Here is a 70,979-nt window from a genome sequence, read left to right on the forward strand (position 1 = left end):
AAATTAAGACAACAATGAGATGTCTAATAGAAAAAAATATAAAAATATAACAATAACAAGTGTCATAAAAGTCATGAAACAAGAGAACCCTAATATGCTGTTGAGAGAATGAAACCAGATTTCAATGATTATAAAATGCCACTAATTTAAAATATTCCATTACTTTAAATAGAACTCCAAAAGAGAAAACAAAGCAAAACAAAGAAACAAAAAAAGGACCAAAAAACCTCACCAACTCAATACTTATCATTTGCAATTTTTATGTTATATATATTGAAAGATCTGTTTCACACTTACTAAAGGGTGTTTAATCAGAGGCCACTCTAGTACACACACACACACAAAAACAAAACAAAATGAAATTGATCAAGGTGTGTCTAAAAATCTTTTACAATTGTAACCAGCTCCATAAGCAAGAACATTTTTTCATAGTTGTGTTTCTTGTAGTTCTCTTATGTTTCAAGTTCCCAGGCCTGTAAGATTTGCTGAGCAGAACTTTGTAACCCTGTTGCACTGACACATTCCCTTTCGAGAGTTTCCTTCCCAGAATCGGTGGAGCCTCCCTGCAGACACGAGATCACTACCCAGCCTCACACTATCTGTGTGTCCAGAGAAGACCAGATAAACCACACCCCACCACAGACTGTGCCCAAGTACCCACTCAGCCTGCGCATAAGGCTGAAAGAATGACCAACGTTAACCTCTAGCTCATTATAATACTAAAGTCCCCACCCTGGGAAGAACTTGTCCCCCATTTTTGATCATGGATGTATGTACCAGCATGATTCCTCACTGTGCTTCCATGCCCTGCACTCTGCCCCAGACATGTAATGATGCTCACTCCCCTCGTGCATTGTTCATTTCGTCTCCGGAGACACCCCTGACCCTGTTGACTGGGGACGCAGATTTAAGACAGTTCATACCTCCCCCTCCCAGTAGACGCCTCCACTGTAGTAAATCCCATCTTCCTGGACAATCCTCCTTGTGTCAATGATTGGCTTTCTGTGCACCCAGCAACAGTGAACCCCTCTCATGGGTTCATTAACACAATCGATTTTCCGAATTCCTTTTGAATCACAGTTGCCTATGCCGGCAGTCCCCAACCTTTTCGGCACCAGGGACTGGTTTCATGGGAGACAGTTTTTCCACTGACGGTGGTGGGGGCTGGAGGCAGAGCTCAGGCGGTGATGCGATGGATAGGGAGCAGCTGCAAATCCAAACAAAACTTTGCTCACTCCCACACTGCTCACCTCCTGCTGCCTGGCCCTGTTACTAAGTTTCATGGAAAACAATCTTTCCACCCATGGCGGGGAGTTCCAGGAGAGCCTGTGTGGCCCCGTTACTAACAGGCTGCCGACCAGTAGGGTCTGAGGCCCGCGGTTGGGGCCCACAGGTCTATGCCCATGTTTCTCCACACAGTATAACTCTGCCATTGAAAGCATCGGTCAGGCAGCAGTTTCAAGCATGGGTGCCTGTAAACTCATCCGTATTCCTCCCGAGGAGAGGTTGGGTCTGTGTTCCCTCCCACTGAATATTGGCCAGCTTGTGACTGCTCTGACAAATAGAGTACAGTGGAAGTAACACTATGTGACTTCCAAGGTGATATCATAAAAGGCTCTACAACTTCTTCTTTGCCGACTAGAAATACTCACTCTTGGAACTCTGAGCCACCACGTAAAAAGTCTGAGCACCCTGAAGCCACCATGCCATGAAGTCCAAGTCACATGGAGAGGCTACATGCAGGGTCTCCATTAACAGTCCCCGCTGAGCCCAGCTTTTGTGTCCTCTTACCCAGGTGCGGCACTCCTGAGTAGAGAAGCCTCCAGATCATTGCAGTCTTCAATCGCGCAAGTCGTGTCGGCTGCTCAGGTCTGCTCATTGGAGGCCCTGACACGCGGAGCCCTCCCCACCCTGCCCTCTCCGAATGTCTGATCCTCAGAACCTGTGAGCACAATAAAATGGTTCTTGGGGTGGTTTGGTACACGGCGGTAGAGAACTGGTGCATCCCTTATTCACAAGGACGTTGACAACATCCCACAGTCTTCATCTCCTTCTAGATCCTGCCCTCCCCTGGGGGACGTCAGTGTCCACACAGATGCCCTCTCTGTTTCCAACCCTCCGGCCTCCCAGTTCCTTGACCCCCTCACTCACACTGACCTCCTTACCTAAGCCACCTCAGGCAGCTCTGTCTCTTAACAAAAAGGCAGGCTCTGTGGGCATCAAGGAACATGGAGGCTTCCTCTTACACCCCTCAAATGTCCTATGAGTCCCCCTTTGGATGGTCAGCACGCAGAACATTGGGCAGAGCTGCAGGTCACAAAGTCACCATGTCAACCTTCCTGTCAATCATAACAACAGGGAACTCTGACCGCAGGGTGGGGGAAGGGCAGGCAGGCAGCTGAGGCAGGTGTCCCGAGAGCCAGACGCTGACCCTGCTCCCTGCAGTCCGGGCAGGTACCTGGTGTTGGGCCGCAGTGTGCACTGGGGGTAGGGCAGGAGGGGTGTGGCCCCTGGGCACGGCAGAGGCGGCAGAGGGTGGCCAGAGGTGGCCGGCGCTCAGAGAACCTGGGCCCTGGCCCAAGAACCCAAGAGTGAGCTGAGGTCACAGGGACAGCCAGGAAAATGGGGAGCCGTGGTGTCCGGGGACCCTGCTCGGCGCTATTCCTGCTGCTGCTGCTGCTGCTGCTGCCTCCCCCGCTTTTCAGAGCAGGAAGTTTCCGGCACCCAAGACCTGACTGGAGGATGTTCCACCACCTGGGCCCGGGCTCCAGAAGGGCCCATCACCGCCACAGCCCAGGCACCAGGCATCACTGGCGCCAAGGGCAAGCACAGCCGTTTTGCAAGGCCAAATTTGACCTCTACTACGTCATAGACAAGTGAGTGTTCCTTCCAGGCCTGGCTCTGCCTGGCCACAGCGGCCGCCATCCCCTTTTCACTGGGGGCAGGACAGGGCCTGGAGCCCAGAGCTTCTGCCAGAGAGCAGGGCAATCTTTTGTCAGACGACCAGAGCGAGGCCACTTTCTTTCCTGAGGCAGAATGAAGGTCCCAGGTATTTGTTCTCTGGTTCGTTGTCTCTTGGATGGGGAAAATACACCTGTCATATGTCATCATGCCCCGATGTGCCAACAGAGAGCCATCCAGGCCCCTGTGGTGGCGCTCATGCCCCCTCGACAGCTGATTACCAGGGGCTGCCTTTCAGCAGTTGCCACAAGCTCACTGTGAATTTTTGTTTTTTGTGTTGTTTTGTTTGTTTCTTTTTTGTCCCAAATGATTTCTGTTTTACTAGGCCCAGAGAGATTGCTTTGTCTTCTCTGTTGGGCCTTCTAATAGTGTCACTCTTAGAAAGTCCTTTGCTGCGCTGCTTCTAGGAGTTTTGCTTCTTTCATCTACGCCCTGGAGAGCCCGTGACAGTTCCTGCACTTTCAGGAACAGCTTGGTCTGTCTCGGTGTGGCCCTGGGACAGCCGGGCTGTGCATTGGGTGCCTTCCAGCTCCCAAGGAAGGAAAGGGGGCGGGTCTTCAGTCCTGGCGACATTGTCTTGGTTGCATTTCAGCTGTGGGGCGGGACAGACTCTGTGGTTACTCTCCAGGAGCAGTGGAGCGGCTGTCAGTGGTGCTGAAGCGCTTCGCTGTACCCAGAGCCTGGCCCCTGCGCTCCTGCATCCTCAAATCCCCCTGGGGCTGTGGAGGAACGCAGGCATTTTTCTATCCTATTTCCAGGCCAAGGGGGGCTCCTGGAGGTTGGTGAAGCCCAGAGGCAAGTGTTGTGACAAGGCTTGGGCGTCCTGCTCTGCGCTCTTCCCGCCATCCCAGGTGGAGCTCCCTCTGACGTTCTCTTTCCCTTGGACGCTGATGCTTGGCCACCGCTCTGCTGCTCTCGGGGAAGGGGCAGCTTGGCGTCGGAGGCAGGCAGACCCCACTCACCAGCCCCGTGGCCTTGGGCAAGTTGCTTCAGGTCTCTGTGCCTCAGCGTCCCCATCTGTGAAAAGGGTGTCTTCATACCCACCTTGCCAGGTGCGATGAGGAAGAAGGGAGAGTTCCTAGGTCAGAGGCAGTAGCCGAGGGTGAGTGTGACGTGAACTGTCAGGCAAGGCAGAGTCACAGGCTGGGAACTCCGGGCACTGCAGGGGCCTGCCCCCGTCCTGGCTGCTGGGCTGCAGGGTTGCAGCTGTCTGTCTCCCTGAGCCCTCTGCCTCTGGCTGGCTGGGTCAGAGCTCCTCTGGGGGCCTTGCGGGGCAATTAGGCCTGGACTCGGGGCTGGCACTCCCGAGGTGCTCTGGGATCTTTCACCCGTGCGAAGAGCCCGTCTTGGCCATTTGCTCTTTCCTTGCTGATTCGTTCGCTCAGGAAGAATTTCTGGGCAGCTCTTAAGTGCTGGTCACTGTTTGGTACGGTGAGGATAAGGCAGCGAACAGAACTAGACCAAGGCCCTGCCCTGCTGGAGCTTGCACTTGAGTGGAGAGACAGGCAATAAACAAACCAAAGAGGAAAGTCATGTGTCACTTGGGGATAAAATCAGGGCAGGAGGGTGGGAAGAGCTGAGGGCGGGGCCTTCTAGAGAGGCAGTCAGAGGAGGGAGCTGCGCCCATGGGCAGTGTCTCCTGGCAGAGGAGGGGTGTGACTGGGCTCCTGTTCAGAAAGGGTGACAATTGAGGGGGCGCAGGCAGAGCCGGCAGGAGGCCGGTGCAGCATCCAGGGAGGGGACGCCGGTGGCCTGGGCCAGTGGGCAGGGCTGAGGTGACGAGTGGCCAGGGTCTGGATCTGTGGTGATGGCGGAGGCCACGGGATCCCAGACAGGTTGGATGGGGGATGCGGGGCGGGGGGGCCGGGACTGGGGGTACAGGGAGGAGAGGAAAGCACCTTACTCAGTGAGTGTCCCTAACAAGCTGGCTAGCTGTTGTTGCCTCCACTGCAGAGACGAGGAGATGAGGCAGCTCACGGCCAGGAATGACCCCCTGCAGCCCCGACAGGCAGCTGTGGAGCCGGGATTGGAACTCTGGACTGTCTGATTCCAGAGCCCACCCAAGACCCCGCAGCTGGGCGGGTCTCTGAGGATCCCTGCGGGGGTCGTCTGGGCAGAAACAAGCTGCTACCTGCAGGAAGGCTCTTTGGCCATTCGAGCCCATCTTATTCATGAGATTTCTTGAGTTGTTCATACATTGCACTGAACTGGAAGAAAATGAACTAGTCCATGCTATTTTTCTTTTAGTAATTTTAAAAATTATGGTAGAATATACGTAACAAAAATTTACCATTTTAACCACTTTTAAGTGTACAATTCAGTGGCATTAAGTACATTCACAGTGTAGTGTAACCACCGCCATCCATCTGTAGAACTTTCTCATCATTAAATACTGAAATTCTGTTCCCACTGAACAATAATTCACCATTCCTCTCTCTCCACCCCCTGGTAACCTCTATTCTGTTTTCTGTATCTATGAATTTGCCTAGTGTAAGTGTGTCTTATAATCAGAATTATATGATATTTGGCCTTTTGTGTCTGGCTGATTTCACTTAACATGATGTGTTCAAGATTCGTCTGTGTTGTAGCATCTATCACAATTTCATTCCTTTCATGGCTGAGTAATATTCCACTGTACGTAATATACCACATTTTTTAAATCCATTCATCTATTGATGGACACTCACCTGGGTTGTTTCTACCGTTTGGCTATTGTGAATAACGCTGCCGTGAACACTGACATACATCTATCTGTTTGAGTCCCTGCTGTCACTTCTTTTGGGAACATTTTAGGAGTGGAATTGATGATCATCTGGCTATGTTTAGCCTTCTGAGGAGCTTCTGAACTGTTTCCCACAGTGGATGCACCGCTTTATATTCCCAGCATCAAAGCACGATGGGTCCAGTTTCTTCACAGCCTCTCCAACACTTTTTATTTTCAGTTTTTTTGATAATAACCATCCCAATGGGTACAGAGTGCTATCGTAGGGTAACTTTGATTTGCACTTCATCAATGCATGTGATGTTGCATCTTTCCTTGTGAGCATATGTGCTTATTGGCCATTTGTATATCTTCTTTGGAGAAATGTCTTTTGCCCATTTTTTGTTCTACATTTTTGTTTGTTGTTTCTTTTTTGTTCTTGGTTGTAGGAGTTCTTTTCTGGATATTAATTCCCTGGCAGATGCATGATTTGCAAATGCTGTCTCCCATTCTGGAGGTGTGTCTCACCCTCTCTATAGTGTCTGCTGACGCACAAAAGTTTTTAATTTGGATGAAGTCCAGTTTTTCTATTTTTTCTTTTGTTGCCTGTGGTCATGGTGTCATATCAAAAAAAATCATTACTAAATCCAGTGTTATGGCTTTCCCCTATATTTCCTACTTAGAGTTTAAAAGTTTTAGGCTTTATATTTAGGCTTTTGGTGATTTTGAGTTGATTTCTGTGATGATGTAGCGAACAGTCCAACTTCGTTCTTTCACATGCAGACATCGGGTTTTCTCAGCACCATTTGTTGAAACTACAGTCCTTTTGCACCCTGATTACGCGAGGGGCGATGACGGAAAGTCAATGGAGCATAGATGTGAGGGTTTATTTCTGGGCCCTCTGTTCTGTTCATTGGTGCTTGTGACAGGACTTGTTACAGTGCCACACAGTTCTGATTACTGTAGCTTTGTAATAAATTCTGAAATCAGGAAATGTGAGTTCGCCAGCTCTGTTATCTTTTTTGAGATTTTTTTGTTTATATGGCTATTTAAGGTCCCTTGTGATTCCATATGAAATTTAGGATAGATTTTCTGTTTCTGCAAGAAAATACTGTTGTGATTTTGATACAGATTACATTGTCATCCAAACAATATTATGTCTTCCAATTCATAAACATGTAATATCTTTCCATTTATTTGTGTCTTTAAATTCTTTCAGCAATGTCCTATAGTTTTCAGTATACATTTCTTTTGTCTCTTAGGTTAAATTTATTCCTAAACATTTTCTTCCGTTTGATGCTTTTGTAAATGGAAATTTTTTTCTTAATTTAGGTTTGCATTATTTATTAGGGCCTGTTCCAATCAAATAATCCTCACCCATTTCTTGTTCACACAGCCCTATATAGCTTGACTGGCTATCCTGGTTAGCCACCAAATGTCCCTCATCCCGGGAAGCTCCTCAGTCCCAGGCAGACAGGTCTGGGTGGTCACCTTAGACAGACCACTCAACTGATGGAAGCCCCCACCCAGGATGACCAGGATGATCACTAAGGGTGTACCCAGCCCTCAGCTGTGTTCAGGTGGGGACGGGCTTGTTAAAGAGCCTGCTGTATGGCTGGGGACAGCAGAAACTCTGCCACCCAATGGAAGCACGTCATCACCCTGACTTTTTTTTAAATTTTTTTATTGATACATAATAATTGTACATATTCATGGAGTACATGTTATATTTTGATACAAGCATATAACATATAATGATCAAATCAGGGCAATTGGGACATGATTCACCTGAAACATTTATCATTGCTTTATGTCATCACCCTAACTTATGTCTTTTCTGTTTTCAGGTCGGGCAGCGTGAACAACAACTGGGTTTACCTTTATAAGTTCGTGGAGGCCACTGCGAAGCGGCTCCAAAAGTACGATCTCCATGCTGCCCTCTCTGCGCTGCAGGGAGCTTTCCCTCCGGCAGGCAGAGGGAGCATCTGATTAGATTTGGTGGGCAGGGGAGTCCCTTGTCGGGAGGGAGCACAGAGCCCGGGCTGGCATTCCGAAGCAGGAGCAGGCCAGCGCCCACTGGTTCCATCGGGTCTCGGCAGCCTTGGCAGGCCCCTGCCTGTGGGCCAGGGCCAACTGCAGAGGCCACCGCCTGCTCTCGAGGACCTCGCAGGCTGGGGAGGGAAGTTAGGCAGACCAGCGGCTCAGTAGCAACCCTGGGTACACCGTGCTGAGGGCCCAAGGAAAGGGACAAAGAAGTTGCCAAGGAAGGTTAAAGGAAACAGAGAATTCCTAGGGACAAAGTCAAGGATGGCTTCCCAGGGGATGTGGAACTTTGAACTGGGTCTTGTAGGCTGGAAAAGACATGGCAACAGGAGCCATGCAGGTGACCTGTGATGCAGTGAGGGGTCTGGCTTGGCTGGGGCCTGGGGCCAACTCAGGGGAGGGCTGGAGCCTGAGGCTGGGCAGGTCAGCTTGGGGTCAGGGACATAAGGGCTCGTGGTGCCAGCCGAGGGCCTCTGATCCCTGCTGGGAGCCACAGGGAGCCAGAGAAGGGGAGTGACATCATCAGGGTTGTGTTCCAGGGAGAAAAGTCTGATAACTGTGGGTGACGTGGGTGGTGACAAGAGCTGGGGTGGGGAGCAGGGGGTTGGTGCTCACCTGCTCCCTGGAAGCTCACTGATGCCCACTGGGGCCTGGGCCTCTGGCTTCTCACCAGGATGTATTTCCTCCCCAGCCAAAATGTGAGACTATCCTTCATCACCTACTCCAATCACGGTGAAACTGTTATGCTACTCACCTCAGACAGGTAAGAGTCTTTGACTTTGAACTTCCCAAGGGAGTCCTGGTGGGCTGGGCTGCAGGGAGCTCCAGACAGCTGAGGGGTTCCCCAAGACTACAGTGGGGAACCTCCCAGTGAACAAGGTGAGTTGGCCAGGGCATCCCTCAGTGTGCACCCTGAGCCTAGACCCGGCTCCCCCCGTGCCCTCTGACCCCTGGCTGCGCTGGACCTGCAGAGTCCTGTGCCCCAGAGTTCTCGGCCTCCCACCCTCTGTCCCTGCCCTCCCTCTGTTCTGCCTCTTCTCCTGGGAGGTGGCTGTGAGGATCCCTGGGCCCAGGGGGCTGGTGTGTGGGGGTTCTGGTGAACACGGCCTGTGCTGGGCACTGCTCTGTGCCTGTCCCTCTCTACCCTGGCCAGTGGGGACAGGAGACAGGGTCTGAGCCTAGGGCAGTGCTGGGGACTTTAGTTCAGGGGAGCTTGGTCCTGGGTGGGTCCTGACAGGGGAGCCCGTGGGTGGGTCCAGAGCCCCAGGCCAGGCTGGGGTGCTAGAAGGAGGCAAGACGAACAAGGGTCCAGGGGGCTGGAGGGTCCCAGTAGGGGACCCTGGCCTGGGGGTGGGTGTCCTGAGGGTTCCAGATGGGCTGGGAGGTGAAGGATCCCTTGGGATGCCCACACGTGGAGCTGGGTGCAGAGTGGGTGCAGCACTGAAGGGAGGTGAGGACGCTGAGCACTGGATGGGTGCCCAGGCCCCTAGGGCAGCTTCGAGGGGAGTAGGGAGGGGGTGCTACTCCGAGGGCTGGGCGAGGCTTGGGGGGGTGTGTCCTGTGCTGTGGGTTTGGGAGAGAGACCTGAGTGGGCCTGAGGGGGAAGAATCAAGGACGAGGGGAAGGACCCTGGCTGGTGGCCAGAGAGCAGTGGGAGCTGGGTGGGACAGAGCCCGGTGTGGCCTCCCTTGGGGCATGGCAGGGCCCGGCCTCCCCGCGGGCTGGGCGGGGCAGGGCTCGCAGAGCTGCCCCCTTGGCGGGTCTCTGCCTGCAGCATGGAGAGGCCCTCAGGGTCCACGCTCTGCTCAGCCTTGCTGTGCTGCCTCAGCCCGTCACATTGCATTAGCCTGACCCTGGGCCCCCCTCACCTGTCCCAGTCCTGCCACCAGAACCAGCCCCGCCTGCCCCAACCCGTCCTGTCTGCTCTAACAGCGGCTGACAGGCCTCATCCCAGAGCCAGCCTGGGGATCAGCTCAGCTGCCCGCACGCACAGTGTGGGGTGCTCTCCCCACCTCTGGTCTTTGTGCATCAGGAGCACAGGCAGCCAAGGGGCCCGAGGGCGCTGAGTAAGATTTGCTGCTTCCTTGGCAGGATGAAGGGGAGGGGGAGATGGAGTCAGGCCGGGGGTCTGAGGTCGTGGGGGCTGGGTGCAGGCCTGGGGGCTTAGCAGGTGGCCTTTCCCACGCTCAGCCTTTTCAAGTGAAAGATACATAGCCAACCTGAGGGTCCCTGGGGACAGGATTAGGTTAGAGCAGGGGTTAGGATGGCCGGCCTCATTGCCAGGCCCTGACTGGCAGTTGCACACTCTAGGTTAGGGTTAGGGTTTGGGTCAGGGTTCGGAAAGCTGGTCCCTTGGGAGGGCCTGGCTCGCAACTGCACGTCCCTGGGAAGCTCTGACACTCACCGTGGGTGGTCCAAGCAGGGCCCTTGGTGATGTCCCCGAGGCCTGAGTGCTTGGAGACAGGGAGGAGCTCAGAAGGCCATGAAATCTGCTGTCCAAGTCACAGAGAGAATGGGGAGATCACAGTACTTGCCTGGTCCCCTACTCTGTCCAACTGGGTCTGCACAGTGGACAGTGGCTCTGGCATAGCTTGGGAGCTGGGTTTTAGCAGTCAACTCTGTCTACTTTAGCATCCCTTTGTTAATGTTTTTTTTTTCAGTGAATACATAAGGAGAGGTCTTGAAAAACTTCGGAAGGTGGTTCCCGAAGGACACTCATTCATGCAAGAAGGATTGAAAAGGGTATAGACCCCTAGATCTCGGAGAGTCTATTCTAGTTTACAAGGTCTTACCATTACTGGGTTCACCTCACCATCCATCCCCATATTTCTTCATTTTTCTGCAGGCAAATGAGCAGATGTTATCTGCCAACTTGCGAGGTAAGTGCCTGCTATCTGCATGGTGGTCAAGTACAGGGGACAGACTGGGGCCTCAGGGAGGTCTGTGTGCAGATGCCTGTGGCTGGTGGAGCACGTGGCGCCCCTGCTCTGAGCTCCAGGCTCCTTCCTGTGCAGGGAGCGTGGCCAGTCCCGCGTGTCCTGGGAACTCCTGAGCTCACGCGTGTGTCCCTTCCCGGTTCTGAGTAAACAGGCAGTGTGGCCCTGCAGTGGGAAAGGAGGAAGCCGGGGGCCCTGAGAGAACAGCTGCTTCCCCTCGCTGGCACCTTTGTCCTTCTCCCGTCCAGTGTCCCCTCCAGCTCACTTGCATCCCACGACTGTGTCTCACATGGTGCAAAAGGCCGTGCAGGGCGCAGCCGACCCCTGTCCGTCCACTGTGGAGCTGCTGCTCCTGTCGGGAGGGAGGCGCCTGCTGCAGAAGGTGTCGGGGCCCTGTCCGGTGCGGCTGACCTGGAGTCCTAACCCACGGGGCCCAGCGCTGCCAGCAGGAGGCCCGCAGGCTCTGCCGGAGCAGGACCCCCCCACCCCACGCAGCCCCGTGAGCCTGCTTTTCACAGGAGGGTCTGGCTCACCTCCTCTGCCCATGCTCCGGGCTTATGCTTGTGGGGTTGTGGCCAGACTGCCCTTCAGGCAGAGCGGTGTGGTGTGGCCGGTGGGAGAGGTCAGGCAGCCTGCTGGGAAGGCCCTGAACCACCTCCTCCCCATCTGTAAAATGGGTCCTGGGCTGAGGCCCTTGTCACTCTGGGAGTCTCTGTGTGGCGAGTGCTCAGGTCTAGGCTCCCTCTCCCCAGGAGGATGAGCTGCGGGGAGCACCTGGCCATGTCCTGAAGTGTCAGTGCTGTGACCCTGGCAGCCTGGGGCAGTCCTGGCGCTTCTGGAGTTCCCCTGGTGCCTTTGCCGACCAGGCCACTGCTTGCCTCCCCTGCAGCACAGGTTTCCAGCATGGTTATCGCTATAACTGATGGGCCACTGGTGGAACAAGCATTTCAGGAGACCTTGAGGCAAGTGAGTGCAGTTCATCATTACTGGCATTTGCTCTCTGTATTTGCTGATTTATACTCAGTGATTTCTTCCTCTTAGGCTGACAAGGCTCGGAAGCAGGGGGCAAATATTTACACTGTGGGTGTCGCTGATTTTAGCAAACAGCAGGTAATTCAGAGCAGGTAACCACATGCCAGTCTTGAGCCCTGTTGGGGAAACGTGTCACAGGCAGCTTTCTTAGGGCTACCCAAAAGATGCCCTTGTACCTTCCCAAGGGATTTGGGCCAACCGATGGCCACTGCAGAACTGACTGGCAACATGTTTTGTTCATCCTCCCACAGCGAGGGGAGGGTGAAAAGCTCTGTACTCCCTGAGAGTGCTGGCAGAGCCAGGGGCGGCCCTCAGAGTCAGCCATCCTACTGTCCCCGTGGCATGAGGGCAAGACACTGTCTCCTGGGCCTGGGGACCTGCAGCATCCTCAGCCCTGGCTGGCAGGTCCAAACCCCCTCCTCTCTCTGTAGATAACAGCAATTGCAGACAGCAAAGCCCACGTGTTTGCAGTGAACAATGGCTTCAAAGGCCTGAGATCCATCGTTGAACCGGTGAGGGGGATGACTGGGAGTGGGGGGTGGCTGGGCACCAGTGCCCCAAGCCTCACACCTCTACGCTGGTCCCCCCTCCTTCTGTTCCAGCTCACTAAAAGTATCTGTGTTGCAGTCATATCTGTGGAGCCTTCCGCTGCATGTGCAGGAGGTAAGAGCTCCGGAGTCACTGCTGTGGGCTGACAGGTGTGTGTGTGTATGTGTCTGTGGCTTTGCATGCTGTGTGTATCGCTTGTATGTATTTGTGTGGTACGATGGGAGGGAGGGTATATGTGGGGAGAGTGTGAGTGTGCTGTGTGTGTGGATGCAGCATGTGTGGCATGTGTGGGAAAGTGTGTGGTGTCTGCACATGTGCATGTGTGGGAAAGTGTGTGGTGTGTGCACGTGCGCATGTGTGGGAAAGTGTGTGGTGTGTGCACGTGTGCATGTGTGGGAAAGTGTGTGGTGTGTGCACGTGCGCATGTGTGGGAAAGTGTGTGGTGTGTGCACGTGTGCATGTGTGGGAAAGTGTGTGGTGTGTGCACATGTGTGGGAGAGTGTGTGGTGTGTGCACGTGTGCATGTGTGGGAAAGTGTGTGGTGTGTGCACGTGCGCGTGTGTGGGAAAGTGTGTGGTGTGTGCACGTGCGCGTGTGTGGGAAAGTGTGTGGTGTGTGCACGTGTGCATGTGTGGGAAAGTGTGTGGTGTGTGCACGTGCGCATGTGTGGGAAAGTGTGTGGTGTGTGCACGTGTGCATGTGTGGGAAAGTGTGTAGTGTGTGCACGTGTGCATGTGTGGGAAAGTGTGTGGTGTGTGCACATGTGTGGGAAAGTGTGTGGTGTGTGCACGTGCGCGTGTGTGGGAAAGTGTGTGGTGTGTGCACATGGGCGTGTGTGGGAAAGTGTGTGGTGTGTGCACGTGTGCATATGTGGGAAAGTGTGTGGTGTGTGCACGTGTGCATGTGTGGGAAAGTGTGTGGTGTGTGCACGTGTGCGTGTGTGGGAAAGTGTGTGGTGTGTGCACGTGTGCGTGTGTGGGAAAGTGTGTGGTGTGTGCACATGGGCATTAGTGGGAAAGTGTGTGGTGTGTGCACATGTGCATGTGTGGGAAAGTGTGTGGTGTGTGCACGTGCGCATGTGTGGGAAAGTGTGTGGTGTGTGCACGTGTGCATGTGTGCATGTGTGGGAAAGTGTGTAGTGTGTGCACGTGTGCACGTGTGCATGTGTGGGAAAGTGTGTGGTGTGTGCACGTGTGCATGTGCAACACAGAAACAGATGAGAGCAGCAGGGCCCGTCCCAGAAGCCCAGGCTGCAGCAGGACCTGGAGCGTCTCTGTCATTCACATCAACCACATGGGGGAGAGAAACCAGGCGCTTGTCTCAATGGGTGAAGAAAAGGGATCGGCACAATCCAACGTCCTCAGCACACTAGGAACAGGAGGGACCTGCACGGCCTGACAAAGGCATCACACAGGCACCAGGGCTCACAGCCCCCAGTGGTTACACCAGCGCCTGTCCCTTGACTGAGGTCGGGAAAGTGACAAGGACACCCTCTCCCCAGCTGAGGCCCCTGCACCAGTGTGGGGAGCACGTCCTGTGTGGTGTAAGGTGGCGACATCCTGTGTGCTGAGCTCTGTGGGTGCAGGCGGGGCCCCCATACCGCGGGGCATTTGTACAACTGCGGCTGCCCTGGGCTGCCCCGAAGGGTCTCTTCCTGCTGCTCCTGCTGTAAGGCAGCCTGGCCGCGCAGCCGGCCTGACAGCTGCATCCCCTCATGTCCCCTGGACACACACAGGCCGTGGTTTCGGAGCAGCCCTGTCAAGGCCTAGGTGACAATGTGAGTTGTCACTCCTCCCTCCCAGCAGCTGAGTCAAGGTGGCAGGTGCCCTCTGCCCACCAGCTCAGCACACTGCCTCTGCCTGCATGGCCAGCGGTCCCAGCCCTGACCTGTCAACTGCTTTATGCAAAGCTGCCCTGCACAGGGGGACAGTCCTGTGGAGGGAAAGCCCAAGGCAGCATTCTGACCCCACATGAAGTAGAAAGAGCCTTTGCACCAAGAGACCCTGAGAACCATGGAGTGTGCCGGGGAGCCTAGGAAGGGAGGCCAGGGGAGGGCAGGCCGTCCCGGCTCCAGCACTCAGCCTCTGGGCCTCGCACCCAGCATGACAGAGGCCTCCGCTGGCCTCCCTGCCTCAGACCTGGCCTTCAGCCCAGCCTCCGCACAGAGCCCGAGGGTCTGAGCTGACCACTTCCCTCACGCCAGCCTGGCTGGGGTGTCTGAGGCCCCTTGGCAGGGCCACCAGGCCCTCCAGGGTCCAGTCTGTGTTCTGGGCCCCCGCTGTGCCGAGGCAGGGCTGAGGGGTCCCAGGCTTTCTGCAAGCCCTTGCTCAGCTTAGGGGCTGAGCCCAGCCATCCATTGAGGCCCCCCTCCCCCACAGGACACCTCATCCAGGAAGCATTTCCTGCTTGACGGCCCCTCTGACTCCCTGCAGCCCTTAGTGTAGATCTGACCCTCTCATATGTTGAGGCTCCACGTGGCTCAGGCTCCGCCAAGGGCAGGGTCCCGGCCATCGGGTGGGTCCCCATGGGGCCAGGCAGGCACCATGAGCAAGAGGAAGGCCAGGCCCAGCCAGGACAGTGTCAGCTGTCCTTGTGGGGCCTTGGAGTGAGGGTGGCCCTGGGAGCTCCCCCATCTGAGGAGGGTTGTGCCTCTGGGCCCCAACCAGTGGTTGACAGGGAGCAACGCAAACCCATGGGTGCCTGCTGTTCCTGTTTTCCAAAAAAGCTAGAAATCTGCATTGTTAGGGAAAATGTTCTGGCTTTCAATGTGCGCTCCCATTTCTGAAGACACCTGAAAGCCTGACAGAGCATGTCAGCAGGCCAGCTCTGCCCTCGGCCGGAGGCTCTGCAGACTGTCCTGTGAGGCACGGTGCCGCAGGAAGACTGGACGCAGGGGCCAGAGGAAGTGCTCCTTGGGGACCACCTGGGGTGCCTCGGGCCTCATCAGGGACAGGAATGAGCCAGCCCTGGCTGGGCAGAGGCCAGTGCGCTAGAGCAGCCTGGAGTCCTGCGGGAGCCCGGGCGGGCTCCTGGGCCAGCGCCTCACTGCCTCCCTGTTTCCCTGTGGGACCTGCCTCAGGGACAGGAGCCCCTGTGGGGAAGATGTGTTTGCTGAACCCCAGGGTGGTGGGGTGCAGTGTGGCGGGCCAGGAAGGGGCAGGGGATGAGGAATCTCCTGTAGGTCTCTGGAACCCCAGCTAAGACAGCACTTGTTCTGTGCTGGGCTCTCCTGAGCAACGTCCTGGGGGCCCCATCTGCCACACCTGAGTCCTGCCCCTGCCCCTGGGGTCCCCAGCCTGCCACAGGGCACACAGAAAGACAGAAGGCTAGACCCCACATGGCCAGCAGCCCAGCAGACATCAGGCCCAGCTCAGGCAGGAGACAGGGTGTCTTCAGTGGCCTTGTCCTGGCTCCTCTCATGCCTCACAGGAGGGAGGGCCTGGCTGAGGGCGCACCGGGGGACCCCAGGGTGGGGAAGCCCCGGCTGAGCCGGCCCCTGCGCAGGTGCCTTTCACAGGCTCCTTGGGCCAGGGAGGGTGGTGAGAGGGCCTCTGAGTGCTCGAGGCCCAGCCGCCTCCTCATGGACCCTCAGTGACACCAGAGGAGGACTTGGCCTGGGGGACACACAGATGTTGGTTGAGACACAGCTTCTTCCTTGTCGGAGCCCCTGGCGGTGTGGTACTGGGTGGACTGCCAGGCAGGGCGAGCTGGGAGCGCACACGCCCTCCACTCTCCCTCACTCGGACTTCTGACTGCTGCCCTGCAGAATCCTACGAAGTGGTTGTTCATGGAACCGGCTTTCAGAACACAAGGGGGCAGGACCAAGTTATCTGCAGATTCAAGTTTGGTGACGACAACGTTGTTGGTAAGTTGTCCCCTTGGTCCCTCTGAGTCACACATTTCCCACACAACGCCGCCTGTCCCCACAGCCAGCCAAGCCTCCAGCACTTGCCGCCCATTCCCTGTGGACGCTGTGGGGTGACAGCAGTCAGGACAGGTGGAATGAGGACCTGGCTCAAAGCCCGGCCACCTCTCCCTTCATCTGCAGAGTCGGGGAGGAATAAATCCCCCAGGGCCACAAGAGCGACCCAGATCAGGGCTATCTCCCAGCGAGGCTGGGTTGGGGGCTGGGTCTGCCTCACAGCTGCATCTGCCCACCCTGTTCCCAGCTCTCCCTCCCCTTGAGCACCGAGGACCCCAAGCCTGTGTGTCTGCTCCTGCAAAGTGGCGGCAGCCCGGGATCTGGGCCTGGCCAGGTGCACCAGTAGGTTGCCCGGGACGGGGTATTTACTGTGGATTGAGAGAGGATGCCAGCTGCCAGGCCTGGGCCCTGGAACCCTGGCTCAGGCACACGTTGTATGTGTCACCTCGACCAGAGGAGTGTTCAGTTCTGAGCCTCTTGTTTTCTCTACTGTAAAATGGAGCCAATACGGTGGTTGCAGTAGGCACCATTGCAGGCGTCGAGCAGTTGGAAGGACTTAATATTTTTTTAAGAATCTGCTATAATTTGGCGACTGTCAGGCACGAGGGGCACTTCTACAACAGGGGAGTGGCCTGAGGAAGCACACAGTGCAGCGGTGGCTGAGGTGGGAGTGCTGCCCCCGAGTGCCTGGGGCACAGCTGGACTTCCAGCACCCCCCTCAGCCTCCTCACCTGGCCCCTTGGTACACTCTTCGGATCTGATTAAATTATGTTCCAGGACGTTTTATTCCAGGGCCGTCTACTGACCCCAGAATGACCCCTCTCCCCCGGGCGGCTTGTTGGCCATCTCCCCTCCTGTCCATGAGTGCAGAGAATGGGGCAGGGGCCGTCACTGCCACGTTCTCACTCGGCAGAGCCTGTGGATGGTCTCATGGAACTAGGTTTTCACTGGAATGTACTTTCTCAGGAATGGCTTAAGGACTGAGCAACCCCTGCCTACAGAGAGCTAACGTTTATTGAGCACTTCTTGTATCAGACACTGTGCCCAGTGCCCTACGCACACTATCTCCATGAATTCCTAAAACAGCCTTAGTGTAATGTTTTTGTATGAGTCGACCTAAATGACAAACAGAGAAAGGCTCTCTGAAAGAAAGCTGTTTATTCAGGAATAGAGCATTGCAGTGGGAATGGGACATTCGTGCCCTAATCAACTATGCACGCATTCAGGGAGATAGAGAAGAGGTTTTTAGAGTAAAAATGAGGAGGGTTACTGAAATTTTTGAGCTCATCATTCTTGTCTACAAAGATCAATAACATGGGTGACACCAATGTGGTGTTGAACAGGCAGTTGCTGGGTAGATGTTCTTGCAGAAGTATTTTTTGTGTAAGTTTTGCAATGGCCTTTGTGCACGGTTGTGGTTTTTGCAAAGACTTTTGTGATAGTTTTTGTTATTACATATACAAGCATGAGAACCCTATCTTCATAGACTCCCTCAGCTCAATTTGTCAGGTTTTTTGTTTTTGTTTTTTAACACTCTTGACTCCATTTTGATTCTGACAACTTTCCTATTTCTCCCTTTTGATTAAAAGCTTTCCCTGGCAGCATCACTGCTCAGTCATCCTGTGTGTAGGATTTGATTATCCTTCAGTGCCGGGACGGGCCTGTCCTGGTGCTGGTCTCGTCCCATGTTGGAGGGAGTGATTGGCAACTCGGAGTCAGTGTCAAACTCTTCTAGCTACATTTGGGCACCAAGGGAGGTTGCAGAGAGTGGCTCTCAGGCTAAATCTACCTGGAGTCCAATATTAAGTTCAATTTTGTCTGACCCATAGTCTTTTTCTATTATCTCAAAGTGCTGGGCCAGCATTATTCTGTTACAAGTTGTACTTCTGCAAAAATTCAGTGAGTAACATAGGGAAAGTTTTCAAAAGGGAAAATACAAAGTTAACTTATATTCTCAGTTTGTGTAATAGTTTCGAACCATGAACCTAGGCTTAAAGACAGCCAATTGAATGGATCAAATGAGCACAGGGAATTAGATGAGATCTGTTGTAATCATGTGGCCTGGTTTCTTATTTGGTTTATATGAGTCTCAACTGTCCCATAGGAATTTATACAGATACAGCATGTAGTATTAGCAATAGCACAGATATTTGCTTAGTTAACCAATGGATACCAAAGTATCTCTTAGGTCAGATTCTGTTGAAGTTACAAACAAAAGGCATTGGTTGTGAAATTTCAATTACAACATCAATCTGCTTAGTAATAAAAGGCAGTATTAAGGGGTGTAAGAGTCTCATTATGATGTGGAGTCTTGTTCTGACGTCTTGAGCAAAGCTGTCTACGGTGTGAAAGGTCCACTTCTTATTCTGGTTTGGAGTTTATCTCTGATTATGGCCTAAAGTGGTTTGGTGAACTTTTATCATGGTCCATACATCAGGCATGAGGGTTCTTAAGATTGATCTAGTTTCAGCTTACAGGGCTTTAGGAACAATTTTTCATTTTTAGTAATGCCATGGAAGAAGGTTAGATTGGAGGACTACAAAAGAGTTCAGGATCTAGTCTAGCCTCTAGGCAGATAAGGAATTCAAAACAATGCACAGGGCTATACAACATAATAACAGCTATATTATAGATTTTTTTTAAGAAACATAACTTTTTATCTCTACACTGATTCCATAAGGATCTCAGATTTAAAACCCCTTGAGGCTAGAAATCCCGATGAAGGCAGACTTTAGATATTACCTACAGGCTTAAGGTGCCTGTCCTGGGCCTGCCAGGAAGTGACAATTTTTACTCACTCACTGTCAGACTAGAAACCCTTGACTCTAGGCGTTTTATGTACATTCTCAAATATAACATTTCAGGAAAATCCTTAGTAATATACCCAATGTCTCATTTGTATCCTGTTATAAGAAAGAGTAGGTTTTTATTGAACTTATACAAATAACCATAGTGTTATGAAAATTAAGAATACTCATAAACATTTTCCACATTCCGGAAGAATCAAGTACAGAAACAGCAAACGCTTCCATTTTTGTCCACAAAAGTACACTTTACCAAATTGTTGTAAACTACACATAGCTTAAGAGAGAAGATTTCCTTCAATCTGAAAAAAAGAACATTTAAGTAAAGAACCAAGAATGTTTTAAATAAAAGTCATAAAAACTTCATCTTCATCCGTTACTCAATCTCAGGTAATTAATTTTGGTTCTTCTGGGTCTTGATTAGTATTTTCACGAACTCGTTAATTTCCTTATCAGAGTTCTGGAAATTTGTTATTACCCCATTGATCTTAAAGTTGTCACAAATCTGCCTTCAAGAGTATTTATTAGAGTTTTTTCCATGAAAATTAATTTTGGGCTACAGCTAATTGCAAATGCTGTTAGAGTAGAATTCAAAACAAAAACTGTGGATGACAAAAGCTTAGAATAGCCACAGTTAAAAGTCTGATGAAAGTTCACAATTGACAAGGATATTTAGTTATTTCTATTAGATGCAAGTTTTTAAGATATCCACCAGAATCATGACTGACAGCATCATATCAGGACAGTCAGACCTTTATAAATTTTACATAATCTTTAGAATACTCACATCAATAACATAGCAATGCAAATAAAACTTTAAAAAAGACGTTACTTAAGCAAAATTATGATTTTAATATATGATTCATAAACATATATTAAATGTTTATGAATTTATATAATTTCAAAACATTCAAGTAAATAACATGCCCATAAATACAACTAAGAAATCTAGCACTGTTTGCCATTTGACAATGCTTGTCATATAATTTACCAAACAAACCTAATCATTTAATATCTCTACGAGATGAAAAATAGGTTCCTTGAGGTTCTCCAGGGGTCCAGCTGGAAATCTCAATGTTAATTCTAGTTCAAAAGACTCAGTTTAGGATTTTCATCCTGGAGAAGCCTGCCAAAGATTTCAAAAGGTTCAAAACACTTGCTCAAAATAGAACCACAGGTTACTGTGAAATAATGGTTATTCATTTAATCAGAATGATAATTAAAAGACTTCAAAAGCAATACAGAAAGTTACATGAATTTAAAAACTTTAACCCTTCCAAAGCTCAGGTTTTCTTAAGTAATCAAAAGCTTAATAAAGACATGTGAAGTTATCTTTATAAAACATAACTTTGTTGGTTTTCTTAGGTCAGTTACCAAAAAGATAAAGCAAAACCTCTTGCAGTGTAATTACTTCTCCTTATGGGAAGCCCGTTTAGATAACCTCGAAGTTGAACTGCTGAAACAGTACTTAAATTTCATCGGACGTGTGAAGACTGTGTCCAAGGTTATGAGCAAACTCCTAAATTATAGAGGAATGTAAACAAGAAAATTAGTACTTTGAGCCAGGGAATACATGGCTCTGAGGAAAAGTAAAAGAATGTACAGTTTCCTGGTTACATGGAACAATTCAGACAAATCAAGGAAAGCTGAGAGTACAAAATCAAGTTATGCTGGAGGAAAACATTGCTTTTCTAGGCCTTCAGGATAAACATTACAAGGTTGGGCAGGGTGTCTCACACTTGTAATCCTAGCGCTTTGGGAGGCCAAGGTAGGTAGATTCCTTGAGGCCAGGAGTTTGAGAACAGCCTAAGCAAGGGCAAAACCCTGTTTCTACAAAAAATAGAAAAATTAGCTGGGTGTAGTGGCATGTACCTGTAGTCCCAGCTATTCAGGAGGCTGAGGTAGGAGGATCGCTTGAGCCCAGGAGTTTGAGGTTGCAGTGAGCTGTGATGATGCCACTGCACTCTAGCCAGGCAATAGAGTGAGACCCTGTCTCAAAAAAATAAAATAAAAAATAAACATTACAGTGCCAGGCCATAAAAGCAGAGTTAAAACTGGATAAAAAAGTTATAGGAGGTGACGAGAGGTTGGAGGAGAGAGTTATCATCCCAGCCGACCAAAAAGATAGACCTGCTCAATGGAAGACAGGAGAGCTGAAGAACAGAACGCATGACCTGGGAATCATGTGCGGTGAGGTGCGAATCTGAAAAACTTCAAGAGGAAAACTCTCCCTCAAGACATGAAATGACCATGCTGAATGAAAAAGATAGCATTTTGAACCTGAAATTAGGGAAATCAGATCCTAAATAAAGGCAGGCACTTCTACCGAAAAGAGGGAGGTTCAGCCTGAGAGAAGACTCACTAGGAAGGAAAAGGCAAAGCATGGAAGAAGAGCTCACAGGGCTCAAGTGAGTGCTGCACACCAGTTCCAAGAATCACCAGTTCCATCCGAAAGTAATCCTGCTCCACATTCCATTCCTGGACGCTATTTATGTCAACCTAAGTAGCAAACAGAGTCTCTCTAAAAAACTGTTTGGCTGGACGCGGTTGCTCACACCTATAATTCTAGCACTCTGGGAGGCCGAGGCGGGAGGATCACTTGAAGTCAGGAGTTCAAGGCCAGCCTGAGCAAGAGCGAGACCCTGTTTCTGCTAAAAATAGAAAAAAAATTAGCTGGGTGTGGTAGTGCGCACCTGTAGTCCCAGCTACTTGGGAGGCTGAGGCAGGAGGGTTGCTTGAGCCCAGAGTTTGAGGCCTCAGTGAGCTATGATGATGCCACTGTACCAGGGCTACACAGGGAGACTCTGTCTCAAATAAATAAATAAATAAATAAAAATAAAAAATAAAAAGAAAGAAAGAAAACAACATTTATTCAGGAATAGAGCATTGCAATGGCAATACATGTGCCATAGTAAACTATGTGCATATTCAGAAAGGAGAAGGAAGTTAAATGTTTTTAAAGCAAAAATGAGAAGAATTACTTAATTGTTTTGAAGTCATTGCCCTTGAATAAAAAGATAAATAACAAGGGTGATGCCAGTCCAAGTTTAGATAGGCAGCTGCTAGGCAGGTGTCCCTGTCAGTGTCTTCTGCCTCCCTGAGATGACAGTGCTGGGGTAGTTGGGCCCAGGCTGCCTCCAGAAAGGGCATTCGGACACTTCCTCTGTGGGTCTGCGGGTGTGCTGGTTCCCCATCGCGGAGATTACCAGTCTTTCTCTCCATACGTGGGCCACCACCAAGCTCTCACACAGGAGCCCACGCTGCAGTCCTGGGTGCCTCTGCAAACAAACACTCTGCTGCTGATTGGTAGCTTAGAAAACAAGTTTATTTTTCAAAACAATTGAAAACACATTTTAAACCTATTTTAACTGTTAGGAAGGGGTTGCCTGTGAATGTCCCTGGACGGCTGGCCCACCCCTGGGCATCCCCCCACCGCTGGGCATCCCCCCACCGCTGAGACAGCAGAGCTCCCTCCCCTGCCCTCTGACCCAAGCCCTGGGGTGCAGGGCAGGGAGGGGCCTCACCTCTGTCCTGCAACTGTGCTCTGGGGTCAGTAGGTGGAGAGCTGCGAGGCTGGCCTCTGGGAAGCACAAACTGTAGCCGCTCGGGCCTTGGGAAGCCCAAGTCATGAGGAAAGCCAGGGAAAGGACCTTCCTCCCAGAACCCCTGGGCCCTCCCAGGCCATTCATCCCCCCAGAGGGGAAGCCTGGGACCTGGGAGCAAAGCCAGCAGGGGGCGCTGCTCGGCCCTGGCCTCTTACCCAGGTCGGCAGGCAGCAAAGGGTGTGGGCTCAGGAGGGACAAGGCTTCACCTCTACAGGTCATGGGATCTCCTGAGCCTCCCCAGCTCCCACGAGAACACAGAAATACCATAAAAATTGGAAAATGAAAACACACATAAAAAACCCTATTCCCTCCTCAGCTTCCCCATCTCAGTAAATGGCATCACCACCTACCTGGTCACTCTGGTCAGAAACCTGAATGCCATCCTGGGTTCCTCTTAGCTTCCTGCACACGCGCAGTCCCCCTGCAAGTCCTGCTGCCTGTATATACCAGAATATACCCCGATCTGTCCAGCCCCCGACAGACTCATTGCATGGGAGCAAAGCCCCAAGTCCCTCCCAGGGTCCACCAGGCCCAGTTGCCACTCCTGGGCCACCTCTTTCTTTCCTCGACAAGCCCAGGGCCTTGGCACGTGCCACTGTCACAGCCCAGAGCACTCTTCTCTCAGATCTTTCCAGCTGGCTCCTCATCCTTGTGGTCCCAGCTCAAAAGCCACCTCCTCAGAGAGAGTTTGTTTTTCATGGAAACTCTGAACAGTATAAAAAGGAGTGAGAATTCTGTAATGGACTCGAAGCGCCCGTCACCTGCCGTCGGTCATTATCCACCCACACCATCCGGTTTCCCTGGGACCCTCACCACAGAGTATTCTGAAGCAAATCCCTGACATCACATCATTTCATGTGAAAATATTTCAGTTTCTCTAAAACAGAAATTGTGTCTCTAAACCAAGGAAAAGTTCACCCGTAATGAAGCACCTGCCCCCTCCCCTCCGTCCCCCCTCCCCGCTGCTCAGGCACAGCACTTGGCACTCTCTGCCGTGTGCTTGCTCATTGTTTTTATTTGCTTGTCTGTCTCCCCTGCAGTCCCTAAAAGGTAAGTCCCTTGAGAGCAGGGACTCTGCCTGCCTGGCTCCTGTTGGACCCCACAGCTCTGCACAGGGCCTGGGGCGTCCTGGGTGCTCAGCAGGGGTCTCTGCACAGGGAGGGCAGAGAGGAGAAGCTGGTGACAGCCCAAAGTGTCAGCTCTGCCTGCCGAGGGCGGGTGGGGGAGGGGCACCACATTGACATCCTTCTCATGTCATTGCCTTTTAGATGAAAAACCCATCAGTATGGACAAGACTTCCATCACTTGCCCTGGACCAAAGATAGAAGAGCCTGGAGAGTGAGTGCCCCTGGTAGGGGCCCTAGCGGGCAGGGGATCCTGTGGTCAGCATTTGCCACCTTGACGTGTACAGAATGTGGGATGCCCCCTCTGCTGGGGCAGCACGTGTCCCTCTGTGGGTGGGTTAATGGCACCCTCCTCACCTGTCCTTGCTGCGGCGCCCAAGGTGTTCAGGGATCCGTGGTGGCCCAGAGGCTACTGAGGAAGGCAGGGTGCAACATACAATGTGCTCGAAGGATGGTGCCTTTGCTCCAGGTCACTTTTTGATCCCAGCCAGCACACAGTATAGATACAGAAGGGTTGGGATAGTGACACCAAGCAGCCCTCCCTGGTCACATAGCCCATGTTCACAACGGCATCAGACCCCGTGCAGGGCCTCTCCCTGCCTGACCCACACACCCTTGGCCTTCAGTGCTGAGGTTGACCTCATAGTGCTTGGGGACCGTGACTCTCTGGGGGCCCGAATGCTGGATGTTCAGTGTCATCACCATGAGGAGAGCTGTGGGTGATGGTTTGAGCCAAGGGCAAGAACTGCGTCTCTCTGGGCTGGTTCTCACTGTCTGCCCTTTCTGTGCATCAGAAAGGTCTCTGTTGAAGTCAGCCTGGACAATGGCAACATCTTCCACTCGAGCGAGGAGGCCAGCTACACCACCACCAGCTGCGTGAGTAACGGAGTGGGCTGGACACCGACAGGGACTGTCCAGAGAGGCTGCACTGGAAGGAGCCCATTCTGGGGAGGCTAAAAAGGACAGATGGTTTCCAGGTGTTCTCAGAGAGTAGCTTGAGCACACAGGCCCCGGAGCGGCTCCATCCTGGCTTCCACCTGGAGCAGGAGCGGGGCTGGGAGGCTGGCTGCCAGGAGTCAGAGTCCAGGACCTCTAGGGCACCCGGGCCTCCACGGGGGCGTCCCAGGCACAAGGCAGCTGGAGGATTCCACTGGCTGCAGTCAGGGTGTGTGTGACTGAGTCGGTGCCCCCGCTGCCAACCTGGCCCACTCATGACTCCCCGTCCCCAAACCTGCCTGGTGAACACTGGTGACCACCTGCTGTCACTGTGCAGGGGCCTCAGCCCCTTTCTGCCTCTCCTGCTTTCTTGGGCTCCTGAGCCATCCCTCTGCTCACCCTCTGACCCCTTGCAGTGCGTGTGTCCCCTGCCTTGGAGGGGAAGCTGTCAGGTGTGTGGGCCGGGCTCAGCCCAGGAAGGGGCTCCTGGGCACGAAGGCGCTGCTCCCAGGTGCCTGCTTGTCAGAGCTGCACGTGACTTGTGCACCTGGCCCAGGGCAGCATGACAGGAGGACGTGCCGGGGGCTGGGAGGGAGGCCTGAGCCTACTTGCACCGCCTGTGCCCAGTCCCAGCTGGCGAGGACCCAGCAGAGCTGGCAGTCCTCCCTCTGGGCCTGCCGTCGCTTGTCCCTGCACATCCACGTGCGGATCAGCAGACGGAGCACACATGGGCCGCGGGGAATCCGCCCGCTGGCAGCCCGGTGGCGCCAGGCACGTGTAGGCAGGACCTGGGGAGCAGCCCTGGGCTCCAGCCCAGCCAGCGGCCCCGCCCCCAGCCTAGAGGGGCCTCTCCTTCAGCAGCCTGTGCCGGCACGGGCCCTGTCCCCCCGTCCCCTCGGACTCAGGGGAGGACTGGGCAGCCTGTGTTCCCACGGGTGCAGCCCACGCTCCCTCTATGGGGAAGAACACCCGGGACAATAGTTCCTGTTGCTCATGCCCCACAGGGACCTGGCCCCGAGTTAGGACTCTCTGACCTCTCTACACCTCTCACCTGCCCACCAGGGGGGACGCTCCTTTTCTCTGTACAAGTGTGGACACTGAGGCTCAGAGCCATGAGTCCGTGTGCCCAAGGTGGCAGAGCCCGGCCTTGGGGAGAGAGGCTTCGGGGAGGTGCATGGCGTCATCTGCCCCTGCTCATGGCCTGCACCTCTCCTGGCCCCAGCACCCGCCCCTCCCCCCTCTGCGACTGTAGGTCCTGCGGTCCTCACCTCAGCCCTGTGCTGTCAGCCGAGGTGTGCAGCGAGGGTGGCTCTGTCAGACCGGGGAGTGTCCCGGGCCTTCTGGGCAGAGCCTTTGAGCAGAGCCAGAGGTGGGGCCTGCAGGTCTCTGGGGACCAGCCCCAGCTCCTGCCCCGCTGTGGCCCCTTGAGGTGGGGCTGTCTGGGGATAAGGGAGAGGGGCAGATGGGTGGGCAATTGGTGGGGAAGAGGCCACCCAGGCCCTCCCCAGCTGCTGACCTTAGCCTTATCTGCCGGACTGTCGGTGATCCCCTCTCCCAGGTTTCCCGATTCTGGTACCGGCTTATACCAGCCCTGCTGCTGCCACTGCTCTGCGGGCTCTGCTATCTGTGCTTCAGGAAGGTGAGTGCTCCCTGCCCGCCAGCCCTGGGGCCCCCAAACAGGCCCAGCCTCCGAGGAACACGGACATGCGACCGCCCCACGATCCTGCCTTTGGGCAGGTTCCCTTCGGCTCCAAGCGCATCACATGAGCCAGGGGAGGGCAGTTTCTGTCCCTACGTTAGCAGGCCCCAGAGGGCCTGGGCTTCCGCCGGGCCTCAGCCCCGGCTTGCCACAGATGGTGGCCCGGGATGCCCTGGACATGGGGCCAAGACCTGCCCTGGTCCTGAGAGAAGTGACGCCAGCCCCTGGAACAGGGCTGCCTCACACAAGGCCGTCTTCTGGAAGCCCCGGGTGGAGAACGGGCCGGGAGGGGGCTCCGTGTTGAGGGAGGAAGGGAGGGTCCCACATGGAGCACTGATGGCTCCGAAGGCAGGACGGGCTGACCAGGGAGGGACAGTAACCTCAGGTCCGGCTGTGCCTTAAAACCCAGTGTGGATCTCTGCCCATTTCTAGTGCCTTCCCCATGCCTCCCTCCGTCCTTACTAAGCACCAGCTCATCCTGGGCCCCACGCGAGGCTGGGGAGGGACAGAAAAGAAGCCCCCAACATTGTTGCCTACAGGGGCTCACGGTCCTGCCTCTGGTCCGGGCTGCAGGGTGACATGTCCACTGCCATAGCATGTGGCCCATGCCCTGTGTGAAGCAGAGCCCGAGCAAAACGGCAGACACTCGCCCGGGGTCGGCAGGGGAGGCAGAGGCGCTGGGAGCTGGGTGGACAGCACCCACCCAGAGAGCTGGAGAAGGCAGAGGACAGAACAGAGGGACGCAGGGACGGGGCACGGCCGCAGAGACCAAGCAGGTCCCACCTCTACACAGGAGGCAGTGAGGAGAGAAAGCTGCAGGGACCAGGAGAGGGACTGGTCCCTGAGGGCTGGGAGGTCAGGGACAGAGAAGTTCTCCCAGGGGAAGGGCAGTGGGCCCTGTGTCCTCCTCCCCGTGTGGGCTCTGGGCTGATGAGGGGGCACGTCTGGGGCTGGGTCTCTCCAGGGCCCCGGCCCGTAGCCTGGCGGATACCTGAGGACGCCAGAGCAGGAGTGAGGGACTCCGCTGGGGTGCGGTGAAGCCTGCTGGCCACAGCACCACAGACTCGGGCCCCCAGACTGACACCCGAAGCCAGCGTCTGTCCTGCTGCTCCAGACCAGGGTCCCGTCTGTGTGCAGGGCCCAGGCAGAGCCCACCCCACCCCCACCCATCCCACATTTGTCTCTTTTGAACATTCTAGATCAAGAAGCCCCGACCCAAGCAGAAGTCAGAGAAGGTAAGTCGTGGTTCTGGTCCTGACACTGTGGCCTGAGGAGGGCGCTGCCCTTCACTGGGAGGCCTTCCTGGGCAAAGAAGAGGGTCACAGGGGGGCAGGGCAGGGCCTGGGGGTGGCGCGGGACTCTCAGTGATGTCGCCTAGACAAGGCCCTCCCGCTCCCAGCACCACCTGCCATGAGCCTCTGTCACCGAATGTGCCGCCTGGGGCCCCAGGTTCAGCAACTGCCGGGGTCCCTGCTGAGATACATGGGGCTCTAGTGTGGTCCCCAAAGGGCTGTGGTGGGATGTGAGAACCCAGGTGAGCCTTGGAGAAGGAGCCTCCAGTTTTGGGGACCTGGTCCCAGCCCGGGCTCTGCATGGAGGTTTGGCCCCGAGTGTTGTGTCTGATCCCTGTCTCCCGGCAGGGCCGAGGGCTGGCTGGGGTCAGCCTCGAGGGACTGCAGGGCTGAGGGGGTGCGAGGGACACCCAGCCCCAGTGAGCACAGGGACCAAGGGCGGGAGCCTGCTGTGGCTCACCTGGGCGGGGGACACCCCAGGGGCCGTGAGTGGCTGTGGAGGGTGGCTGAGGCAGGAGGCCCTGGCCTGGGCTGTGGTGGGAACAGGCCCGGCTGCCCGCGCTGCCTCTGTGCTGGGCCGTGGGCCTGGGGAGGCTGCGCCCGCAAGGGCAGAGCAGTGGGCGTGGGCAGTCGCTGCACCTGCTGGGACCGCCACTCGGCCTCCAGGACAGGCTTCCGCCAGCATGGGTGGCCGAGGAAGCACCAAGCGCACGGGACGGAGTGGCTGGCGTTTAGGGGAAGAGCCATATTCGCAAACCTGGAGGAGTGTGCGTGTTTCTCCCATGGAGGACGCTCCCCTGTGGCGGGTGCCCCTCACTGGTGCTTTCATTCAGGGACAAGTGTCTGCTGAGGAGCCAGCCCTGTGCCGGGTGCTGGGGCCAGGGACCCCACGTCCCTGCTGCCCACAGTCTGCCAGACAAGGAGGCAGACGGCTGTTTTTCTTCTAGCAGCGGGAACCAGAGAAACAACCTCCGCCACCACCGCCACCAGGGCCACCACCGCCACCACGGCCACCAGGGCAACCACCGCCACCACGGCCACCAGGGCAACCACCGCCACCACGGCCACCAGGGCAACCACCGCCACCACGGCCACCAGGGCAACCACCGCCACCAGGGCCACCACCGCCACCACGGTCACCACTGCCACCACGGCCACCAGGGCAACCACCGCCACCACGGCCACCAGGGCAACCACTGCCACCACGGCCACCACGGCAACCACCGCCACCATGGCCACCACGGCAACCACCGCCACCACGGCCACCACGGTCACCACCGCCACCATGGCCACCACGGCAACCACCGCCACCACGGCCACCATGGCCACCACGGCAACCACTGCCACCACGGCCACCATGGCCACCACGGCCACCACCGCCACCACGGCCACCACCGCCTGTGTGCCCCACAGTGATTGATTGTTGCTCCACGTGCCAAAGACTGTGCAGAGTGTACAGGATTCGAGGGTTGGAGGTGAGAAGCGCCCAGTGGGAAGGAGCTAGGGGAGGGGGGCAGCGGGTCACATTACAGAGCCCAGCCCCCGAGGCAGCGTGGCTCTGTCAGCGCTGGGCGTGACCACTTGGTGCTGAGGGAAAACCAGAGGCCCAGCCCTCCCTAGTGGGCAAAGAGTATGAGGGCTCCTGTCCCCCCAGCCCCAGGCCTGTCCAGCACTTGGGGTTCCCTCTTTGGAAGCATCCAGGGTTCTGGACAGTGTCAGATGGTGACACTGGCCAGTCCCTGGTTTTCACAGGGGTCACAGTCAGCTTGGGCAGTGGCTTGGGTTTCTAAGCACCTGCTTGTGGGTGCCTGAGTCCAACAAACTGAGTCACAAAGAGGCTTACAGAGGTCAGGGAAAAAATAGAAACAACCAGTCCTGAGCCATATTCTTACCCCCATGGAAGCTCTCTGGAAAGGACGGTGGCACCTGCTTGGCCTGGCAGCAAGCCATTCACGTAGAGCGAGGAAAGTGCTCACCCAGTGGGCCTCGTCACCTGCTGAGATGGGGTGACAGGGGCTGCAGGGAGGAGGGGTGGAGATGGAGACACAAGGGCCCTCACAGGTTGCTGTGCAGGAATTTGAGCCCTGGGACCCAAACAGGACCCTGAGGAACCCGCCTTGCCCAGGAAGTCCCGTGGCGTCCTTGGGGAGGGGGAACCAGCCAGGCAGCAGCCATGGGGCCCCCAGATGGGGAGGGAGAGGCCCCTGGGGGGCCAGTGGTGAGGGGGAGAGAACTCCAGACCTCCAGCCTGGCTTTGCCCTCCTCCTTCGAGGGCCAGGCTCTGACCCTGGTCTGATCCGCCGCTTCCTGCTGGGAGCCTCCAGCTCCTCTGCCACCCCAGAGGGCAGCCGGGACGCCAGGCCTGCCTCTCCCCTGAGTGTGGGGCACAGAGCAGCCAGAGCATGCCCTCCAGTGGGAGGAAGTCACCTGCCAGCGGCTTGTTCTGGCTTGTAGGGCACGGCCCCTCCCCCACCCCCTCCAGGAAGGCCAAACTGCAGAGCCCTGGGGCTGTGCTGCTGCCCACGGCTACAGGGCCACTTCCAGACTGGACTCTACTGTCCCCTTCTCTCTGCCCTAGTCTAGGGCACCCGGCCCCCTAAGCAGGGCACAGTCCTTTCATCCGCCTTCCGCTCATATGCCCCCTAAAAGCAGCCTCTTTCCCCTGCCCGAGTTCCTGCCAGGGCCTGTGCCCACATTCCCCTCCAGGACCTCTGCTGGGCCACCACCTGTCCCTCCAAACTTTGGACTTTTCCTCTAGACCTGCCCCTGGCTTCTCCTCCTCCTACACCAAAAACACTGTTTTGTGCCAGATTGCAAACCTCCCTGTGACCCTCGGTGACCACCCCTCAGCACACCAGGCCCCCAGGGCCCCTCCCCAGGGGAGCCTGGAGCTTTGCCTTCCCGGGGACAGAGCTGTGGGGAGTGGGTCCTGCCGCCTCTGGGGCAGCGTCCAGGCCGTCTTGCTTCCTCATGGCCACGTTGCTTTTCAGGACAATCTGGGTGCCTTGTGCGGCCTCGCTCAGCCCAGCTGCAACCAGGTGCCGCTGATGTGGTGTCCACGCAGGGTCCAGGTGAGCCGGGCACAGGGACCCTCCCGATGGGCAGGAGGCCACTGCGTTTGCCCTTGACAGTGGCCCTCTGGGACTGTGGCTCAGAGAGTCGTGTCAGGACACCTGCCGAACAGGAATGCCCAGGACAGGTGGAAACGGTGCCCGTGGGTCCTCCCGACCGTTTCTGGATAAGGCACCCTGCATTTCCTTTGCTGGTCCCTGGGTGCCAGGAGTGCTGGTGGGTGTGGTTGACAGTGTCGTCTGGCAACACTGACTGGTTCTAGAAGATGGTAAAGAGTCCCTCCTTGTGTCATCGCCTTGGGGATCGCCTTCGGTTCTCGTGCGGAGAACCGAAACTGTTCCAATAGTTCTCCTTGTGACTTAATGTTAATGGGGACTGATACTGATTGGGTGCCCCGTGGGCCAGTTGCTGGCCTCAGAACCTTCCATGTGTTCACTGCTTTATCCTCCCAGTGACTGTAGGAGTAGCTGCTACTGTTTATTATCCCAGTTTGCTGAGGGGGACCGAGCACAGAGCGGTTGAGTGGCGTGTCCCAGGTCTTCAAGTCCAGGAGTTGTAGAGCTGGAGGTGACGCTGGGCCCGGCCCCGCCCTTCAGACTGTAGCCCCTCTTTCAGATCCACACCCCTGACCTCATGGTGGTTCCCCCAAGCCCCGGGAGGGCTGCCCTGCTCAGGCCTGGGGCTCCCGGCAGCCCTGCTGCTGGCCCAGCCTGGGGCTCCCCTGCCTGCGCTTCCCCCAGTCCAGCACAGACAGGGCCTGGAGGACGGTCTGGTCCCCAGGGTCTGCAGTGAGGCCCGCACTGGCCATATTTCCTAAATCAGCCCCACACAGGCTCTCGGTGGCCAGGTGGATGGGCACTTGGAATGCCTGTGCAGGCCAGAAGTTTCTGGAGTGCTGCTGTGGAGAGACGGGCTGGGAGCCCTGGAGGTGCGGCCAGTGTCGGGGGCACACAGGGCTCCTCCAGCAGCCGGGCCGGCTCTGTCCGTCTGACCAGGGCTCTCGGGCCTGGCCGTGCTTGCGCGGAAGCCCATTCTCCATCTGATTTCCTGAGGCACCTCTGCATGTTGCCACAGCCCAGGCACAGTCACAGAGCGCTGGCCCCGCCCTCTGCACTGGACGGACCACACACCCGGCCAGAGAAGCCCTCGCAGGGTGGAGGCACCGAGCAAGCCCGAGGGCTGTGACAAGGGGCACCTCTCACTTCAAGTGCAGGAAAGCAAGGCGGGAGGGAGGAGAAGGGGCTGCAGCCGGAGGTGGCCTCACTGCCCAGCATGGGGAGGGCGGGAATCAAGCGACCCTGAAATTGTCCATTCCTGAGGGCAGCTCTTTGAAGATAAGGTTTTGGGGAGGGTGGCAGAGTAATTGCCTTATGGAGGCCACTTGCCAGGGCCCTGCCAGGCCCTTGCCACTGCCATCGCATGAAGTCCACCTGCAGTTCTGTGAGCGGAAGCGACCACCCCTGCTTTACTGATGGCAAAACAGAGGCCCAGAGAGGTCCGGGAAGTTACCTAAGGGCACCCAGAGAGTAAGGGCAGCATCCAGGGATATTTGAAGTTCACTCCAGCTCTTTCCTGAACCGAGGGGGGCCCACAACTGTGCTTTGTAGACCTTGGCTCCCTTCTAGCTACTCTTGTCCCATCTAATTTGACCTGTACACCCAACCATGAAAACCTTGCCGAGTGTCTGGTAAGACTTCTATTGGGTCCCCAAATACTCAGATGTGGGGAGGAGTTCCAGGTCCCTCCTGTTTAGGCCTTCAGTGTATGCGTTCCAGGGTCTAAGGGGAGCCATGCACTAAAGAGGATTGCTGTCCTCGGGGACCTGTAGCCCTCTGCAGAGCACAGGGTCAGCCTACAACCCCAGTCCTGGGGGTGCAGCACCAGACACTGGCCCAGGCTACTTGGCAACTCAGCTAACAAGTTACGTAACTTGCCTGCAGCCGCACAGCCAGGAAGCAATCGGGCCAGCGTCAGACAGCCCGGCTCCAGGTCCTTACCGTGTACGTGGCAACCTCTTTGTCCTCCAAGGAGGTCACTACTCTGCCTTTCACAGCTGTGGAAACTGAGGCTTTGACATTTAGTGATGGGCTGAACATGGTAGGGTTGTTGCATGATAGAGCCAGGCCACGAACTGACCCCAGGAGAGGCTCACATCTGAGTCTAGGCTCTGTCCCCCATGTCATGCTGTCAGGGTGATCTATGGAGACCTCTGAAAAGCCTGTCTTTCAACAGTGCAAAATATTACACAGCAGGTCCTCAAATGATGTTATTTCATTTAATGTTATTTTCTTATGTTAACCAAAAAAAAAAAAAAAATTATCCCCACCCTCGGGCAGTGTCTGCATGGAGTCTGCATATTCTCCCCATGTCTGCTCAGGTTTTCCTCCGGGTCCTCTGGTTTCCTCCTATATCCCAAAGGTGTGCACATTAGGTGAACTGGCGTGTCTACACGGTCCCAGCCTGAGTGGGGGTGGTGTGTGTGTGAGTGCACCCTGTGGTGGGATGGCGTCCCGTCCGGGCTGGCTCCTGCCTTGTACCCTGAGCTGCCGGGATGGGCTCCAGCCACCCAAGACCCTGAACTGGAATAATTATTAATAGGTAAACAATTACCATACTTGTTTTTATTAATCTTTCTTAAATGTATGTACAGCTCACATTTACTTCAGTATTCAATATTAGAAGAATTTTGGTCTTTATTTACAAGGTCAGTGATGTTTTTGTGACCAGAAATATGCCATAGTAACTTGACTCTTGTTTCTATCAATTAGGCTTTGGGAAAATTAGTTTCCTTATACATCATTTCACTTAAAGTCAGTTTCCAGGAACCTATGCATGACTTTTAGTTAGGACTTACTGTACATGCAAAAAATTTGTGGCTATTAATATCTTGCTGTTCATCCTGTGTCACTTGCAGACCTCCTTCTAGATTTGAACTCATGTATGTTTGCTGAGAAGCAGTTGTTCTGGGTAACAGCAGAGCTCACTACAGATGGGCCTCAGGGTGCGTTCATGACCAAGGGGCTCCGCAATCCTTCTCTGAGCCCATGGACGGAGTGCAACCAAGGGGCAGGGGCAGTGGAGCTGGGTTGGTGTGTGGCCCCCAACTGTCCAGGAGTCCTAACTTCAAGCAAGTTCTCTTTGGGGAAATCTCAGATCATAACTTTTTCTAGGAGTTAGCTACGCTCCCAGCAAAACAGGTCCCAGGCGGGATGGTCACAAGAGATTTGGAAATAACAGAAACAGAGAAATAATAGAGACAGAGAAATAACAGAGACAGAGAGAGAGTATAGTTTAAAGTGATGGGGGAGTAAGGGGTCCTCCAGCATTCCCATGAGCTGTGAGACCCTGAGTGAGGTCCCGCATCAGTATTCATTGATGTAGCAATTAGTTGCTAGTGGTTACAAATTTACATATAACAGATAATTTGTTTAGGCTTTACAACTCCCCAAAAGTTTCTAGAGATGCCTTAATTAACTCTATCTACGTGAAGAAATGGTTACAAAAGTTTTCTAAGATAAGCTTCTAAGCCCTAAGATAAAACTGTCAGTTAACAGAAAGGCTAAACAGAAACATAGAGGCTATATATTTCTTTATCTAGTTTCTTGTTAACTGAGACAAGTGGTCAGGAGTGAAGCAGGAACTGTCCTTGAGGCTAACTGTCTTTAGCTGCAGGTGTCTGCAGGGCGGGCATTCTTTGATCAGTCCTTAACCTGTGACCACATGCCGAGCTCTGTCTTACACAAGCATCAGGCAAAGGCCTCCAGGTCCCCAGACGGGTATTGCCTTGCGTACACCTCTGATTGGTGAGATGCCCTCCTGTGGTTAGGCAGCTTTTGATCTGTGAACTAACACATTCACAGATTCCTTCAAGGCAAAGCCCTGCAAAACTCCTGAAACCTTTTATGTCCCTTATCTGCCAACAAACTTCAATACTGTGATAGCAGCTGTCTCCCCCTGGACTCCTCAACACCCCCCTTTGCCCCAACACACACTTACACTTCCCCATAACATAATCAGGAGGTCCAGAAATAGAGCCCAAACTCCAAAGCACTCACTGGCAATTAAGGCTTTTGAGCAACCCTTTGTCAGTCACTTCAGGAAAGGTCCCTCCACCGTGGAGGGGTTGAGCTGATGTGAGCAATGGTTGCTGGCTTAGATCTCTGCAATGGGTGGAAAGGCAGCAAGGAAGGAGACCCCCTCTGCCTTCAGGGGACCTCCCTCACCCCCTCACACTTACTTCAGGGCTCAGGGTCTGCAGCCACCAGGAGGTCTCCTCTACTGTGGGGTGCCCCCAACCCCACCCCACCACTGCAAGTGCAGATCCAACCCTCAGAGTCCCCTGCAGCTCTGGGGGATGGGCTAGGGCAGGGGAGCAGAGGTGGCCTCAGCATCAACGCCCTGGGTCCTGCCCTGGAGGACATCAAAGGGACCCCACAGCAGCAGCAAACACCAGGTCTGGAGTGATTGTTCACGTTCTGCAGTGAGTAAGTAGAGACATAGGAGCTAAAAAATAAATGTACAAGATTGTATTCTGTTCACAATACCGAAAAAAAAACAAAAACAAAAACAAAATACCCATGCATAAGTGTAACAGAAACATGCTGAACTATGATGAAAAGAAATCACAAAACTTTACTTGTTGGTATAAGAGAAGATTTGAAAATATAAAATCCTCGACCAATGTCAGCTTTTCCCAGAGGAATTCATGAGCTTAAGGTTACTTCAGTGAAAATTGTATTGATATATTTTCAGGGATTTTGATCAAAATGAATTTCAAGTTCACCTGAACAAATAAACAGTTAAGAATAGTTAAGGAATTTTTGAAAAAGAAAAGCAATGAGAGAATATTTGCCTTATATTAAGCCCCAGCAATTAAAATAATGGCAAGTCAACCAAACGCTATCTGGAATAAATAGATTCAGGCGATAACCCCGTAGTGGTGATGACGTACATGCGTGTGTGCTCAGGTGCACTTATGTATGTTTAATGATTAGTGTGTATTAAAAGAAAAACTTCAGACAAATTAAATTTAACAGAGTTTAATTGAGCAAGAAAAAAGCAAAATATGATTCCGGAATAGGGCAGCCCCCAGCATCAGAACAGATTCAGAGGGACCCTGGGGCTGACACACGGTTGCATGAGATTTCTGCACAAGAAGAGGAAAGTGACATACGGAGAACAGAGGGAGGCACAGAAACAGCTCTCAGGGTTTGCCTTACTCAGGCAGGTGGGGACGGCTTGAGTTCAAACCACTGACCACCTGCGTGTGGTCGAAGCCCGGCTGCTGCAATTGGCTGGGGCTCAGATGCTTCCAGAAGCGCACTCCTAAATCAGGTTTTTGGTTTGTTTGTGTACTAAGGTAGCTTGTGATTCATACGTGAACACTCAAGCGTGTGAGTACAGAGACTTTCTCAGGCCAAAGTTTAGTTTGATTGAACAATTTCACCCCTTTGATTAGCATCTCAATTTTGTTGATTCCCTTCTCTGTCATCATCATGAATGAGTTATTTGGTCTCGGGATGGAACTCACAGGTTATGAGGTCCCGCCAGTTAAATACATTTTTATGTTCTGTTGATGAACCCACAAAGGGGGTTCACTGTTGCTGGCCGCACAGAAAGCCAACTAGAAAGCCAAGGGGGGCCACGGAAGAAAGGATCTATTACAGCAGATGTGCCTGCGTGGGGGCGGGGGAGGTATAAACTGCCTCAAATCTGCCTCCCCAGTCAGCAGGGTCAGGGGTGTTTCTGGAGGTGAAATGAACGATGCACGAGGGGAGTGAGTGTCATTACGTGTTTGGGGTGGAGTGCAGGGCACACAAGCACAGTGAGAAATCATGCTAGTACGTGCATGCCATGATCAAAAAATGGGGGACAAGTCCCTCCCAGGGCGAGATTTTCATATCATGATGCGCTAGGCGTTAACATTGTTTAGTCTTTCAGCCTCGTGCACAGGCTCAGTGGGTCCTCAGGCACAATCTGTGGGGGGATCTTATTGGCCTGGGAACTTGAAACATAAGAGAACTTCAAAAAACAAAGCTATGTCTTCTTACTTATGGCGCTGGTTCCGGTTCTTGCTGACCTAGTCACAGTGAGGCCGTTCAGCACGTGATGGATGGGGATGGCTGCACGCAAACGTTTAAGCTTCCAGAGGGTACAGCACACCGGGGGGACTGCTATGATGGCCATCAAGAGGATAATATGAAAAGATCAAAGTGTCCTCCTTAACAGGATTTCTTATGAAACGAACCAAACCAAATCAAACAAGCCAAGGTACAGGCAATATAGGCAGCTCAGCAGTATTTGAGTCCAATTGGTCATAGTCCATGTTCAGGATGTGATGACAAAATGGCCTGATTTTGTTGTTAAGCTGGTAGCACACATCATAATAACCTGGAGAAGAAATAGAAAAATTAGAAAACCTTGGAAAAACCAAGCTTGTCATCCACTATTTAGGATGCCAGCAAACCAACTGTTAGTTGCTCCTGTGAATGTATCATATATTTCTTTCTCTTGAGAGATTTCCCTACTGTATTTGGTGGCAGTGTCTAAGGAAACAGCAGTATCAACAAAGTAAGGGTAGAGATAGGTACAACATTCGATTTTGTTCAATATTAAAACATAAGCCTTCAACTTGAGCAAAAAGGAGATCTGCAGTTGCGTGATGGTTCATTAATTGCTTTGTTGAACTCGTATGCGATTAACCATCCACCTTTCGCAGAGTGGATTCTACCCATATGAAGCCACAGGAGGTCCGATTGGCTACAAAACCCAACATTTTCCCCATTTTATGGATTAGCTCTAAATTCCATACAACCAGAACCACACTACCACCACAAGTGAGCCCTCACTCACCTTTAGTGGGATCTTTCCTCAGTGGAAACTAGCTTATCTCCATCTGTGTCAAGGTTGATGCTAATTTTAGTTATTGACGATTTTGGCTCCTGATCATAGGAGCCATCCTGGGAACTTTCAGGGGAAGCGGTTCCAAAGGCAGAAGTGAGCCAGGCCGAGCAACAAGACCCCCTACCAGCAAGGAGGCAGAAGAGAATAGGCAGGTTCCCCACTACAGGCCCTCCGGGGTTGGAAGAAGAGGGCACCTACTGGCATTTGAGAATGGTCAGTTAAATTTCTTTGCCCACAAATCTGCACAGCTCCTGAACAGGGTCCAGCTGGAAATTTGCTTTTTTGTGGTCCCCTTATAACATGTTGTAAGGATGTATAACCACATTTAGTAAAAACAACCCTACTGGATTTAATCTGGTGACATTATGCAAGCAATTATTTGTACCCACATAGGCAATTTCCAGGTCTTGAGTAAGTGATGCCTGGAAACACAATCTACTTCTTGTAGCCATCACTCAAATAGGTTTTCTATATTTGGTAATGATCAGGTTATTAATTGGAAAAGTTAGGGTGTTTCTAGCAAGTGCAGAAAAGCAAGCAGTACTTAGGAGAGTGGGAGATGGTCTCCTAAACTCTGGTATGTTTCATAAGGACTGAAGGAAGGAAGGGTATAAACCTTCCAGTGACTATAAGGGGTCAACTTATGTTTTCCAATGGGAGTGGGCTATTTGCCTTTAAAGCCAATGGTAGTACCTTTGGCCAAGGCAACCCAATGGACTCTGTTAACTTTGCCAGTTTTAGTTTTCAGATGCCATGTGTTCTTTCAACCTCTCCAGAAGACTGAGTGTGATAAGGACAATGATAGTGCTCATAAGGACAATTATTATGTTCATAACACCTTGTTGAATTGCTGTACATCTTGACCAATAAAGTGAGTTTCTCTATCACTAGAGATTTCTCCAGTGATGCCCCATAAAGGAAAAATATTTTATAATTATTTCTTAGCTACTGTCACTGCAAGGGCACTACATGTGTACATGGGAAAGCCTCTACCCAACCAGAAAACATACAAGAACATACTGATATCCCACTGAGGGTAGCAGCTGAATGGAGTCTACCTGTAAATGTTCACATGGTCCATCAGGTAGCAGAAATACACCACCTGAAGTTCTGATTGTTTTCCCGGGATTATGACTTTGACAAGCCAAACACTGCTTATAAACCATTTTAGCAACTTTGGGAACAGTGACTCCACCAATATTTTTTGATAATTTGGATTATTTTTTCTGCTCCATGATGGGTTGTGGAGCTCTTAAGAATGGAACCTTTAAAGAATCAGGAAGGACCAGGCAACCATCTGGGCCCTCCGTGAGTCCATACTTAACATCGAATTTCCATTCTTTAGATACCAAATTTGTCTTGTTTTTTTCCCAAATCAGGTAAATTGTACTGATTATTAAATAGGTCATCTTAAGGAAGTTGACTTGGTTAATCTTATGAAGTTCATTCAAATTGTATATCTTAACAGCTGATTTAGCACAAAAATCTGCCAGGGCATTCTCTTGATATTCCGGTGCAGTTTCAAAAGTATAAGCGTCAATCTTAATAATGGTAGCCAGGCATGGTGGCTGACACCTGTGATCTTAGTGACTTGGGAGGCTGAGGTGGGAAGGTTGCTTGAGGCCACGAGTTTGAGATCAGTCTGGGCAACTTAGCAAGACCTGTCTCTTAAAAAAATAAAAAGGCAATTTATAATGGTAAGAGCCTAGCAGAAAGGAGTTCATGTACTTGGAGTCCATTTTTTGACTGAGGTCTCACTGAAAGTGAGAAACTCTTGTTGTTTCCATAACATACCAAAATCATATACTACTTCAAAAGCATGCCCACTACCTGTATAAATATTTACTGACTTATCCTTAGCTATAGGACAGCCTCAGGTGAGAGCAAAAAGCTCTGCAAGTGGAGCTGACTTACTTGAAGAGAAGTTGGCTAGGTTATTAACTCATTTTGGGTGGTAACAGCAAACCATGCCTGATATTTTCCTTTGAGTTTTACCATGGGACCCACCAACAAAAAGTTGTTACTCAGGATTACCAATCAAGTGCCTCGTAAGTCACAAGGGGCCACTATGTCCAATACTAAACTCACACAGTTGTGGTCTTCCTCACCATCAGGCAGAGGTAATAAAGTAGCAGGTTAAGTAGGTTGCAGCATTTCAGATGGAGATTAGAAGGAGACAGGAGAAGAATTTCCTAAGATACTAGTCTGCTTGCTGGAAAATACTGAGTTTGGTTGAAATTTAATACACTCATAGCACATGAGACTTGCAAATTAAATTCATTCCCTAAAACCAACTCAGATGAAGTTTCTACCAAGGTGGCTGCTGCTGCTACTGCTTTTAAACAATTGGAGTATGCCCTAGCTAATGGTCTAGCTGCAGGCTATAATATGCAATGGGCCTGTGTTCCCCCCCCCCCCCACTGTTGTTTTCTGGAGAGAACTCCTAATGCCTGATTGTTATGTTCATGAATAAACAAGGTAAAATTTAAGTGTAGTTTGGAAGTCCTAAAGCTAGAGGCCAATTTCATGGTTAAAAGCTTGTTTGTGACTGTCTTCCCAAGGTAAAGGCTCTGGGGCTGCGTTTCTAGTGAGCTCATACAGTGGTGAGGCCACTGAGGGAAAACTCTGGGACCCAGGATCGGCAATATCCTACAAGTCCAAGAAAACCACTAAGTTGTCACTTGATTGCAGGCCAAGGAAAATTTTGAATGGGTTTTATTCTTTCAGGCAAGAAGGAAATCCCTTCATCAGTCATGTCTCAACTATCGGATTTTTTCCCTGAAAACTCAAGTTTTTCCATAAGGCCTGGTGACGTTTACGTGACAGTTGCTGTAAAAGGTAAATTGAGTCAATGTCAGAGCACCCTTTGGTGGGAGAGCATAACAGCAGGTCATCTCCATGAGGAATAGAGGTAGAATTCTGAGGCAACTGTAGGGGTGCGAAGTCCTGATGCGATGCCCGGGAAACAAAGGGGCTGCAGCAGATCTTTATGGCGTTGCAGTCTGGGTGTTCTGCTGATGTTTCCAAGTCCAAGCAAACCGGTATTGGCTCTCTTTATGAGCTGGAATACTAACAAATCTGAGCAGTGGTCTATTACCATGAGCTACCTTGAATCAGTGGGTATATTAGATCATAAAGTATTAGGATTGGGACTACAGGAAACCTTTATATTAAGATTTTATTAATTGTCTATAAATTTTGAACAAATATCCTGTTAGATCCGGTTCCCCTTGGCCCCAGGAACAGAGAGGCAGAGTCACTGAGGCTGCAAAAAGGCAAAGGAGTTTATTAACTAGCCCCGGACCAGGGTCCAAATTCCAGAGCACCAACGCAGTGGCCTCTCCAGGAACTAGGACCCCACCCTGGGGTAAAGATTAGGCTTTTATACTTTTCTGTATGCTAGTTTTCACATGACACGTTATTCTGCACACAACACGTTAGTCTGCACATGACACACTAGTCTGTACACGACACACTAGTCTGCACACGACACACTAGTCTGCACTTCATCCCCCTTCAGTTTATTTGTTCCTTTTGTTTAGAAGTGGCTGATCGCGTTGGCTTCAGGTTTGTTGACTCTAAGCTTCGGGCTTTTTGCACTGGCGCCAGTTGTGGTTAACATCATCCAGGGGAAGAGGAGGGTCTCCGACGGGGGACGGGGGCTGTTGTTGCATATCTTCTAGTTTTTGGTTACAAGCGATACTGGGAACACACGCCCTGCACAAGCCATTCATGCGCTGATCATGTCTTGCTCTTCTTATCTACTTAGTTGGTTGGAGGGCCCCTGGACTCTCCAGCCCTTTATCAGAAAGCAACTTGCAGTTACCTCCCCGGGGCTTTGTTTTCCTTTACTTTAGTGAAGCCTGCCATGGCTCCACTTACGCTAAGCACCAAACCAGCAAGCCATATATACAGAAGCAGAACTAGGCTTCTCACATCCAGGAAGCCTAGCCTATCATGGAGTTACCTTTGTTCTTATCTCTGTTTTTCATTCTGATTAACTATATTTATTAAACAACTAAAAGCAAGCATAGTCACAGAAGCGAATAGCATCAGTTAGAATCAAAGAGAGCACACATTTTCCTACTATCAATTCCTGTTCTTCAATCCAACTTCATCCATTTGGTTTTTTGACTGGTAGGATTACAGTGTTATAAGGACTCGTACATGGAATTGTAAGTCCTTTTTAAATTAAATCTTCTGCAATTCATGGGACTCTTGAGTTGCTTCAGGTTTTAGTGGACATTGGAGTAATTTTGGCAAAGGTTTAGAATGATCAACTGGATCTTTGTAGCTTCTGCACCTTTAATGCTTCCTGTATGGGATGAGGAAGAGACCCACGAACATCCAGGCGTTTTAGAAAGGTCAGGGATATTACCGGCCTGAGTGTTGATCTGTAGAGAGCCCAGCGGTTCTGCTTCGGGACAGTCCAGGAGCTCTGAGAGTATTTCTTCCTCCGAGGAGGACTGTGCAGGCCCTTTCAGCTTTGAAAGTGAGTCCAGCCCCAGCAAGTCGACTGAATCGGTGTCACACAGTGAAAAGGCACCTCTGTCTGCTAATAGCCCCAAAGCCAATTAGATGGTTTCAAATATGGGAGCTTCTGGAACTTGATTCAAAATCCTCACCACAGAAAGGACCTTTTTTGTTAATACTCCCAGGGATTTGTTGGCTTATTAAAGTGGGCTTTAAACAGGGCGGCTTTGGTATCCACTAGGATTGGACGAGGGTCCCCATTTATTTTTAACTCTTGTTTCTCTCTGTTTATTTAAAGGCATTGTGGGGAGCAGTTTACCAGGGGATCCCTCAGAACCTTGTCAGTGTTTATCCTGCGTTAACATCTCTTGGGGCGAGAAGGTCCCTTTGGTCCCAGCCCCTATAACTGTTGTGATTGGAGAGTTGTAATCTTGTCGGCCTTTTGGGTTTTTTCTTGCTCTAAAGTCCCCTAGAATTCTCAGCTAAGGCCACCAATTCAGTCACGTCCGTAACTTCCCATCCTGGTGCACGGTTTTTAATTAAGCTGCTCAGGTCAGGATGGAACCCATTTGTATTCAGAGCAATGAATGCAGCCTCAGTCCCCGCGGGACACAGTCCCTGCTGTGCTTTGAGCCCAGAGTGTCTCACGCAGTGTTGCTAAGCGAGGTCTGTGATCTGAAACTGGTTTATCCTTTTTCTGTCTGCAGGATTCATGATGGACCAATCAATTTTTTATGGGAAAAAATGTATAAATTGAATCTAAAATGCTTTCGGCATTTTTTTAGCTCCTTTTGCGCTGCTTATGAGGAGGTTTGGAGGGTCCTTAATGTCCTGTCAGGTGTGTCCCTTCTGCTGCTGCCATCTGTTGTTGAGCCTCACCAGGTCCCAATATGTGAATAAATGGGTTAAGTCATGGAGTCCTATATCATAACCCCCTATGAGACTCCAAAGTCCTCAGTAAGTCTCTGAGGTTAGGAAAGTCCCCTACGATGGCGCCAAGCTCAGTTTTAGAGCACGGAGCGCAGGTGGTTACGGCAGGAAGGCTGTGCTGATCAGAAGGTCTTACTTTGTAAGGCATCTACCTAGCTAAGCATTGTCATCTTTCAGGTGAAAGGGTAATTTAGCCAAATGGTTAGTGGCCTCAGAGGCTGCAGAGAGGGACGCACACAGAGAAGGGGTGGTCGGGGTGGTGCCGAGTGCGGTCCTCTTTCGTCAGGGCCTTAGTCTGTTGCTAAAGCTTTTCATTTGCTTTTTGCAAAGAATCTTTTGAAGACACAATATATTGATTCATTTAGCCTTTTAGGTGACTTTCAATACCAATTAAAGAAAATATCCCATTGTTTTTGTGGGATTTTGATACACTTTTTTCTAATATGCCTCACAGATAATTTTATCCAAACTAAAACCTCCCATTGTGAGCCAGACACGGCAGTGCACACCCATCCACCCAGCCACTCGGGAGGCTGAGGCAGGAGTTCAAGCCTGGCTATACTACAATCACAACTGTGACTAGCCACTGCACTCCAGCCTGGGTGACATAGTGAGACTGTCTCTAAAATAAAAATTCCACATCGGTGGCCATCTTAGCTCTAAGCTGTCTCTAGTAAGGTTAATTCATGTTTCTGAAAATGCACATATCCTTCTGGGCCCGTAAGTTTGAATGTTTTTTTCTTTTTTTTTAAGACAGTGTCACATTATGTCACCCAGGCTACAGTGCAGTGACGTCATCATAGCTCATTGCAACCTCAAACTCCTGGGCTCCAGTGATCCTCCTGCCTCTGCCTCTGCCTCCCAAGTATCTGGGACTACAGGTGCATGCTAATTTTTTTCTTTATTGTAGAGCCAGGATCTCAGTTATGTTGCCCAGGCTGTTCTTGAACTTCCGGCCTCAAGCAATTCTCCCTCCTTAGACTCCCAGAAGGCTGGGATTACAGGAGTGAGCCCCAGCACCCACCCCCATAAGTTTTATATATAAAATTATCTGGAGTCCCAGAAGGTAGAGTCCTAGACTCTTGGGATTGAGACCAACCCATTATTAAAAAGGTATCTACACAAGGCCCAAGGCCTCTAATTGTATCCAACTTAGTTAATGATCAAATCAAATCCAATCCCAGACCAGTCCAGTCTAAATATAGCTCAAATAAACTCAGAGCGCTCAGAACATGAATTAGTGGAGCTCAGAATCCAAGAAAAAATTCACCCACAACCTCCAGTTACAAAGAAGACGGAAGTGAGCACAACCGAATCCACAGATACCTCACCTGGTCACCTGGTGTTCTTGGAGGTCACTGCAGTTTTACCTTTTTTAAAAAATTTGTTATTGATATATAATTTTTGTACATTTTCTGGTATTGTGTTACATGGTATTGTGTTACATGCATAGAATGTGTAATGATCAAGTCAGGGTATTTGGGGTATCATCACCTCAAATATTTGTCATTTCCCTGTGTTGGGAATTTTCCAGTCTTCTCTTCTAGCTATTTTAAAACACACAGTACATTGTTGTTACCTATAGTCACCCTACTCTACTACCGAATATTGGAAAACCTCCCTCCTGCCTAAGTGTATTTTCATACCCATCAACCACCCTCCCTTCATCCCCCACCACAAATACCTTTCCCAGGCTCTGGTAACCATCGTTCTACTCTCTACATCCATGGAATCAATTTTTTTAGCTCCCACATATGGGAGACAACATGCAATATTTGTCTTTCTGTGCCTGACTTATTTCACTTAACATAACGACCTCCAGTTCCATCCATGTCGCTGCAAACGACATGATTCCACTCTTTTTCATGGCCAGATAGTATTCCACTGTGTATATGTACCACACTGTCTCTGTTCCACTGTACGGCTGGTTTCATACCCGTTTGCTGTCACTTTCCAACCACTGGAGCTACTTTCCCCTTTCTGGAGCCTGGAGATGTTTGTTTAAAACACAGAGAGGCAGGAGAATACTGGGAGGGGCACCTGCACCGCCCTAAGCCCACAGTATCACGGGTCCCGCCCACGTGCCTCCCAGGGAGCGTGCAGCCTCCTGCTGGGCACAGCAGACCCACGGCAGGGTGGGCTCCGGTCCCCTGCAAGGGTTGATGCACCCAAGCCCTTGAGCCCTGTGCCCTGTCGGGCACCCGTGGAAGAGGCCTGCCTCTCCCTTCCCCCCAACACCAGCCCCCCACTCCCACTCACTGAGACTCAGGCACCTGCCGGCACTGCCTGGCCCACGGCCCCCTGTTATCCAGGGAACTTCAGCACCCAGGAGATGAGCCGCCCACTGTGGTGGCCTTGAATGGTCCTGGCCCTCCTGACCTCCACTTCTCTGCACTGCACGTCATCCCCCTGGCCCCGACCACATCCCGAGCCTGTCATGCCCTCACACACAATCCAGACATCGCTCTCTCACCAGCAGCGCAGAGGCTCCCGCGACATGGACTCGGGGCTCCCCCACGATCGTGTTGGCCTCAGCAGGGCCTCCCACCCACCCACGTCTCGTCTCCATATTCTTTCAAGTCCTGGCCCCAGAGCCTGATCCCCTCATTCCAACACAGCACACGTCCCCAGCCCCTTTCCTTTGTGTCACGTGCTCAGGATCACACTGATGATGGATGAAGCCAACTGTTTGCCTTTTCTGTGCCCGTCCTGGGCTACTGAACACTACTGAGGGGGAAAATAAGGCATGAGGCTGGTTGGCACCCACAGAAGTTAATGCCCACATCCTCCACTGAAGCCTCAATGCTGAGCACAACTTTTTAATGCAAAGTTCGACGAGAAGCAAGAAAATCAAGTTTCTGTTAGGAAATTTTACTCATAAATGTTTAAGGAAGGAAACCTGAAGCCACAACAGAGATTGCCTATGAAGAGCCGTTAGGATTTGAGACTGTGACTGTTGCCTAAAGGCCTAAGATGCCAGGTGACAGGTGGGTTGGGAGGTGAGGCCTCAGCTCTCAGCATGGAGAGAGCTGGACTCTGCTCCCTCATAAGCCAGGGGCCGGAGAGCCCCCTCCAACCCTACCCTCCAACCCCATAAAACAGAACGAGGAGCCTCAGGCCCAGCCTAGGACTCAGCTCAGAGGAAGGCCACTCGCCCTGGGCACCTGCAGGAAATCCCAGCCCCAAGTCTGCACTGAGTTGGTGCAGACAATCCGAGCTATGATGGCCACATTACAGCCATCAGGAACCGAGAGACTCTGCCAGGGCCCAGCAAACCAAACGGGAAACTGTCCCTCTGCAGACACCTTCCCTACGCACGGCCACTGGGATCCTTACGGAAAACCGTGTCCGACTGGACAGGAGCTCGGAGGGAAACCTCCCAGGGATCCAACAAAGCCAGTCAGCAGACACAAAAAACAGGAAGGCTCTGATCCCAGAAACTAGAGATGACAGAGCAATCTGAGAGTGGCAGTAAAATAAGTGCATGTAGAATGTTCAAGAAAGAAAAAGAAGGAATAAACCAGCAAGAACAGCTCATGATGACAGGGTTTTAAAATGGCCAAAGCATTTTAACTGATCAACACCTAAGGGTGCATATGGGAATAACATTCACCGTGTGTCGGGCAGATGGGAGGGGGGCGGGATGGGTGTGTACACACGTAATGAGTGTCCTGCGCAATGTCTAGGGGACAGACAGGCTTGAAGCTCTGGCTTGGGGGAAGGGTGGGAAGGGAAATAAATGTAATCTAAACATTTATAACCCCATAATATGCTGAAATAATAAAATAAAATAAAATGGCCAAGCAAAGTTCTAAAATGCATTGAATTAGAAATGAAACACAGGACAAATCTGAAGAGAAAAAGGGGGCGTAACTCCAAGGACAGACCTGAGCAGTGTCCCTGGCGCAGCACCAACGACTGGGGTGGGAGCCAAGGACAGGAAAGCGACATTCAAGTAGCAAGAGAGAAGCTTCCACGCAGGGCAGCTCAGTCTCGTCCCCTGTGGTCAGAGGTGGAAGGAAAGACACCAAGTGCTCTCTCACTCGCTCACACGCACACGCACACGCACGCACACACGCACACACGCACACCCACCTGCACGTGCAGACTGAGTGGCCCATCATCCTGGCCACAGAGTCAGCACGGGTAGAGGACCCCATTAGCCGCCTGCTGCGGGGGACTCAGGGGTCTGCGGTTCCGGTTGCGGGAGGGCTGGGCGGGGATCCTGACAGGCAGGCTGAGCAGGGCGGTCACCCCGCCTCTGGGCGGGGCAGTTGCGTTCCTGGGTCTGTACACGGGTGGTTGGAACAGGTCCCAACTCAGGGACCAGGGATGTCTTCACTCAGGTCTGGAGCACTGTGTCGCTCAGTCTCTGAGCTGTGCGCAGGCCGGGTGTCCCCTACAGATTAGATTCTCTTCCTCCCACAGTGACAGCTTCTAACCTCCCAAACGCCGCCCGCACCACCTCACCCCACACCCGGCCTAGCGTCTCGCCTCCTGCTGAAGACACGAGCACCCCCAGGACAGCCAGGAGGACGCCCTGCCTGTTCCCACGTGCCCTCCCTGCCTGCCCTGAGCTCTAAAGACGCTGACAGAGAGGGCCGGCCTTTGTTTTCCTTCCTCACTGAAGTCAAGTCTGCAGTCTGGCCCGGGTCCCATTTCCCACCCTCTTCTCACTGACCCTGTCCCCTTTCCCTGTGTCCCTGTCTCCCAACCTTCCCCAGGACTCCCAGAGCTCTCAGCACGCCCACCCCCGAGCACAGCCCCCTTGGCCCCCACCCTTCCCATCCAGCCCCCCCACCGTGCCCACGCCAGCTGTCTGCCCTCCTCCCATGGCTTTGTGGCCACCTGCTGCAACCACCCTGAAGAGGCTCCCAGGTGGCCCCCGTCAGTGGTTGCATCAGCAGCTGGTGGGTTCTCAACCGTATCTTGCCTGCAGCTCTGCCCCCACCCAGGCTGTCTCCTGCAAACGCCCCCTGCTCTGCCCTTGCCAGGCGGCTTCCCCTTGTTCCCAGGTGTGACTTTGAACTCTGCCTTGGATCCCCTTCTCTTCTCACTGGGCAGCCACCATGCACACCCGTGGGGGAGTCACAGGGGAAGCCTCACTGGCCACCGACACCTCAATCTGCATGTTTGCTGCTGTCTCTGCAGAGCAGGGCTGGATGTGGGGGAGAGACCGCGTGACGTCCTGCGTCTGGGGTGGGGAAGGGCACTGAGTGGCGAGGCTGGAGGAGCTGAAGACAAGCACTGAGAAGGCCCTGTCTTTCCTGGGATTGTCCCTGGGGATTGGGGCTGTGTCCACAAAGTCTCCTGGGCCAAGAGGGTGGCGGTGCTGGTTGGGTTGGGCGGCACCCCTCATCCCCTGCAGGAAGGGAGCAGAGGGCAGAGCCAGGGTCGAGGGGGACAGTCACTCCAGCTGCAACCTCTGCTGGGTCAAGTGGAGCAGAAATCAAGTTGAAGTGCTGAGTCGAGGGGTGGAACGTGGCCTTTCTACCTGTCCCCCTCCGCACCCATGATCCCTGGAGAACACGGGAGTGAGGATGCTGTTCTTGCCTTAGTTGTTCATCTCGGCCACCTCTGGTTCTAGTTCAGGAAGGACACAATGTGCAAGTGGAGCGTCCGGTTGGGAATGGACATAACTTCAGGGCCAGGGACACCTTCTCACTCCCCAGACTGCCCTGACAGCTGGTCAGAGTCTACAGTGCCACCAGTTAAGCCCACCCCCTTAACATAGGCCTTGTCCCTTATTTAAATGCAGAAACCTCCAGGGGCAGGGTTAAGTGTGACTGGTCACTCACACCGTCCTAGTCCTTTCCTAAGAGGTTTAGATGCTGGGAACAGTGAGAGCACAGCAGCCTGAGAGGAGCAAGACCCCGGGCAGGGGAGAGAGCGGAGAGCAGGTGAGCACCCAGCACGCACACTGGGCCCCTGGCAGGAGGTTCCTGGTTCAGATCCGCCCAGGTACTGTACCATCCTCCATTAGCCCACCCCGCCAAGCCCTGCTCGCTGGGCAGCTCCAGCTGTGGGGCTCTTGGTCACGGTGGCCAGGAGGGACGCCCACCCTTGACACAGCTATCCACCTTTTCCCCAAATTCACTTACTGAGCACCCACCCCGCGCCGGTCCCCAGGCTAGGCACTGGGAACACGGAGATGGTGAAACCCCAGTGATGCTCCCAGGGAAAGAGAAACGCCCCAGTGTGGTGACAGGAATGCTGAGGGGAGCAGGCAGCAGGAGAGGCAGCAATTTTTTAAAGACATTTGTTTGATTTTTCATTGTTCATTATTTTTAAATGTGTACAGAAATAGAATCAACAGTGTAACAAACTCCCTCTAGTCATGACCAAGCTCCAACCATTTTTATGAGTATTTTTATTAATATTGTGTCATCTAACTCTTCCACATTCTTTGACAGAGGATTTTAAAACAAATTCAAGATATCACGCATTTCACCCACAAATCCTCCCGCACGCATCTCTGACATGAGCGTCTCAGTCCGCACCACAGCAGCGACACTGACGCCCAGCAGCACACCTGGGCCCTTCCTCGCTCTCCTGCCCTTCGGCACATCACCTGCCCCAGAGCGAATCCCCCATCCTACACCTCTAGGAGTCTCCCCAAGGACCTGCGACCTCGGCCCATGACACACCAGGGGTTTTCAGACCTGAGCCCGCCAGCAGACCCCAGCTGCGCATTCCTGGGCCCCAAAGTGTGGCCAGGCGAAGGACGTGGGAGGTCAAAGAAGACAGTATTGTCCTGTGCCGCAGGTAGGGGTAGAGGTTGAAAAGCCATTTGGAAATGGAGTCCTGCTCTGTTGCACACGTGTTGCAGTCTGCTCAGTTTCTGCCATCCTCTGCGGTTTCATGACGAATGCACACTCTTTCCTGGCTGCTATCTGCTGTCCCCAATAACAGTTGGCCCTGCAGCCCAGAGCCACCAAGGGATCCATGGCCTCCTCCAACCCAGCACTGGGGAGAAAGGGTTTGGTGCCATCTGCATGTGGTGCAGCTGCCAGTCTAACCACCGGGGGTGGCATCCCCCCAAATTATACCGTCAGGAGGAATCCCCCATGGCCCAGGCCTCAGAGCCAAGAGCTACTTCCCAAACCTCCAGAGTCCTCACCCAGGCTGCCGAAACGGCAACCCAGCTACCGTAACAGGGACAGGCCCAGGCCTCCTTCCCAAGGGCCAGCAGCTGCTCAAGGTCCATCCCCTGTGCCAGGATCTCGTCCCTGTGCTCATGGTAGTAGAAGGGCAGGCAGCCTGCTTCTCCTGCCGCCTTCCCTCTGGCGTCTCCCCTCAGCTTCACCCTTCCTCTCTGAAGGTGGCACAGGCACAGGGAGCAGAGACAGAGGGCGGCGGCTGTGTATGGGGCCAAGCGTGGGTTTGTCATGTTGAAACCCATTTCCAGGGGTTGGGGCGATACAACTCTTCCACGTGCTGCCCACTGTGGTCTCATCAGGAAACTCTGGGATTTGCCCTTAGGTTCTGCATAAAGAGCCCATGAAATCATCTCCAAGCCAGGGACAGGGACTAGACATTGACGCAGAAGGCAGGAACCCCTTTCCCTAAGGAGAGGGTCTTCAGGAAGGAACCAGGGTCTGCTCTGCTGTTCCATCCATGCAAGATACGTGTGGTCTTTATTTCCCGAGTCCCTGGCCCACATGGCCCCAGATCCTTGGTCACATCCAGCCGTGCCCCGCTCTCCCCAGACGTCCCGAAGCTGCAGCGGGGGCTCGGTGGCTGCGTGTTGCTTCTCCGCGTCTGCACACGGCAGTGTTGACAAGCCACGGAACCAGGCTCTGCCTTTGTTCACACCAGGCCCGACCAGGCAGGGGAAGGAAAGAGACAAAGACACGGTGCTGCCAAACGACACACAAGCGACCGCCCGGACCTGCCAGCCCAGCCCACCGCCTCTTCCTTTCCTTCCAGTGACCGCGGCTCAGGCCCGAGAAGGGCTGACAGCTGCCTCACACCCAGCGCCTCTCTGGGCCGGACAAGGAAGACAAAGGCACAGGGAACAGAGCAGGATGGCGCCTGGGCCAAGACACCTTGCCGCTCTTTACCTGCCGAGAGCCGAGGGGGACAAGCCAACGTCCTTGCCAAAGGGACTCCTGTGTACTTCGTCCACAAGGTGGCCAGCAGGGAGTGTGTCCAGCTGCAGTCATGACCTGCTCGAGGAAAAGGCAGCGTTTCACAGAGGGGACTCTAACGCACCTGCACGTCGGGGCGCCACAGCCTAAGGGGCCGAGGGCACGAGGACAGCGACTGTGACGTACCACCCCGAGGCAGGACGACTGCATCTCATGTCAGGTCTCATCTAACCAGGGCCCAGGGACTCCCCCAGTCTCCTGCAGCCCCAGAAGTTCCAGGGACGCCCACAGGAGGTCACCCCTTCCCTTAGCCGGACTCAGCCTCTGATCCGGCTGCTTTGGAGGGTTTGGGGATCTTAGGAAAGTGTGTGCTCCCTGGGTGGGGACTCTCACCTTGGCGAAGATTCTGCCAGTCTAGGGACAGTGGCTATCAGGGGAGGGGTGCGTCACACACATGCCCACAGGGAGAGCAGGAGTCAGAGCTGAATATTCTCTCTACTGCTCTAAGGCTCAGAGAAAAGGAAAATAGAGGGAAATACCTTCCTTCAACAGAAAACGAAAGCCTTAAATGAATCAAACCAAATATGATTAAATTTGAGACGTGTCAGGCCACACATGCGTCCCAGCACTGCGTGCAAACGGAAATGCAGAGAAGAGCAGAACCCCACCCCCCACCCCCTGGAGACTGGCAGGGCAGGCGCTTCTGCCCGTCCCCCCACACCCCCCGCCAGCACCGGCGGAGACAGGGACCACCCCTGGCCTCGGCACAGGGCGGCTGCCCCTCAGTGCCCAGCAGCAAGCCTGGGCCTCGCCCCCAGGACAGGCCTCCCCAGGGCCCAGCCTGCCAGGGGAGCGACTAGAGACCAGGCTGCGTCTGGGAAGCCACAGAGTCCATGAGCCGGAAGCTCCGTCCTCCACAGGAGGGTGGGCAGCAGCCGGAGCGACCCTGGCATTCTCCCCAGGGTGGAGAGCCCGGGACGCGGGCCCAGACACAGCGGCACCTGAGGACAGGGGTCTCACCTCCATTCCACGTCCTTCCTGCAGGCCATCCTCATCCTCATCCTCATCCGCTCTGCGGGAGCGAGAACAGAGAACATAGTGGGCCCTCGGCACACTCAGGTCAGCCATGCAGACGTTTACTGAGCAACTACTGAGCGCCCTGGACAGGCCCTGGACGGTCCCCGAGACACGAGTCAGACGGAGCCCCTTCCTCAGAAGCCAACAGATCGGAGGCTTGTGGTCTGGGCCAGAAAGGGGGCCAGACAGTCCCTGCAGCGGGCGCCACCAAAGGGAAGTGCTGCTCCTTCAGAGATACCCCCAGGCCAATGCCAGCCCTGCCTCCCAGGGCCGCTCAGCTCTGCAGACAGGGAAGCTCGGAGAGAGGGGAGAGGAGCCGCAGCCCCACCCCAGCCGCAAGGTGGTCCGTCGTCCTCCCACAGTCATGGCAGCTGCGCTCTTCTCCCTGCCGTCCCTCCAGCGGCCAGGCCTCCTCGGATCCCGGAGGGACTGCCACCTCAGGCCCTGGGACATGCAGGCCTGTGCCTGCAATGCTCTGGGGTGGGGTGACGCAGCAGCAGCTCCTGTCTCAGCCACCAGCTGTTCCTTTCTCCTCGTCACCCTCACATTCAGGAAGGACCAGCTCCTGCCCCCAGACTGCAGCTGCCCCAGCTGCTCGGGCCTGTCCCTGCTGCCGGCCTCTCCCTGCTGAGGGGCGGGAGACTCTCGGCTTCTCCCTCCTGTCTCTGGAACACGTCTCAGCACGGGTGCCCCAGGCCTGATGGAGCCTCCTCGTGTCATGCTGCCCAACTCCCGGGTGAGGACAACTTAGCCAGTGACCTCTGAGTCCCCATGCAGAGAGACACTGCTTTCACACGACCCTGGCCCCTCCAGGAGATGACACTCACCAGGTGCGTGGCTGCACACCCTAGCTGCGTGTCCTGAGCTACCCGCTGCAGGTATCTTCTCTCGTCCTCCTCACCTGCTCCTCCTGCAGCGGGAGGCAGCCATAAAGGACACTGGGGCAGGAAGTCCCCAACAGGCCTTCCTGAAGCATCTGCGGCTGCCCAGGTCACCCCTCCACACAGGCAGCTCTGCTTCCCCGCCCTGGCTCCAGGCTGCCGTCACCTCCTGTCCCCAGCCCCTCAGCCTCCGCAGGCCCAGCCTCGCTGCTCATGGCAGACAGCCTGCATCCTCCCTCCCAAAGCCACATCCTCGCAACCAGCTTCCTTCCCTGGCTGAGTCTGCAGCCCCTGAGTCATGTGGCCCATGGCAACGGCGAGGCTGATTCCCGGGGGAGTGACCAGTGGGACTGCCAGCCCTTGTCAGGAGAAGCCTGTTGGCAGCAGCTCAGAAAAGAGCGCAGGGTGCAGCGTCCGCTCAGGAAAGCCGGGGGAGGAGCTTTTGCCTGCAAGGAAATGAAGAAATATGGGGATGGATGGTGAGGTGAACCCACTTTACAGAACCTAGTTTACAGTAAGACCTTGTAAACTAGAATAGACTCTCTGAGATCTAGGGGTCTATACACTTTTCAATCCTTCTTGCATGAATGTGTGTCCTTCAGGAACCACCTTCTGAAGTTTTGCAAGACCTTTCCTTATGTGTTCACTGAAAAAGAAAATTAACAAAGGGATGTTGAAGTAGACCGAGTTGACTGCTAAAACCCAGCTCCCAACCTATGCCAGAGCCACTGTCCACTGTGCAGACCCAGTTGGACAGGGTAGGGGACCAGGCAAGTACTGTGATCTGCCCATTCTCTCTGTGACTTGGACAGCAGATTTCACGGCCTTCTGAGCTCCTGCCTGTCTCAAAGCACTCAGGCCTCGGGGACATCACCAAGGGGACCATCCACGGTGAGTGTCAGAGCTTCCCAGGGATGTGCAGTTGCCAGCCAGGCCCTCCCAAGGGACCAGCTTTCCGAACCCAAACCCTAACCCTAACCCTAACCCAGAGTGTGCAACTTCCAGTCAGGGCCTGGCAATGAGGCCGGCCATCCTAACCCCTGCTCTAACCTAACCCTGTCCCCAGGGACCCTCACGTTGGCCATGTATCTTTCACTTGAAAAGGCTGAGCCTGGGAAATGTCACCTGCTAAGCCCCGAGGTGTGCACCCAGCCTCCACAGGCTCAGACTCCTGCTGCCAAATCCAAGCTCCAGATAATACCCCTCGGAGATGGCCACAGGTTGTGCTGAGCCCAAGAACCCCCTGAGCCTTCTTCCGCCCCAGCCCTCCATGGTGGCACCCCCTCAGGCTGAGCCCAAGGCCTGGAAGACACTGTACTCCTCGTATCCCAGAAACACTCTTGCCTGGGTGGCTGTGCATGCAAGTCATCTGTCCTGGGGGCACAGTGCCTGGCAGCTGGACTGACACAGACATCCTCTCTCCAGGGCCCCTGTGACTTTTTGCTCAAAAATGTTCAGAACTGGTATGGCAGGATGGCATTTCTTTTTAATGAAACTAATACTTTTCCTACCATTTATTTGCTTTTTCTCTCCCCATTTATCTTAGTCCATTTTATGTTGCTACTACAGAATACCACACACCAGGTAATGTATAGAGAAAAGAAATTTATTTCTCACAGTTCTAGAGGCCAGGAAGTCCAAGGTCGAGAGGCCGCATCTGGTGAGAGGGTTCTTGTGGCATCATCCCATGGCGGAAGGTGGAGGAGCGAGAGAGCAAGAGGGGGCCAAACTTGCCTTTGTAACAAGCCCACTCTCACGCTAACCAACCCACTTAATCCACTCGTGTGAGCAGAGCCCTCGGGACCTAATCACCTCTTCAAGGTCCCACCTCTCAACACTGCTGCTTTGGGGGTTAAGTTTCCAATACGTGAAATTTGAGGGACACATCCAATCATAGCACCATGTAAGCAACCGGGCTATTCGGTTCTCATTGCCTCAGGAAACGTATATCATAAACAAAAATCAAATCTAAAAAGAGAGGAGTCTGTTTCTGGCATCTGTGTTTTCATACACGTGCCTTTGAGAACAGAAAGGACACATACCACAGACTTAGATCTGTAAGAATTTTGTAAAGGAATTAAGGTTCTCCCATAAATCCAAGGAGAGAGCTGAAACTTCAAAGGGACCAGGAGTGTGTGGCCTGTAGCCAGTGGGATCTTCCCTTCGATAGTTGCCCCGGTGTTTGAGCTTACTGATTGTTCCTGAACACACTCTGTTTCTTTGCACCCCAAAACTTTGTTTGGTCCCATTCGATTCACTCTATGCGGGAAATTCCTACAACATGCCTGGACTTCATAGACCCCAAAGAGGAAGAGGGGACCCTGGACACCCAGCTGCGCAGTGAGGAAGGGGAAGCCCCCACATCCGTTCCCGGGTGTGGACGAACCAACTAAGCTGGAGAGTGGTGAAGCCCTCCTTCCCCATCCCAGCCCCATCACCTAAGTGTCGATTAAGTGGTTCTAGGAAGCATCACCTCCCAGCAAACTGGGGAAAGCTTTGCAGTTCACTCCCAGGGAGAGACGCCATATCTGGAGCTTGCTGAATACCCCTGAGCCCTGCGCAGTGGCGGCCTCGTTCACAGACAGCAACTTGCCTCTCAGCCCGTCTTGCTCACACGCAGATGCACACGCTGTGTCAGCTCGTCCCCCCTTGGCCCCTCTTGGTTGCTTCAGCAAACTCTCCCATTTTCCCAGTGGAATCATGCACATAACCAGTTGCACTAGGGGATCCAAAACAACATGGTAAGGCTGCCCTTGAAGCCCATTTGGTGAGTTGGGTGAATTCAGGGGAAAGGTGGGTAAAGGTGAATTCAGAGGAAAAAAAGAGGTAGAGTTCTAGTTTGGAGGAAAAACATACAAAGTGGGGCTTCATGATTTTGAAACTTGAAATGAGCATAAAAATTTCTTGCTCTTAGGTTGGTTGTTCTTACAAATCTTGATCAATGTTTAATGCACCCTAAAAGCAAAATAAAAAGTAAATTTGCTTTAATTATAACTGTGAAAAGGTACAAGCCAAAGAAAACAGAATTTAGGTAATTTCTGTGTGGCTATGGGAATGAAGCTGAGAGTTTCAGACAATTTCAAATAATATTCAAATAGAATATGATCATAAATTATGCTCTCCAGGTAGTTATTATCCCACCCTTTCTTCTATTTCTCTTGCTATGCTTTCTCGTTCTTGTGAGGTCCTCTTCCTGTGGCCACCCCTTAAATGTTGGGATGTGTAATGGGTTTCTCCCTGAGCCCCCAGGCCTGCGCACACTCAGCACTGTCCTAGGTATTGACTCACTCCCCTCGTGTCATTTAGCACAGATGCCCACGGCTGTTGAATTTATATCTCCTGCCTGGGCCCTTGCCTGTCCTCTAGACCCACAGCATACATCAGCTGGTCTTGGCCATTTTCCCCTGCGTAGCTCAGAGCCGCCTGAAAGGCAACATCTCTGCAACTGAAGCCATCATTTTCAAAAAACCTACTTCCTCTTCTTATATTCATCAACTTATCACATAGTAACACTCCTAGCTCATTTGCCCAGGGAAGAAATCTGGGCTTTCTCCTGACCCCTCTCTCTCTTATCCTGCGAGTCAATCTCAAATCCACCCAGCTCTCGGTCTCTGCTGTCTAACCCTGGTTGTCTTGCGTCGGGTGACTGCAACAACCTCCTACGCGGTTTCCCTTTTCCATTCCCGCCCCTCTCCAATTCTAGCTCCACCTTATAAAAACACAGATCAAATACTTAATTCCATTTAATAACTCTCAAGGCACTTAAGTCGAAAATCCCTAGCAACACATGGAACCCAGCATGACCTGGCCTTTCTCCACCTCTCCGGCTCTAAATCACACCTTTCTCCTAGCTCCATGCAACCCAGCCACAATCCTCAGGTATTTCAGCCCCTTGAAAGCATCTTTCTCTCTCCCTCCTCTGGGTTCATCTCAGGCTAATCTCAAGCTTCACTTCCTCAAGAAGATTCAACCACACTAGATCAGGTCTCCCTTCGCTGTCCCTCACAGCACCTGTCCCACTGGCCCATGCCCTCAGTGATTTTGCATAGTGACACATCGTAGCAGACATTTAATAAAAACATTCACAACAGACTAGCACCAAGTCCATCCAGCTCCACGTTCTGAACAGCTCTTGGAAACACCATTGGCTGCAGGCCGTCCATGTCCTGTTTCTCTAGATTACTACCATAGCCTCCTCACTGGTCTCAGACCAGCTTCTCCACTCTCTTTGCCTTATTGTAGCCAGATGGTCTTTCTAACATGCAGTTCTGAACGTATCAGCCTCCACTGCCTTTAGGATAAAATCTAAGCTCCTGAGCAGGAATTATAAGTTCTTCCCTGGTCTGGTCCCTGCTTTCTCCCAGCCTCATCCCACAAGCCTCCCTGCCTCACTCCCTCCAGACGCCCTCCCGACTCCCTCCTCTCTGCTCTCTGCCGGCAACACCATCCTCTGCCTCCCACACCACCACTCGGTAACAAATCATTGACTTTCTCTGGGAAGCCTTCCCTGACCAAGCCTTCTTGACTGTGCCAGCTGTCCCGCCTTGTCAGTGCACACTGACTAAAGTCACCCACTGTACCCTGCCACGACAGTCCTGGTTTACACCTGCTGGTATGGCTCAATTATTAATATCCTCTGTGCATCCTCAAAAACATACCAATTTGGACAATAAATTACCTGGTCACTCTAACAAAGACTATTAAATGCTTGTCTAATATCAGTTTGGACAATAAATCACCTGGTCACTCTAACAAAGACTATTAAATGCTTGTCCAACTGTCTGTTCCCGCCCCCAGACAGTAAACTCCACAAGGTATGAGACTGTCTATTCACAACAGCATCTGGCACAGAGCCCGGCACACAGAAGACGCAACATGTTTGTTAAGTAAACAAACGTACTTACATACTATAAAAGCATGCACTGTCATTAGATATTTATTTGGTTCTAGGCTTTGCTACTGAGAAATAAAATGGTAAGCACCCCCCCAAATTTAAAGATTATATATTTTACACATGATTTTAAAAACACATTTTGGGGAAGTTTTGCAATTTTCAGAGTCTAAATTATAGATACAGATACGTCAGTGACACGCTTCACAAAAAGGCAGGATGCCAGTTAGGAATATCATCAGCAACCAGGGAACCGGTTTTTAGTCTATGAAGCAAGAGGCCCATTTGTGAACCAACCCTGGCCTCATTTCCCCTAGGCTTTACCTAAGTTTTTAAAAAATCTGATTTTTACAAAACATTTTGATACTTACATCAGATAAAACTGGCTCATCAAGTTCTTCCACTCTGCTCAAGTTAGGTGCTCTATATCGATCACTGATTTCAGCCAGCGTTTTGTCTGAGTCTTGTGCTGTCCCCTACAATCATAAAATCCATTTTCACTTTTAAATGCCTTCAAAATTATGGGCCACGTGCAGTGGCTCAAGCCTGTAATCCTAGCACTCTGGGAGGCTGAGCGGGAGGATCACTTATGGTCAGCAGTTTGCGATTAGCCTAAGCAAGAGTGAGACCCTGTCTCTACAAAAAATTAAACAATTAATTGGATGTGGTGGTGTGTGCCTATAGTTCTAGCTGCCTAGGAGGCTGAGGCAGGAGGAGCGCTTGAGCCCAGGAGTTTGAGAGGTTGCAGTGGGCTATGGTGATGCCACTGCACTCTAGCTGGGGCAACAGAGTGAGACTGTCTCAAAAACAAAAGTCTCCTTCAAAATTAATGCATTACTTTTCTTTCAATTTCGATAAAAAAATTTCTAAATTACATCAAAATGAAGCATTGTTAATTAATGGAATTAGCCAATACCTGTTAATGACAAGAGAATTCTAGGAACAAATGCTTAAACCTATAAAATACATGCAAAAATTCAAAATACTTATAAGTGATTATATATTCAACATCTCAGGATATTCTAGTTTTTAAAAATACAAACACAAACTGAATGTCCAATTTTTATTCACTTTGAGATTTTCCTTCAAAGCACATACTTATGACTTGTTATTAGTGGAATATATATTTGGACTAGCTATTTTTATAATGTCCTTATTAAAAATGTAGCTACTAATGCATCAGAATTAAGCTTTACATTACAGAATACTCATTCATGTAACATAGAATGACTTTTTCATTTCACCTCTGATTGTAAAGTGTCTTCACTCTTAGCCATATTGATTTTCATCTCCTTTAATATATAAAAATGAAAAAATATTTAGAATACACTTCATTTTGATTCCATGTTTAATTTTTAAGCATTTTTGTTTTTACATAATACTATGATCAATTGAAAGCAAAAATGCTATCACTCTATGAGGAGTGGTATGAATACACTTATCACAAAACTGCAGATCACAGCCTTATTTAATACTCTACACTAATAGAAGACACTATGTTTTATATGTGAAACTTATAAATAAAACTTTTAAAACATGAAATGGACTGAAACATTTAAACTGAAGCCACATTATTAGCAAATGTGAAAAGTGACAAAATAAAAATTCTAATCAATTCTTAGAAGAAGAGATTTTAAAGAGAACTTGCAGTTGGGTTTTGCACATGGTAAGAAGTAAACGTTTCTGAAGGCACTAGTCCGGCCCACGTCACTACCGACTGCGTAAATCTTCTCCCTGGTGCCCGAGCGCTGCCCTCCGTGACGCTCCCAACACCGCAGCGGGCACGTGCTGCCCAGCAGGGCAGGCGTCTTTCTGACCGTGAAGATGTTCCTCCAGCCAAGCCGGGCCTTGCCGTGGCCCCATCTTCTCACTCAGCAGGGTGACCTAACTGATCCCGAGCTGATTTGTTCCGGCTGTTGGAAGATTCGTGATCTCGTGATCACACACGTGGTCACCCTAATTACAGGGACGTATATGGTACTGTTTTCCCAAAACCAGGCCGTTTTCCTGGCAACCACTTCTTCCCCCCCCACCCCCCCACGTCAGAGGGGTAATGTGCCATAAGTTGTAACAAGGTTTCAGGAAGGCGCATCTGACGCATGCGCGTGAAAAACCAACCATCACGCTTAGGAACCACAAAAGGATCACCTGGTAACTTCTCATCCCCGTATCCACAAGGCTATAGTGGGAACACCCATGTTCTTATAGGATCATGTCCCCCAGCCACAGGGATGGATATTTCACACAAACTAAACCGGTCAGAATCCTTCCCCAAGATTCTTTTCTTTTTTTTTTTTTTTTTTTTTTTTTTTTTGAGCCAGAGTCTCACTCTGTTGCCCGGGCTAGAGTGAGTGCCGTGGCGTCAGCCTAGCTCACAGCAACCTCAAACTCCTGGGCTCAAGCGATCCTCCTGCATCAGCCTCCCAAGTAGCTGGGACTACAGGCATGCACCACCATGCCCGGCTAATTTTTTCTATATATATTTTTAGCTGTCCATATAATTTCTTTCTATTTTTAGTAGAGATGGGGTCTCGCTCTTGCTCAGGCTGGTCTCGAACTCCTGAGCTCAAACGATCCGCCCACCTCGGCCTCCCAGAGTGCTAGGATTACAGGCGTGAGCCACCGCGCCCGGCCAAGATTCTTTTCTTAACTGAAGCCAAAGCAATGGAATCCATGCATCTTAGATGGTAGGAGCCACAGCAGCGCGAGACTCGGGAGCCAGGAAGGACCACGTTTCTCACCGCGTCCTCATGTGCAGCGAGCCAGGCCACAGTGAGAGAGACTGAGGCTGACCACCAGAGGGCAGCAGAGGCCAGAGCCTGGCAGCACCTGATTCTCTTGCTCGCAAAGGTCTGGAAGGCCCGATTGTACCAAAAGTCCTTCACACCCTACCTGTTAAACCCTTTCTTCAAACCAGGATCCTTCAAGTGAATTTCCTTTTGCAAGTGCTAGTTTAAGTTGTGTGTCAGCAGCCACAAGCAGGCCAAGGCAAAAGACGTGAACGGGCTCATCTCTGAGCAATGGGTGAAGCAGGGGTACTGGGGCGGGGCAGGGAGCGAGGGATGATAAGCCAGTAGGAATGTGGATCATGAAAGTCTGTGACTCTGGTCATACAGGCTGATGATGCCTGGAGATGATGAAATAACACGAATGTAACACCCTGGAGCCGCGGAGCAGAGACTCATCCTTCCTACAGACCTCTAAGCATTCAAATATAGCTATCAGATCATCTAAAAAAAATACCTTAAATTCCCTTATTTTGATCATTGTCCTCTTGATATGTTCCTGTTTTTCCTCTCCTTTTTCAACTTAGATAACTGAATTGTTTTAATTTTTATGGACATATAGTAGTTGTACATATTTATGGGGTACGTGTGATATTTTGATACAAGCATATAATGATCAAGTCAGGGTAACTGAGATATCCGTCACCTTAAACAGTTATCATTTCTTTGTGAATCTTCATGAAAGAGAAAGAGGATTCTTAAATGTGTGTGTTCATATGTGCATATCCATATGCTCCTACTACACTCAGACTAAGAAAACTTCAGCATCTGTACTTTTCAAAATTATGTATAGGGCTTTCAATTTATCCTTTAAAATCTTTTTTTTTATTTAATTCGCCCTTCACACTTTTATAAATGCTTTAAATAATATGCTCTCATCTAAGCATTAATAAACACATTGAACATATTCTATAAAACCTGCTTGTTTTTAATTTTAATTTTTTTCAATTTAATGAAATAAATAATGGGAGCAACATTTGAGTAAGAGATAGTAGCTATAAACTCAGTCAACCAGATGTTTGGTCTATATGACGTATACTTTTTGGATACCAGGGAATACTAGTCACTGCTGAATAATCAGAGAAATACATGTCATATTATAGTCAAATTAATTGCAAGGTAATTAAGCTTATAACCACATAATTTCAGAAACTTACAAAAATAAATGATCACAGCCACCTAACACTGCAGGATTCTACAAATGCTTCCTGAAGCATAAAATTTTAAAAAGGAAGCTTCCTTAACTGCTAATTGTAGAAAGCATATTTTATACAAAATCAAGTCATTTGCTCTGCTCTTCTTGAAGTTAAAAATGAGAGTACAGTAATTTTCTCAGACAAAATCTCTTTAAGCATAGATGGGTCTTCATATAGCCAAACCTTGGCTGTAGAACAGGGAGTCAAAAAATGTTAAGAATATTATCTGAAATCATGGATAACCAACAATATATTTGGTCCCAATTCAATATGTATGTCACACTGGTAGAGGTCAGCAATAAAGTCTGTTTTTGGACAGCCCATGAGCTAAGAATGGGTTTTACATTTTTACCTGGTTGGAAAAAATCAAAAGAATAATATTTCATGACATATAAAAATTATATGAAATTCAAATTTCAGTATCCTTAAAGTTGTATTGAGACAAGCCATGCTCATTTGCTTATGCATTGTCTATTGTCCATTCCTGCTTTTGTACTACAACAGCAGAGGGGAGTAGTTGCAACAGAGACCACACATGGCGCTGTCATCGCTTTGTCCTGCTGCTGAGCACACTACACATCAGTGACATCTTTATAACAGGGTTTGGAGTGCTACAGTATCACTATACCCTGACATTGGAACAAGTATATTCATCCTATCAAAACAAGAGGTGAACTTTGAATGTCTCACTTTTAAAGCAAAATGGAGTGTAGAGTATTTTGTTATCAAACTAAACAGCAAAATATGGCTTTTATTATACAATGACCCTGTCTAAAAGAATACAATAAGCATCGGCATTACCAGACTAAGTGCTCTTCACAATATCCCCAACTCACATGAAAGCAAAGGTCAGAAAAATTAGAAAATTTAAACCAGAATTATCATCAAAGAATTTCTTTACAAAAATTAAAAATGACAATAAGGCTGCAACAAAAGTAAGCTTCCAAGTAGCTGACGTGTTATCCAAGCAAGGAAAGACATTTACCAATGGTGAGTTAATTAAAACATGTTTGATTTCAGTGGCTGAAAAAAAATGTGTCCAGAAAAAAAATAAGCTTGTTTAAGATCTTAGCCTTTTGGTGAGAACAGTTGTTCAAAGAGTTGACATTGGGAACAACATCGATAGTCAATAAAAAACAAGGCAAATGATTTGGAGTGGTTTTCCTTGGCTCTGGATGAGTAGGCAGACGTTCCCAACACTACTCAGTTGTTGTTTATCTAAAGAGTTGACGCTGAGTTTGAAATGATTGAAGAACCAGCCTCTACAAATAGTCTTCATAGAACAATTGCAAACAAGAATATTTTCAAAGAAGTTGAGAAACACTAATTAAATACAACTGAAGTGAAATCTGCTAAGATGTGTTATAACCAAAGGTGATAAAAGGAAATATGTTCCCAGTGTTGGGAACATCTGCAGTGGCTCACGCCTGTAATCCTACCACTCTGGGAGGCTGAGGTGGGAGGATTTCTCAAGGCCACGAGTTCAAGACCAGACTGAGCAAGAGTGAGACCCTGTCTCTACAAAAAATAGAAAAAGTAGGCAGGTGTGGTGGTGCATGCCTTTAGTCCCAGCTACTGGGGAGGCTGAGACAAGAGGATCGCTTGAGCCCAGGAGTTGGAGGTTGCTATGTGCTGTGATCGCACCACTGCACTCTAGCCAGGGTGACACAGTAAGACATTGTCTCAAAAAAAAAAAAAAAAAAAAAGCGTGGAATAGAAAAAGAGTGAGCTGAACAAATTTACAAACTTGTGAGAAAACTCATGAGTGCTTAAAGCCTGTGAATATTCATCATGTTATTCAACAGCAGCTACTCTGCAAACAATTTTTGAATCTATCATGTGTTATTGAGCCAGTAGTGTCAACTGTGACCTTCGTTCACTCTTGTAAACTTAACCATCATCAGTTCTGTGAACTGCTGTCAGAAACAGAAGCTGAATGTACCCGATTTGTCCTACCTCACAGCAGTTCCATGACTTAACAGTGGTAATGTTTTATTGTGAATTTTTGAGCTCATGGCCAAGTTTTTATTTTTTTATTGTGTAAATTTAGGGTGTATACAACATGATGTCTTGATATACATGTACAGTGAAAGGATTACTACAGGTAAGCAATTTAACATACCCATCATCTCACACAGTTACTTTTTTATGGTAACAGCACCTAAAACCTACATTCTTAAAAAGTTTTCAGTATATAATACAGTATTATTCACTATAGTCCTCATGCTGTACCTTAGATCTCTATATTTACTCACCCTACATAACTGCAATTCTGTGCCTTTCAATCGACATCTCCTCATCCTCCCCTCCCACCCCCAACACCTCACCTCTGGTAACCACCTCTATTTTCTGTTTCTATATATTCAACTTTTTTTTTTTGTTTGTTTGTTTTAGATTTCCACATACAAGAGAGATCATGCTGTATTTTTTGTTTTGTGTCTGGCTTATTTCACTTAACATAATGTCCTTCAGTTTCATCCATGTTGTCACAAATGGCAGGACTTCCTTCTTTTTTAAAGCTGAATATTCCTTTATATACACATACATATGTGACACATATATATGAGAGAGAGATATAAGATATACATGAGATAGATAGGTAGATATCACAATTTCTTTATCCAGTCATCTCTTGACAGACATCTAGGTTGCTTCTGCTATCTTGGCTATTGTCAACAACGCTGCCATGAACATGGCAGTGTAGATCATCTCTATGAGGTGCTGACTTGATTTCCTTTGGATATATACCCAGAAGAGGGATTGATGGGTCATGGTGTAGTTCTAGTCTTAACTTTTTGACATACCTCCGTAATGTTTTCCATAATAGCTGCACCAGCCTATTCTCACCAGCAGTGTACAGAGTTCCCCTTTCTCCACACCCTCACCAACGCTTGTTATCTCCTCTCTTTTGGATGACAGCCATCCTAACAGGTGTGAGGTGGTATCTCATAGTGATTGGACTTGACTTTCCCTGATGACTAGTGATAGTGAGCATCTTTTCACTGTTTTTAGGTCTTTTAGCCCATTTTTAGGTCTTCTTTGGAGAAATCTTTAATCAGGTCTTTTGCCCACTTTTTAACTGGGTTACTTTTTTTTTTTTTTTTTTTGCTATTGAGTTTGAGCTTCTTATATATTTTGAATTTTAACCCCTTATCAGATATATGGTTCACAAATATTTTCTCCCAATCCATAGGCTGCCTTTTCATTTGGTTGATTGTTTTCTTTGCTGTGCAGAAGCATGTTACTTTGATCTTTCCCACTTGTTTATTTTTTCTTTTGTTTCCTGTGCTTTTGGTGTCATCTCCAAAAAATTCATTGCCAAGACAAATGTCAAGGAGCTTTTCCCATACTATGTTTTCTTCTAAGAGTTTTACAGATTCAGGTCTTACATTTAGGTCTTTAATCCATTCTGAATGATTCTTGTGTATGTTGTAAGACTAGGGTCCAGTTCCATTCTTTTGCCTGTGGATGTCCAGTTGTCCCAACACTATCTGTTGAAGAGATGATCCTTTCCCTATTGTGTCTTCTTACAGGCCTTGTCGAAAACTGACTGTATATGCTTGGGTTCATTCCTGGTCTCTATGTTCTGTTCCGTCGTTCCATGTGTCCGACTTTATGCCAGCACCATGTTGTGTTAATTACTGTAGCTTTGTGATATAATTTTGAATCAGGTAGTGTGATGCCTCCAACTTTGCTTATCTTCCTCAGGACTGCTTTGGCTATTTAGGATCTTTTGTGGGTCTATGTAAATTTTAGAATTTTTTGCTATTTCTGTGAAGAATGTCATTGGAATTTTTGTAGGGATTAAGTTGAATCTGTAGATTGCTTTAGGTTGTATAGACATTTTAAAAATATCAACTCTCCCAATCGCTGAAGACAGAATATTTTTCCATATATTTGTGTCCTTAATTTTTCATTAGCATTTCATAGTTTTCAGTGTATAGATCTTTCACCTCCTTGGTTAAATTTATTCCTAACTATTTTATTCTTTTTGATGCTATCTTCAATGGGATTGTTTTCTTGATTTCTTCTTCAAATAAGTTATTAGTGTATAAATTTTAAATTTTTCTTAATGAGAAGAACCACTCTCAACCACTATTATCAAACATTAATGGCTTTGGAAATTAGCTTTTGCTGCAGACTTGGTAATGTTTCTTAATTCCACCAAAAATTACAAGGCAAAACAGCACTTATATGTAAAACTTACACTGTTGTGACGTCACTTCAACAACTCATGTTGTTGGAATCACAAGTAATGTCAAGCTGCTTTACACACTCCCAGTGCTGTCACACACTAAAACAAGATATTAGATCTCCATTCCCCACAAATTGGCAATGGATATATTTTCTAATCTCAAGCTCTAGTTCCAGAGTGTTTGTTAAGCCTCAGTGTAAGTGCAAAGGAAATTCCCATATTTCAAAATCCATTTAACTGAGCAGTTAAGAAGCTTCCACCAAACCTTCAATTGGAAGTGATTATAATACAAGGTAATGACATGTTAAAAGGCAAATATCAAGAGAGAAATCTAATAGAATTTTACAAATGCCTTCTAAGAGATGAATGTGCTCAATTTAAATTATATGCATACAGACTGATATCATCATTGTACAGTAACTATTTGTGTGAAAAGACATTTCAAAGATGAAATACATAAAATCTCATTCTAGATTAGCACTAACAGATAAATATTTTCAATTTTGATGATAGGGAACACTAATTTTGAACTGCAACTAACTGAAATGTTATCTTTTTTAAAAAAATTTAATTCTCAATAGTAAGCCTGTATTACAAAAATTTATATTCAATTATTATTATTATTTGATTTCCTCAATAAAACATTTGTGGTAATTTGTTTTCTCTCTTACTGTACCTACCTCATATACCAAAACACCTACATAATTTCCTCAATTTTGCCTCTTGGCCTGCAAAGTATAAAATATCTACTATCTGACCATTTACAGAATGAGTCTGCCAGTTCCCAAGCTAGAAACTAATTTCTCAGCACCATCTCACAAATAAGCTAAGCTCATTCCATTAAGGGCATTTTACAACTCCATTTCTTAAATCATGCATATTTTAAATGATATATTTTTACCAATAGATAATAAACAGTGATTAATATTTGATTTACAAAAGGATTTTAAAGGTAATTTCTTGGTGGTCCTATATATCCCCACTAAGATAAAAGTGATGGGTTAGGTAGCTAAAATGCAGAAACAAATCATTCAATCAACTTTCAGACATTGGTAGAAGAAGTGAAATAATCCCAATCTTTCAACAATAATGCAAAGAGCAGTTGTTAAATACCAACCAGATTGGTCAAAAATAACCAGTTTCTTAACATTTTCAGGAAATTTTCAAAACCCAGTTCCTGTCTTCACACATGAGGAAAACTACTAGAGAGCCATTCAAACAAACTAAAAAAAGAAAAACCAAAAAAAGCTTTTACCTCAATAATAAACTCTTACGTAGAAAATGGCAGTAAAAATACTTCCCTGTTGACAAGAAACTGGGCTTGCAGGAGAGCAAGTACTGACTGTGAGGGCAGCTGCTCTTGCAGCCAGCAGGGAGGGGAGCAGCGTCCCCAGCCTCCAGCTCCCCTAGGCAGCCCGCTCCGCTCCGGGAGGCCCCTCTGTTTCTCTTCATCTCAGCCTCACTCTCAAGCCCTTCTCTGTTGGTTGCTCTCTCTTCTAGCATCTATTTCTGCCCACGAATCTACTTCTTTAACAGGCCATAAATTCTTCTGCGGAATATTATTTTATCTTCCACCCTCCGATACAATACTTAGGGTTCATTGCACAGCAGATTAGTTCATATGGGTCAACATAAGATGGCTAGAGAAACGTTTGATTTCTAGTATTGTCGAATCATATGTAAGTAAGATTTAGTAGATGAGTCAAAGAAAGATAAGTATCCCCTTCCTCCCCCCACCATTAGTGATGTAATTGCCTTGGGGAAGGAGAACTGCTGAGAATCTCCTTATTCTGATAGACAGGGAACAGATAGTAGCCATAGGATCTGTAGGAGGAAGGACGGATCCTCATTCAAACTTGCAGCTGCTGCAGGAGACACCTTGTCTGTTTGGACGAGAGTCTGACACCCAACTCAACACTCTGCAATCTCGCCTCAAGAATAAGCCAGGCCAGGCACAATGGTCACGCCTGTAATCCTAGTACTATGGGAGGCCGAGACGGGAGTATCACTGGAGGTCAGGAGTTTGAGACCAGCATGAGCAAGAAGGAGATCCCATCTCTACTAAAAATAGAAAAATTTAGCTGGATGACTAAAAATAGAAGAAAAAAAATTTAGCCAGGTGTGGTAGTGCGTGTCTGTGGTCCCAGCTACTCGGTAGGCTGAGGCAGGAGGATTGCTTGAGTTCAGGAGTTTGAGGTTGTTGTGAGCTAGGCTGATGCCATAGTACTCTAGACTGGGTAACAGAGCAAGACTGTGTCTCAAAAAAAAAAAAAAGAAAAGAAAAAAGAAAAGAAAAGAAAGAAAGAATAAGCCAAATGACTGAAAATGAAGACTCAGAAGCAGCAAAGTTTTCAACAGCCCTATCCATCTAAGATGACTAGAATTTTCTACTTCAGTATTAAGGATGGGAGATTAGGCAAAGAAGCTATTTGCCAGGTCTATATTTTTATTTTTATCCAAACATCTAAATAATAGGCTTCTTTCCCTTTTTAAAATGTGTGGACTCGAGTCGAGACTCTAGCGTTAAGTACTATATGGTAGAACTATACAGCTGGCTTAAATTTAGTTCAGAAGCTCTCTATAAAGTAACTTAGTGCAGAAGCCACTCTGGAACTTTCCCCTATTAGCATCTACTCCGTGCCCCATCCTGTCACCCATTCCCTTACCAACATCTTCAGCTCCCCAGTCCTGCTACCCTAGACCTACTTCAGCCCAAGGATCTGCCTCTCCACATCTGCACTCAGACATCTAGGCCTAAGTGAAGAAAATCACATAATCACACAGCCAAGCCAAATGGCACCAATTATGAATACTTGGTCTCCAGCTGCCACCAGGTAATGGTAAGTTTCCTCAGTCAACTCTCTCTTCCCTTCTCCAAAGCCGCCATTCCAAACCTTCACCGCTTTCCCCACCTCCTACCTTACCGCCTCATTCTTAGCAGATGATCATGGTCCCTACTTCATAAAGAAAACATAAACAGTCACACAGATGCTGCTCCCAATTTCGTGCCACGAAACCTACATGCCCATATTACCCTCTCCTCTTTCCCTCAGTTATAATCAAAGAAGTGACCGTCGGCCTGCTAACCCCAATTCCTTCTGATCTCCACGGAGAGCTGACTCTATGAATCTTCCCCTCGTTTCCTAATGTCAGTCACTTCCCCCTACTGCACTCCTAAATCAAAACAAACACAAAACCATCTCTCCTTCCCCTCAAGATCTCCCTGAAAGCACTGCCTGCACTTTCCCTCTCCCCAGCTTACCCCCAGGCCACCTCATGCTCCACCCACCCTGCTCCACCCAAATCGCAGCGGCTGTGAAGGAGCACTTTGCAGTTCAGCAATAGACAGGGCTGACCACTGGGTCTCACTGAAGCCCTCTCTCCCTGTGGCTTCTGTGACAGCACACCCTGTAGGTTTTGCTCTCACCCAGAGGCCTGCACCTTTTGTATTAGCAGCAGTGGTGAGGACAGAAATGTGGACGCGTGATATACGTAAGCATAGTCATAAAACCTCACTGCTGCTTCTCCAGCAAACAAGACACCACATCATCCATAAAGGGGGAGACATTGCAAAGCCGTATCTAATTAACCAGAGCTGGGGGGTTTTTCCACATTTGGGTTGCGCCACACTGAGGCTGGCATCACTCATTCCAGTCACCTCTGAACTCTCTCACTTGCCTTACCTGCTGAAACAAGAGCTCCTCTGCTCTGAGCCTCTCCATCATATCCTGTTCCATCAGAGCTAGCTCTCTTTCACGCTCCAACTCAGCCATTTCCTTTTGTCTCTGGCATTGTTTAAAAACAATAGCACGTGACTTATTAGACATAAAATGATTTGTAAAAACGATCTTGAAAAAATCTTAATCACCAACAATAGGGACGGGGTTAAGCAAATTACAGTCTATCCATTTGGAAACTGTATAATAATTTGGGACGATGTGTGTTTTATTTGAATAAAGGGCACAAAATTAAATTATACATTTTGTATGATCACAAGTAGGTAAAAAATAATTTATGGATGAATGTGTAGAAATAATTTATGGATGAATGTGTATGTATAGAAGAAAACACCTAAAAATCTAAATAGAAGGCTTGAGTATTGTTTTCTCTTTTCTACTTTTTCATATTTTCCAGGTTTTTATATAATAAACATTATTTTTATAATAGAAAAATAATAATACTGACTTTAAAAAAAAACAGACAGTTTGAGACAAATTGGGTCAATTATTTTACTCTTCTGATTTCCCAAAAGGAGATTCATACTTACCAGTTGTTCCATGGTCACATTTTCCTCATACTTGTAAATCCACAGTGCTAAATAGGATCCACTGGGCAAATTTTTGCCACTTTTGCAAGACCTTGAGTTAGACATGTCCCAAGATGCTTTTGAAGGTATATCGACCCCATTTCTGACTTCCAGATAAAAACTTATAAAAATAAGTGTTTTGCATTAGTGCAGGAACTTTTCAATTAAGGCACAATAGGAGTAAAGTCCAGGGAGGTCAACAAAGCATTACACCCTATCACTAGTCATGGGAAGCCCCGTTAGGGATGGTACAAGCAAACTGGCCCCAGAAACTTCTCATGGTTTCCAAAAGGGCTCCACAGAAGTCACTACAACTAAAATAGTTTCAAAACCCTGAAGGACTCTCAAGTCCAAAAGTCAGGAAAGAGATATTATCATTACTGATTGCAGGACGACTTTATGCCAAGCAATGTGTGTCTCACTGAATCTTACAACATAGCCCCTAAATGGGGTATCATGGCCCCCAGTGGACAGAGGAGGAAGCCCGGCACTAAGACCATAAGTGCACACTCAGGATCACACAGTGGACAGATGAAGGAGACAGAGTTCGCAGCCACGTCCTGATTCCAGAGCCC

The 70,979-nt window shown here is 50.4% G+C and overlaps 1 protein-coding gene and 1 non-coding gene across 2 annotated transcripts; one reads left to right on the forward strand and one right to left on the reverse strand.

The window, feature by feature from the left end:
• Positions 1–2,622: 2,622 nt before the first annotated feature.
• Positions 2,623–30,250, forward strand: ANTXRL (ANTXR like). The gene is made up of 19 exons (XM_069460973.1): positions 2,623–2,876; positions 7,510–7,581; positions 8,397–8,468; positions 10,366–10,447; positions 10,551–10,584; positions 10,890–11,041; positions 11,394–11,433; positions 11,531–11,607; positions 11,683–11,751; positions 12,105–12,185; positions 12,276–12,336; positions 15,989–16,087; positions 23,822–23,891; positions 24,472–24,553; positions 26,172–26,252; positions 27,512–27,547; positions 28,552–28,616; positions 28,974–29,079; positions 30,188–30,250. The coding sequence occupies exons 1-19, from the start codon at positions 2,623–2,625 to the stop codon at positions 30,248–30,250; spliced, it is 1,596 nt and encodes a 531-aa protein (XP_069317074.1).
• Positions 30,251–59,961: 29,711 nt separating this feature from the next.
• On the reverse strand, positions 59,962–60,066 carry LOC138376755 (small nucleolar RNA U13). Its single transcript, XR_011231729.1, has one exon. It is a non-coding gene; the product is annotated as a small nucleolar RNA U13 (small nucleolar RNA).
• Between the last annotated feature and the right edge of the window lie 10,913 nt (positions 60,067–70,979).

Source organism: Eulemur rufifrons, chromosome 28 (assembly GCF_041146395.1).
Source record: "Eulemur rufifrons isolate Redbay chromosome 28, OSU_ERuf_1, whole genome shotgun sequence".
In the NCBI taxonomy this organism is placed as follows: Eukaryota; Metazoa; Chordata; class Mammalia; order Primates; family Lemuridae; genus Eulemur; species Eulemur rufifrons.

Excerpts from the sequence above, each read along its gene's own strand:
- ANTXRL (XM_069460973.1), top strand. The coding sequence starts at position 2,623 with ATGGGGAGCCGTGGTGTCCGGGGACCCTGCTCGGCGCTATTCCTGCTG. Across the intron at positions 8,469-10,365 it reads ATGCTACTCACCTCAGACAG|TGAATACATAAGGAGAGGTC; the intron begins GTAAGAGTCTTT and ends TTTTTTTTTCAG. Across the intron at positions 11,752-12,104 it reads CTGATTTTAGCAAACAGCAG|ATAACAGCAATTGCAGACAG; the intron begins GTAATTCAGAGC and ends CTCTCTCTGTAG.